The sequence below is a fragment of the Aegilops tauschii genome, chromosome 1 (genome assembly GCF_002575655.3).
Source record: "Aegilops tauschii subsp. strangulata cultivar AL8/78 chromosome 1, Aet v6.0, whole genome shotgun sequence".
Classification (NCBI taxonomy): Eukaryota; Viridiplantae; Streptophyta; class Magnoliopsida; order Poales; family Poaceae; genus Aegilops; species Aegilops tauschii.
This window is the reverse complement of record NC_053035.3, coordinates 429,518,224-429,590,312: the sequence shown is the minus strand read 5'-3', so window position 1 is coordinate 429,590,312 and position 72,089 is coordinate 429,518,224. Positions and strand designations below refer to the sequence as shown.

Sequence of the window (72,089 nt, the reverse complement as noted above, 5' to 3'; positions counted from 1 at the left end):
ATGAGGATAATCCTCAGATCACGGATCCAATACGCATCTTTGCTACTAACATCTTTCAACATAATTTTTCTCTAGGAACATATCAAAAATAAACACAGGGATGCAACAACGCGAGCTATTGATCTATAACATAATTTGCAAAATACTATCAGGACTAAGTTCATGATAAATTTAAGTTCAATTAATCATATTACTTAAGAACTCCCACTTAGATAGACATCCCTCTAATCCTCTAAGTGATCACGTGATCCATATCAACTAAACCATGTCCGATCATCATGTGAGATGGAGTAGTTTCAACGGTGAACATCACCATGTTGATCATATCTACTATATGATTCACGCTCGACCTTTCGGTCTCCGTGTTCTGAGGCCATATCTGCATATGCTAGGCTCGTCAAGTTTAACCTGAGTATTCCGCGTGTGCAACTGTTTTGCACCCGTTGTATTTGAACGTAGAGCCTATCACACCCGATCATCACGTGGTGTCTCAGCACGAAGAACTTTTGCAACGGTGCATACTCAGGGAGAACACTTATATCACATCATGTCTTGACCATATCACATCACAACATGCCCTGCAAAAATAAGTTAGACGTCCTCTACTTTGTTGTTGCATGTTTTACGTGGCTGCTACGGGCTTAGCAAGAACTGTTCTTACCTACGCATCAAAACCACAACGATAGTTTGTCAAGTTGGTGTTGTTTTAACCTTCGCAAGGACCGGGCGTAGCCACACTCGGTTCAACTAAAGTGAGAGAGACAGATACCCGCCGGTCACCTTTAAGCAACAAGTGCTCGCAACGGTGAAACCAGTCTCGCGTAAGCGTACGCGTAATGTCGGTACGGCCGCTTCATCTCACAATACCGCTGAACCGAAGTATGACATGCTGGTAAGCAGTATGACTTATATCGCCCACAACTCACTTGTGTTCTACTCGTGCATAGCATCAACGCAAAAAACCAGGCTCGGATGCCACTGTTGGGGAACGTAGTAATTTCAAAAAAATTCCTACGCACACGCAAGATCATGGTGATGCATAGCAACGAGAGGGGAGAGTGTTGTCCACGTACCCTCGTAGACCGACAGCGGAAGCGTTATCACAACGCGGTTTATGTAGTCGTACGTCTTCACGATCCGACCGATCAAGTACCGAACGTACGACACCTCCAAGTTCTACACACGTTCAGCTCGATGACGTCTCTCGAACTCCAATCCAGCCAAGTGTTGAGGGAGAGTTTCGTCAGCACGACGGCGTGGTGACGATGATGATGTTCTACCGACGCAGGGCTTCGCCTAAGCTCCGCAACGATATTATCGAGGTGTAATTTGGTGGAGGGGGCACCGCACACGGCTAAAAGATCTCAAGGATCAATTGTTGTGTCTCTGGGGTGACCCCTGCCCCCGTATATAAAGGAGCAAGGGGGAGGCAGCCGGCCAAGGGGAGAGGCGCGCCAAAGGGGGGAGTCCTACTCCCACCGGGAGTAGGACTCCTCCTTTCCTTGTTGGAATAGGAGAAGGGAAGGGAGAAGGAGAAAGAAGGAAGGGGGCGCCCCCCTTCCCTAGTCCAATTCGGACCAGATCATGGGGAGGGGCGCGGCCACCTTTTGAGGCCTTTCTCTCCTTTCCCGTATGGCCCATTAAGGCCCAATACGAATTCCCGTAACTCTCCGGTACTCCGAAAAATACCCGAATCACTCGGAACCTTTCCGAAGTCCGAATATAGTCGTCCAATATATCGATTTTTACGTCTCGGCCATTTCGAGACTCCTCGTCATGTCCCTGATCTCATCCGGGACTCCGAACTCCTTCGGTACATCAAAACTCAATAAAACTGTCATCGTAACTTTAAGCGTGCGGACCCTTTGGGTTCGAGAACTATGTAGACATGACCGAGACACATCTCCGGTCAATAACCAATAGCGGGACCTGGATGCCCATAGTGGCTCCCACATATTCTACGAAGATCTTTATCGGTCAGACCGCATAATAACATACGTTGTTCCCTTTTGTCATCGGTATGTTACTTGCCCGAGATTCAATCGTCGGTATCTCGATACCTAGTTCAATCTCGTTACTGGCAAGTCTCTTTACTCGTTCCGTAATACATCATCCCGCAACTAACTCATTAGTCACAATGCTTGCAAGGCTTATAGTGATGTGCATTACCGAGTGGGCCCAGAGATACCTCTCCGACAATCGGAGTGACAAATCCTAATCTCGAAATACGCCAACCCAACAAGTACCTTTGGAGACACCTGTAGAGCACCTTTATAATCACCCATTTACGTTGTGACGTTTGGTAGCACACAAAGTGTTCCTCCGGTAAACGGGAGTTGCATAATCTCATAGTCAGAGGAACATGTATAAGTCATGAAGAAAGCAATAGCAACATACTAAACGATCGGGTGCTAAGCTAACGGAATGGGTCAAGTCAATCACGTCATTCTCCTAATGAGGTGATCTCGTTAATCAAATGACAACTCATGTCTATGGCTAGGAAACATAACCATCTTTGATTAATGAGCTAGTCAAGTAGAGGCATACTAGTGACACTCTGTTTGTCTATGTATTCACACATGTATTATGTTTCCGGTTAATACAATTCTAGCATGAATAATAAACATTTATCATGATATAAGGAAATATATAATACTTTATTATTGCCTCTAGGGCATATTTCCTTCACATAGCCCGCTGGAATCGGGGCGCAATGGAAGGTTGCTTCGAGGGTAATTGTAAAAGCAACGGTGTTCGCCACCTTCATGGATATGTTCTTCATTTTGAAGTGTAGCTCACAGTTAGTGTTCTCTATGATGTCATCCACAGGGTATGTATCCAGCAGTGCGTCGCCCGGGGCGGAACCAACGCTGCTTCTCGGCATGGATGGGACGGTGCAATCCAATGCTGGATGATTATCCGCTTGCTGCTGCCACTGCTGAGACCCCCTTTCCTTGCTAAGTGAGTCGATCTGCTGCTGCTGCTGCTGGAATTTGAGTGCCAAGTCCGCGTGCCTTGCTTCTAGGCCTTGAAGGCGTTCCGCGTCCTGCTTCCTCTGCTCCTCCTCCAGCTTCCTCTTCTTCTCCTCCTCCATCATCTTTCTTGCACGGGTCCTGTAGTCGTCGTTCCATTCCGAAAAGCCCTCATACCAGGGAATAACGCCCTTGCCTCGTGTTCTTCCCGGGTGTTCAGGATTTCCCAGGGCGCGCGTAAGCTCGTCGTTCTCTCTGTTGGGCGTGAACACCCCCTTTCGAGCATCTTCTATTGCGTCAAGTAACCTTTGTTCTGCTCCTTTTAGACTTGCCTTCTTCGCAACCAGGCCTATCTTCGGGTCCAACGCCCCCCCCCCCATGCGCATAGAACCAAGTTCTGCACCTGGGGGCCAGCTCCTAGTAACCGGAGTGACCCCTGCATCCTCCATCTCTTGCTCAGACTTATCCCACTTAGGCATTGCCATCGCGTAGCCACCTAGACCCAGCCTATGGAACTGCGTCTTTTTTGCGGCATTGGCCTTGTTTTTTCTCGACCGTTCCTTAGATAATTCCGATTCCTTGAATTTCACGAAAGCGGGCCAGTGTTCTCTTTGCTTCTCCAGTGTTCCCTTGAATTCTGGAGTCTTCCTTCCTGCAGCAAGGTAGTTGGCCCATACAGTTTTCTTGTGGGTGTTGAATGCAATTGCCATCTTCTTAAGAGCAGCGTCCTTGACTTTCTGTACATCTGCATCAGTGAAATAATCTGGTAGGGTGAAATGTTCCATCAGAGATTCCCAAAGCTTTTGTTTTGCTCTCTCGTCGACCCAAGTAACATCTGGGCATTTAGTTTTTGGCTCTTTCCATTCTTGAATGGAGATCGGGAGTTGGTCCTTCACAAGAACTCCGCACTGACGAACGAACTTGCTCGCAATGTTCTTAGGCGTGAGGGGTTCGCCACTAGCTTTGATGGAATCGATGTTGTACTTTACACCCTCCTTCAACTTTTTGCTCGGGCCGCACTTTGTCCTGCTGTCTGTAGAAGCAGATTTGCTCGATCCGGAGGGCTGAAAGAAGAAAGATCGATTCGTTAATATATCTTCAAGTAAAAAACATGTGATGATCACTAGATGCCTGCTTATATAAATATACCTCGCCGGTAGTCTTTGTTATTTCAAGATCAACATTGTATTCGTCATCATAATCATTGTCTGCGTCATCATAATCATAATCATAGTTCATGACTTCATCAGCTCGGTCGTCGAGATCGAATATCTTATCATCACCCTCCCCGGTATTGTTCAGATATTGGGAGCCGTCATTTGCTTCATTCAGATCATCTGGCCTGCTAGGGCTGCGTATGATCTCGAACAGGGCCTCTTCTCCCTCTCTGCCGGTATTGTCCGCCATAGTTTTTATTTAACTAATACAGAAGAAATATAAAACAATTTAGTATTCAAATTACAATGCATGGATGCAATCAATAAGGAAAAACTAAATCATATAGTACATAATATGCATCATCTCGAATAATATATAATCTCGAATACATCGTCTCGAATAATATATAATCTCAAATACATCGTCTCAAATAATATATAATCTCGAATACATCACTGGCTAGGTAGCTAATAAAGATCGAATACTATAGAAGAATCTAGGCTACTCGCGGTTCCTGGGGCGCGGGCGGTGGACACCCAAAGACAAGGAACCATCACATGATCATATCTCCGGTCATCTGCCCAAAGAACCTGCCAGGTATTGGAGAACCTGATGTCCATAGTAGCCATGTAGCGATGGATGTGCTCGTCCTCCTCCCTAACACGACGAGGCACCACCTCCGGCGGGGCCGGCTCCCTCTGCACCGAATGTGGCCCACGCGAACGCCACCAAAGGAGATCAGGCTCGACGACGGGACCCGAGGCCGGGTTCCTCACCAAGCGTCGCGCCCCTCCAGGTAGCACCTCCCAGTGCCAGCCCGGCGGAGCCCAATCCCGGACATGGGTCCTCTGAAGCAGGACGTCGTCGCGAACGGGTCGACGGCGAGGATGCGGGCCGGGCATCGTCGACAACAAATACTAGATGCCGCAAAAGTAAAGTAACATTTTTTAAATGATTGGATTGTGATTTCTTATATGCAAATTCTAAATTTTATAACTAAAAATATAATAAACTAAAAAAGCATCGACCATATCTAAAACTAACATTTCTAACATTTCTATAATTAAAATTGTATAACTAATTTTTCTTTAACATTTCTATATAACAAACATTTCTATAACATTAATACAGAAAAAACTAACATTTCTATATATAACTAACATTTCTATAACATTAATACAGAAAAACTGAAAAAACTAAAAACTAATAACAGAAAAACTAAAAGCTAAAAACAGAAAAACTAAAAACTAAAAATAGAACAAAAATTGTGTATGTGTGTGTATGTGTTGTGTGTGCAGACGACGGCGACGGCGCCGGCGGCGCGCGCGGCGGCTTCGATTGGAGGGAGAGGAGAGGGGAGACAGAGGCTCACAGCACGGGCGAGGTCGAGGCGACGGCGACGGCGACGCGGGCCGGTGCGGGGACGGGGACGCGGGCCGGTGCGGGGATGGGGACGGGCCGGCGACGCGGACGGCGCGACGAGGACGAGGGAGGCGCAGAGTTGACGGGGACGGCGCGACGGCGGCGGCGACGGCGCGGGACGGGGCGGCGGCGATGAAGCAGAGAGAAGTGGGAGGAAACTGACGAAATTTTCGTAAGTGTTTCTTATATAGGATGGTCTTTTAGTACCGGTTGAAGCCACCAACCGGTACTAAAGGTCGATTTTGGCCAGGCCAAGCGGCAGGAAGCGCCCACCTTTAGTACCGGGTGGTGGCACCAACCGGTACTAAAGGCTCACCCTTTAGTACCGGTTGGTGCCACCACCCGGTACTAAAGGGTGTGCGCTGCCAGGCGAGGGGCGCAGAAGTTTAGTCCCACCTCGCTAGTTGAGGAGCGCCAGGACCAGTTTATAAGCCCTGACGCGGGCACTGCATTGAGCTCCTCTCAATAGCAGGCCTTCTGGGCCTACCTCTCCTACTCTGCCTATGGGCCTACTGGGATTGGGGGCCTGCATCCTGGCCCAACTACAGGTTGGGTTTCTAGCCGTATGCAGGCCGCTCTGGCCCAGTAGGTGGGCTTTTTTATTTTCTTATTTTTTTGGTTTATTTATTTTTTTACTTGTTTTTTGCTGTATTTAGAGTTTCTTTGGGAATATTTTTGCTTTAGGTACAAAAAATTACAAACTTTCTGTTAGTGCCGGTAGTTTACAAATTTGAATAGTTTACATTTTGAATTATTTGAAATTTGTGTGAATCACTAGTTTGTGAATAACTTAACTTTGAAAATAGATTTTCAGTGATTCTTTTTTTTATGTTTAATATTAGTGTGTTTTATCATTATGTTCAATTTGGTAATGCTTAGGTTATTTAAAAAATGAAATCCCTTTGTAACGGATGAGTTTTCGTCCAAAACCCTGATACTTCGAAATAGATTGTCCATTTTATACACGAAGTGCATCCAGTTTTTGCGGTAACCCTCTCTACTTTTTTGCACATGCTATGTGGGTGAAATTATGATACCATGCCAACTTTCAACCTTTTCTGAGTTCATTTGAAATGCTTTTCAATTTTAGGGTCATTTAGCTGAAAAAATCAGTAAATGCATGAAAGAATTTGTTTGCACATAAAATTTCTTCGCGTTTCAAATGCCAAAACACATAACTACCCTAACTATTACAGAGATTCCCTCCTGGGTGTGAAACACAGAAGAAAGTGATGATAGTGAAGCCGATCACATCCCAGATCTTTGGGTGTGAAACTTTTTCTTCGCGTATGTCCCTTTGCGCCGTAGCCATGGAAAATCTTCATCATTTAACTGGATGCTCGGGTCAATATTCACTGTGAATGGAGCAATTTCATCAAACTTTTCATAATCTTCTGACATGTCTGTCTTGTCATCCACTCCCACGATGTTTCTCTTCCCAGAAAGAACTATGTGGCGCTTTGGCTCATCGTATGATGCATTCGCTTCCTTATCTTTTCTTTTTCTCGGCTTGGTAGACATATCCTTCACATAGAAAACCTGTGCCACATCATTAGCTAGGACGAATGGTTCGTCTGCATACGCAAGATTGTTGAGATCCACTGTTGTCATTCCATACTGCGGGTCTTCCGTTACTCCATATCGTGTCATATTGACCCATTTGCACCGAAACAAAGGGACCTTCAAATCACGTCCATAGTCAAGTTCCCATATCTCCTCTATGTAACCATAATATGTTTCCTTTCCCGTCTTGGTTGTTGCATCAAAGCGGACACCACTGTTTTGGTTGGTGCTCTTCTTATCTTGGCCGATCGTGTAAAATGTATTACCATTTATGTCGTACCCTTTGAAAGTCATTATATTCGAAGATGGTAACTGGGACAGCGAGTACAGGTCATCTTCAATAGAGGCGTCATGCATGGTACGTGTCTGCAACCAGCCGGCGAAACTCCTGGTTTGTTCACGTGTAATCCAGTCATCAGACCGCTCCGGGTGTTTGGAGCGTAGAAAATTCTTGTGTTCGTCCATATACGGAGCCACCAAGCCGGAATTTTGTATAACTGTGTAGTGTGCTTCAGTGAGAGAATGTCCGTCCATACATATTTTTTGATTCTCTCCTAGCGTGCCTTTTCCATCCAGTCTGCCCTTATGCCGCGATTCAGGAACACCAATCGGCTTAAGGTCAGGAATAAAGCCAATACAAAACTCAATGACCTCCTCATTTTCATAGCCCTTGGAGATGCTTCCTTCTGGACTAGCACGGTTATGAACATATTTCTTTAAGACTCCCATGAATCTCTCAAAGGGGAACATATTGTGTAGAAATACAGGACCCAAAACGCTAATCTCTTCGCATAGGTGAACTAGGACGTGCGTCATGATGTTGAAGAAGGATGGTGGGAACACTAACTCGAAACTGACAAGACATTGCACCAAATCATTCTCTAACCTTGGTATGATTTCTGGATCGATTACCTTCTGAGAGATTGCATTGAGGAATGCACATAGCTTCACAATGGCTAATCGAACGTTATCCGGTAGAAGCCCCCTTAATGCAACCGGAAGCAGTTGCGTCATAATCACGTGGCAGTCATGAGACTTTAGGTTTGGGAACTTTTTCTCTGCCATGTTTATTATTCCTTTTATATTTGACGAGAAGCCAGACGGTACCTTAATACTGAGCAGGCATTCAAAGAAGATTTCCTTCTCTTCTTTAGTAAGAGCGTAGCTGGCATGCCCCTGATGTATGCCGTCTTTTCCATGCATACGTTGCTGGTCCTCCCGTGCCTCAGGTGTATCTTTTGTCTTCCCATACACGCCCAAGAAGCCAAGCAGGGTCACGCAAAGATTCTTTGTCACGTGCATCACGTCGATTGCGGAGCGGACCTCTAGGTCTTTCCAATAGGGCATGTCCCAGAATATAGATTTCTTCTTCCACATGGGTGCGCGTCCGTCAGCGTCCTTTGGAACAGGTTGTCCGCCAGGACCCTTTCCAAAGATTACCTTCAAATCCTTGACCATATCATGTACATCAGCACCCGTACGGTGCCGAGGCTTCGTCCGGTGATCCGCCTCACCTTTGAAATGCTTGCCTTTCTTTCTTACGGGATGCCTGCTCGAAAGAAATCGACGATGTCCCAGGTACACATTCTTCCTACAATTCTCCAAATATATACTGTCGGTATCATCCAAACAGTGCGTGCATCCGCGGTATCCCTTGTTTGTCTGTCCTGAAAGGTTACTGAGAGTAGGCGAATCATTGATGGTCACGAACAGCAACGCCTTTAGGTCAAATTCTTCCCCCATGTGCTCATCCCACGCACGTACACCTGTTCCATTCCACAACTGTAAGAGTTCTTCAACTAATGGCCTTAGGTACACATCAATGTCGTTGCCGAGTTGCTTAGGGACTTGGATGAGCACTGGCATCATAATGAACTTCCGCTTCATGCACAACCAAGGAGGAAGGTTATACAAACATAGAGTCACAGGCCAGGTGCTATGGTTGCTGCTCTGCTCCCCAAAAGGATTAATGCCATCTGCGCTTAGACCAAACCATACATTCCTTGCGTCATCTGCAAACTCCTTCCCATACTTTCTCTCAATTTTTCTCCACTGCGACCCGTCAGCGGGTACTCTCAACTTTCCGTATTTCTTACGGTCTTCTCTGTGCCATCGCATCGCCTTGGCATGCTCTTTGTTTTGGAACAAACGTTTCAACTGTGGTATTATAGGAGCATACCACATCACCTTGGCAGGAATCTTCTTCCTGGGGCGCTCGCCCTCGACATCACCAGGGTCATCGCGCCTGATCTTATAGCGCAATGCACCGCATACCGGGCAAGCGTTCAAATCCTCGTACTTACCGCGATAGAGGATGCAGTCATTAGGGCATGCATGTATCTTCTGCACCTCTAACCCTAGAGGGCAGACAACCTTCTTTGCTTCGTACGTACTCTCGGGCAATTCGTTGTCCTTTGGAAGCATATTCTTTATCATTACCAGCAACTTTCCAAATCCCTTGTCAGATACACCATTCTCTGCCTTCCATTGCAGCAATTCCAGTGTGGTGCCCAACTTTTTCTTGTCAGCTTCGCAATTCGGGTACAAAAATTTCTTGTGATCCTCTAACATGCGCTGCAACTTCTTCTCCAAATCACTTGCGCAGTTTCTCTTTGCATCGGCAATGGCCCGACCTAGATCATCAGCGGGCTCATCTGATGCCTCTTCTTCAGCTTCTTCCCGCATTGCCAGCTCAACTTCTTCCCCCATTGTTGTATCATCGTATTCAGGGAACCCATGGCCAGGATAGCTGTCGTCGTCCTCTTCTTCTTCATTGTCTTCCATCATAACCCCTCTTTCTCCGTGCTTGGTCCAAACATTATAGTGGGGCATGAAACCGGCTTAAACAGGTGGACGTGAATGGTTCTTGACGTAGAGTAATTGTGATCATTCTTATAGACTAAACATGGACAAGGCATAAAACCATCCGCCCGCTTGTTTGCCTCAGCCGCAAGCAGAAAAGTTTGCACGCCATTAATGAACTCGGGAGAGCATCGGTCATCGTACATCCATTGTCGGCTCATCTTCATTACACAACACCGAATAGACCAAATTAATACAAGTTCATACATAAAGTTCATACATAGAGTTCATACATAAAGTTCATACAAGACTTAAATGCAACAAACAAATAACTCTCTAACTAAAGAATTTAAATGCAACAACAAATGCGATCAAGATCGCAACTAAGGTAACAATTGATCCAACAACATAATGATACCAAGCCTCACTATCAATGGCATATTTTCTAATCTTTCCAATCTTCAAGCGCATTTTCTCCATCTTGATCTTGTGATCATCGACGACATCGGCAACATGCAACTCCAATTCCATCTTCTCCCCCTCAATTCTTTTCAATTTTTCTTTCAAATACTCATTTTCTCTTTCAACTAAATTTAACCTCTCGACAATAGGGTCGGTTGGAATTTCCGATTCACAAACCTCCTAGACAAAAATATCTATGTCAACTTGATGGGCATAATTTGTCATAAACACGAAATGCAACAACTAGTTTTAAAAGAGAATATACCACATCCGAATCATAACAAGGACGAGGGCCGACGGGGACGGATATCAAAACCATGGCACTATGTATAACAAACAACGTACGGGTAAGATAATTATACGAGTAACTATATATCCAAATCACACAAACATCAATTTGTTAATGTAAAACATTCATGAACAAGAGGCTCACCACAAGGTGGTGCCGGCGATGGAACGGTGCGGGCGATCGACTGTGGTTACGACGGAGATTTAGAAGGCACTAAGTAAACCACACCTACATATGCAAACTAAGTGTTAGTTTTGACCACAAATTGCATATAAATCAAATACTAGCACATATATTTTCTACCAAATTACTAAACTCATAAATTAATCACTATACAATGCATTGCAAGAGCTAATCTAGCAATGAGAGATGAAAGGACAAAGTTGCTAACCTTTGTGATCATTTGAATGGATGGGGGCCTTCAAATCTTGACAAATTTTGGGCAAAATGTGTGATGAGATCGAGAGGAAGAGGGGAAGAACAGAGAGGAGAGGGGAAAGGGGAAGAACAGAGCGAGCTCGGGTGGACGAAGGGCTTATGTAGGACGACCTTTAGCACCGGTTCGTGCCATGAACCGGTACTAAAGGTGCTGGAAGGGCCCCGGACTGATAACATCCTGCCACCACTCACTTTAGTACCGGTCCGTGGCACGAACCGGTGCTAAAGGTCGGCCACGAACCGGTACTAATGAAAGCGGTTGGCTAGCCGTTGGAACCGGCACTAATGCACACATTAGTGCCGGCTCAAAAGCAAACCGGCATTAATGTGCTACATTTGACCATTTTTCTACTAGTGTTAGGACTAAGACTAGAATTCCACTTATGAAAACATGGATAAAACGCATACATATTCTCTTCCATTTTCAAGTGTTAGAGATCGGTGAAGTCTTAGATCGTGCAACCAGTATACCCGTCTGATGAAATCTACAGACTCAATACTCCAGGATGAATTCCACTGAATTGACAACATAGAGCCACCATATGATGGGTGTTTGCTAGTTCAACCACTCTTCCATGGATTTTTTTCTTTTTTACTTGGCTCCAACTCAAAGTTTTGATACATCACATTTCCCTGCTAGGTCACGATATGTGACTGTCGGTGCATTCACCGTGCTCATCAGTGTTGCTCTCCTACGCTTTGGCATTATCTCCTAGCAACTAAACATGATCCTGCCACATGGGGAAGATAGATATGCATATAAAATCTAGGAGTTAAACATTTGTGTGGCCAATACATCATTTCTCCACCAAACATCACATGCCAATGGTTTAGCCATTTAAGTCTATGACGAGTGGTGCAATTACCAATGTTTCTCTACATATGGGCAACCCTAAAGCGAGTGCCACTAGAAAACCATGACAAAGCTATCACGAACTCAACCAAAACTGAAAAACTTCTTAGTGTTGATTGATTCCAACTCGGTATAGCAAACGGAAGATATGCCATGACACCAAATCCTCTGTGTAACTCAATAGAAACATGAATACAAAATATTATTAAATTGTTAATTGATTACTAGTACTGAAGTAGTGAGCATCATAAGAAAAAGGCAATTTGATTCTAGTCCACATGATTTGCTAATTTCAATCTTCATGGCTTCGCTCTACAATGAACATGTAATGAGTAGATCTATAGGGCTCACGAGACAAGTCGCTAAGATGATCAGGCGAGAACCAAAATGATGCACTTGCTTTGTTGCTAGGCACTCATGTTAACATTCCCTCTATTAACTTTTACAAGGTGTTTTAGGTGTATGCATAATAATTAAGGTTTAACATGAAATGACCATCCTACCCTTTTGACTCCCCGAGATGTCCATATTTAAATGCAAACTTAGAATGCCATATTACACACATGCCCGTGGACAATAAAAGCAACCGAAATATGGTTGTTGGTTTGCATTAGGAATTACTGACTTGAGCATAAAAGTTCTATTTTCTTTACCAAAACGTAGGTTATGTGATCCAAATATTATGCCACTGAATTCATATTCGATAGTTCCTATGGTATATTTTTATGGTAATAATTTATAAATTATTGGCTTGAATGATAGTGAAAGGATCGATATAGTTGACTAGAGGGGGGGTGAATAGGCAACTAACAATTTTTAGCTTTTCTTTACCAAATTAAACTTTGCATCAAAATAGGTTGTCTAGATATGCAACTAAGTGAGCAACCTATATGATGCAACGACAACAAGCACGCAAGCAAGTAAGAGATATAACACAAGTAAACTAGCGAAAGTAAATGAACAAGATAACCAAGAGTGGAGCCGGTGGAGACGAGGATGTGTTACCGAAGTTCCTTCCTTTTGAGGGGAAGTACGTCTCCGTTGGAGCGGTGTGGAGGCACAATGCTCCCCAAGAAGCCACAAGGGCCACCGTATTCTCCTCATGCCCTCACACAATGCGAGATGCCGTGATTCCACTATTGGTGCCCTTGAAGGCGGCGACCGAACCTTTACAAACAAGGTTGGGGCAATCTCCACAACTTAATTGGAGGCTCCCAACGACACCACAAAGCTTCACCACAATGGACTATGGCTTCGCGGTGACCTCAACCGTCTAGGGTGCTCAAACACCCAAGAGTAACAAGATCCGCTAGGGATAAGTGGGGGGAATCAAATTTCTCTTGGTGGAAGTGTAGATCGTGGCCTTCTCAACCAATCCCGAGCAAATCAACAAGTTTGATTGGCTAGGGAGAGAGATCGGGCGAAAATGGAGCTTGGAGCAACAATGGAGCTTTTGGGGGAAGAGGTAAGTCAACTTTGGGGAAGAAGACCCCTTTATATAGTGGGGGGAACAAACCAACCGTTACCCCCCCTCTGCCCCGAAGAGAGCGGTAGTACCGCTGTGCCAGCGGTACTACCGCTTGCAACAACAAGCGGTACTACCGCCCAAAAGCGCGGTACTACCGCTTGTTCCACAGCGGTACTACCGCGGAGGGAGGGCGGTACTACCGCACAGGAGCGGTACTATGGCCCCCCACAGCCGCGGCCAGTACCGTAAAACCCGACACGAAAAAAGGAGCCCTCGAATCGAGGCGGTACTAGCACGAGACCAGAGCGGTACTACGGCTTGGGGCCACCAGCGGTACTACTACTCTGGAGCGGTACTACCGCGTCCAGAGCGGTACTACCGCTTGTGGCACCCAAGCGGTACTACCGCTCCGTCCCGCGGTACTACCGCTGGGACCAGAGATAGCACACACACGGAGCTACTAGCGGTACTACTGCTCTGGGCGGTACTACCGCTCCAGAGCGTACTACCGCTTGTACCACCCAAGCGGTACTACCGCTCTGGCCCGCGGTACTACCGCTGGGACCAGAGAGGGCACAAAAAAAGGAGAACCAAGCCCATCATCGAAACGGAAAGGCTCGGAGGGAGGGGCAAAGGAAGTGTACGTGATGATTCCGCCCTAGCCTTTCCAAAACGGACCCCCTCTTGATAGTACGGTGATCCCTATGAAACTAGTCCACCAAACTAATCCGAAAGGACTACACCGTCTTCGCTTTAAGCTCCGAGGGGAGGATATCGTCTCGTGCCCAAAAGAATGAATCTCTGAAAAACACTCAACGCACATGATTAGTCCGCAAAAGCATTGTCATCAATCACCAAAACATCTTAGGGATAAATATGCCCTTACAATCTCCCCCTTTTTGGTGGATTGATGACAATACGGGATTTGCACAACTGGGAAAAAACAAAAAGGGCATAAGCAAACCCCAAGTCTCTAAAATATAGACGGGCTCCCCCTAGATGTGTGCCATCAAGATAGGTGTTTTGAGCTGCACGACACACATACTAGGATCAACACTCCCCCTGTATTTTAGAGACCAACAACCTAAGCGAGAAACAAGATAGCAGGATATATAACATAATGAAGCATATAACTCAAGAGATATCAAATGACTAGAGACAAAGATAAATATATTATAATGATAGGGTAGCATATGTCTCACAACATATGACGCGAACTAAAGTCTTACTGAACACAAAACCAAGCAAAGCGCAAGTTCCAAGCAAAGCACAAAGTAGCACATAAGGAAAGCACAAAGGCAAAGACACACTCGCAACACAACGACGCAAATCCCTAAACTCTCTCCCCCTTTGGCATCGAGACACCAAAAGGGGCAAAGAGCTAACCTACGGCTCCAGGTGAGAGCATGCTGAGGATCTCGAACATCAGGACTCTGCGTGATCATCTGCACTGCCGTCCGCGCCCAGAAACTGCTCGACATCTGAGTCGGTCCATGGACAGTGCTGCTGGATCCACTCCTCCTCCTCAGTAATCTGACCCTCTGAGCCGCTGGTGACTGTCGCACCCATCTGACGCATCAGCTCCTTGTGTCGTCCTCTTGCCTTCTTCTCAGCCACATGAGTCATGTACTGACCATGAGACTCCATGCAGAATAGCTTCTTCATCTTGCGTTTCAGCTTCTTTGCCCAAGAGGGCTCTGCTGCAGAAGGCTCTGTCCCAGGTGGCACATACTCCTCATCATCATCCCCGGCATCAGCCTCGTCCTCGGTCTCCATGGCAGCAGCAGAAGATGGAGCTGCAGATCTACCCCAATTATCCTTCTTCCTCAGTCGCTTGATCTCATGAGAGACCAACTCTCCAGTTTCTAGCTGCTCATCAGGATAGGTACGTCTCCAGGCCCTCTCAATAAGCAACATGATGAACGAACCATAAATTGGGCACTTGCGCTCAGAAACAGCCGCCAAAAGCTCAGACCACATGACATGAGAGATGTCCAGAGACTCGCCGGTGTTTGCGTCCTTCTCACGCTAGCAGAAGAGAAGCATGTCCACAAGGTAAGACTGCACCATGTCCAGATTCCCAATATGAGGGAAGAGAGTCTCGCGGAAGATGCGGTGAAGGATGTCCAAATAGGTGGACAACTCATAGGTTTCCTTCCTGGTCTCAGGGTGGACCTTCCGAGTACAGTAGGGCCAGAGGGCTTGCTTGTGAGTGGAGGTGGTATTCTGGTGAGGACGAAAACCAACTGGAGTCCCGAGCCCTTGATCTTCCACCTCAAGCAGCCCCATGAAGGCCTGCCACTGGAGTCTCGAGCCCTTGATCTTCCACCTCAGAGTCCTGTCTGCGTCAGTCCCTAGGTGAACAGTGGCAAAGAACTGTGCCAGAAAATCTGCATCAAAGTCCTTGTTGAACTGCATGATCCTGAGAATGTTCAACTGAGAGCACATCTGTAGAGCATCACCAAAGTACTCAAGGTCCTTCTCCATAGCATCCGTGTTGATGGAATGAACATTGACAAAGAGATTCTTCTTAGCCTTGATCACATCAAAGTATGTGGAATACTGAAACCGGTTCCAGAACGGGCGGTTGACAAGATTGGGTTCTTGTACTTCTTCATAGGGGTTGCGCCGACGCCTGTCCCAGAATTCCCTGCTAGACATCTCAGTCACTTTCCTGCCACTTGGCTTTGGTCGGCTGGCAATCTTCTTCGTGCGAGGAAGATTAGCACTTGAGGAAGCACCCCCTGCCGGCTGTGGAGCACTGGGAAGAACCACCTGCAGTCTCAGATGAGCGGTACCGCTTCGACGTTGAACGCCCGGGGTTGACACGACGGACTTGCTGCTCAGGATGTTCATCACCTGGAACCAAACACACGGACACAAGAAACAACCAGTAGAAACGATCAAAGCCAAATAAACACAACAAAGATGGATCAACATGTGGTAGGAAACAATGGAACTGGGCATCCAGCGGTAGTACCGTGCCTGCTCAGCGGTAGTACCGCTTATCCACATAAGCGGTAGTACCGCTCCAGCGGTGGTACCGTGCCATATGGGCGGTAGTACGGCTCGAGACGGGGCACGGCGGATCCCTACTGTCGTGGTCAGATCCGGCACTACCGGGGATGGCAAATTCAAAAATAAACCTACCAAACATCAATCCAAAGAGTCTAGTTGCCTTCTCCAACCTACTCAAGCCTAGATTTGGCCAAAAATCTAGAGATGCAACTACTATTGCCCCTAAAACGCAAGATCTGAAAACAAGACACGAAGAGAAGAGGAACGGGGGCAATACCGGCATCCATGGCAAGAGGACGAGGTGGGGATCGACTCCACCGAAGGAAATGGAGAGGAATGGTCCGGAGACGGAGGGCCTCCAGAGCCTTCCCGCGGCGAGATGGCGCTGGAGAGAGGAAGAGGAACCAGGGGACGAAGCAAATGGGTATGGGGTGGAGGAAACCACCCCTGCCCACGACTTAACCCCCTGGCCCCGCCCCTCAGCGGTAGTACCGCGGTGAGGGGCGGTAGTACCGCTTAGCCGTATAAGCGGTAGTACCGCTCTGTTGAGCGGTAGTACCGCTCCAGCGGTAGTACCGCTCCTTCACAACGGTAGTACCGCCCAGCGCAACACAAACCAGACTCAACACACATGGTGCAAAACGAGAGACGGGAAACAACGGCAAGAAGACCAACAAGAGCACTAGCAAGAGAACAAGAATCACACACCTCTATACGAGAGGGCGGTGGCCGAGGCCACCTATGTTTGAGTCACTTGGTATGGCACCGCGAAGAATTATCCTTGGGCCCATGACCAAAGCTCGTCTATGAAGCACAAGTACCATCAAAAATGGCTAATGTGAAAGAGTGAGATCAGTTTATGCATTGTGGGGGGAGGGAAAGTTAATTGAGAGAACAACACTCCCCCTACGTCCATGCCTACACCTAGACAAGAAAGCACAATGAATGTGAGGGGTGTGCAAAGGTTCAAACCACATTGCTCGAATCAATGATATTTAGCTCATGCCTTAACTCGCGAAATCTTGCTTCATCCAATGGCTTCGTGAAAATATCTGCAAGGTTATCATGAGTGTTGACATAGTTGAGCTCGATCTCCCCTCGCCTAATATGATCCCGGATGAAGTGATACCGAGTCTTAATATGCTTTGTCTTGAAGTGTTGCACCGGGTTGAGAGAAATCTTGATAGCACTTTCATTGTCACACCAAAGAGGCACTTTGTCACAAATGACACCGTAATCCTTTAAAGTTTGCCTCATCCATAAGAGTTGTGCACAACAACTTCCGGCCGCCACATACTCCGCTTCGGTGGACGAGAGAGACACACAACTTTGCTTTTTGGAAGACCAACTTACCAAAGAGCAACCAAGAAATTGGCACCCTCCGGAAGTGGACTTCCTATCCACTTTGTCTCCCGCCCAATCGGAGTCCGAAAAACCTACAAGCTTGAAGTTTGCTCCTCTTGGGTACCATAGGCCAAAGTTTGGGGTATGAGCCAAATATCGAAAGATTCGCTTGACCGCCACAAAGTGGCTTTCCTTAGGTGCGGCTTGAAACCGTGCACATATTCCCACACTCAACATGATATCCGGTCTAGATGCACAAAGGTAAAGCAAGGGTCCAATCATAGAGCGATATAGCTTTTGATCCACCGCTTTACCATTGGGATCAATGTCAAGTTGGCACTTGGTGGGCATTGGAGTGGAAGCCAGCTTGACATCACTTAGCTTGAATCTCTTTAGCATTTCTTGAGTGTATTTGGCTTGGTTGATGAAGGTTCCTTCTCTTCTTTGTTTGATTTCAAATCCGAGAAAGAACTTCAACTCTCCCATCATAGACATCTTGAACTTTGAGGTCATGAGAGCGGCAAATTCTTCATTGAAAGCTTTGTTAGGGGAACCAAAAATAATATCATCAACATATAGTTGGCACACAAACAACTCCCCTTTGACCTTCTTAGTAAAAAGAGTGGGGTCGATTTTCCCGATTTCGAATCCACGATCTTGTAACAACTCCGTAAGATGCTCATACCACGCACGTGGGGCTTGTTTAAGGCCATAGAGCGCCTTGTGGAGTTGATACACATGATCGGGGAAATAGGGATCTTCGAACCCGGGGGGTTGTTTGACATATACCAACTCATTTATGGGACCATTAAGAAAGGCACTTTTCACATCCATTTGTTGCAAAGTGAAATTATGATGAGAAGCATAAGCAATCAACAAACGAATAGATTCAAGGCGAGCAACGGGGGCAAAGGTTTCACCGTAGTCGATACCCTCGACTTGGGAGTAGCCTTGTGCCACCAGACGAGCCTTGTTGCCAACAATGATTCCATGAGCGTCTTGCTTGTTCTTGAATATCCACTTGGTTCCAATGACATTATGATTCCCGGTTGGCCTTGGCACTAACTTCCACACTTGGTTATGTTCGAAGTTGTTGAGTTCTTCATGCATGGCGTTGAGCCAATCCGGGTCCTCAAGCGCTTCATAAACCTTTTGGGGTTCGACACAAGAAACAAACGCATGATGTTCACAATAGTTTGGTAATTGTCTACGAGTGCCTACCCCCTTTCTTAGGCTTCCAACCACATTCTCCATGAGATGACCTTTGGTGGTGAGCTTGGAAGCGATCTTAGCGGCACGACGCTCCAATTCCTCCTCGGAAGTGAAGTTAGGAGGGGTAACTTGATCATCTTGAGCATCGTCTTGAGCTTGTTCTTGATCTTGAACTAGCTCGAGGGGAAGAACTTGATGTTGGGCATCATTTGGTGGATCACCACCATCTTGAGGTTGATCTTGCCCTTGATCTTGTTCATGAGGTTGAGGGCCTTCACTTTGTTCTTCGGAAGCGTGTGGGTCTTGGGTTGGTGATGTCTCCACTTGAGTGGAGCATTGTCCTTCTCCTTCGGCCACAAGGGGTTCCTCAATGGGTAGGATATAACCAATACCCATTCTTCTTATGGCTTGGGGAGGAATTTCATCACCTACATCACAAGTACCACTTTGCTCCACTTGGGAGCCGTTATTTTCATCAAACTCCACGTTACACGTCTCCTCAATAAGTCCCGTGGACTTATTGAGAACACGGTAAGCATGGGAGTTTGTAGCATAACCAACAAATATGCCCTCATGAGCTCTAGACTCAAATTTAGACAAACGAACACCTTTCTTGAGAATGAAACACTTACACCCGAACACCCGAAAGTACTTGAGGTTGGGCTTGTTACCGGTGAGGATCTCATATGGAGTCTTGTTCAAGCCTTTGCGAAGATAGAGCCGATTTGAAGCATGACACGCGGTGTTGATGGCTTAAGCCCAAAAGTTGTATGGAGACTTGAACTCCGCCATCATGGTCCTTGCCGCATCCATCAACGTCCGATTCTTCCTCTCCGCAACACCATTTTGTTGAGGGGTGTAAGGTGCGGAATATTGATGCTTGATCCCCTCATCACTGAGAAACTCATCCAAGGTGTAGTTCTTGAACTCGGTGCCGTTGTCACTTCTTATTGTCAAGATCTTTGTATTGTGTTGACGTTGGGCTTCATTTGCAAAGTCAATGACTGTTTGTTGGGTCTCACTCTTCCTCTTGAAGAAATACACCCACGTGTATCTAGAATAATCATCCACAATTACCAAGCAGTACTTTCTACCCCCAAGACTATCAAAGGATGGAGGCCCAAGGAGATCCAAATGAAGGAGCTCCAACGGCCTCTTCGAGTAAATAAGAGTCGTGGGAGGGTGAGCCTTCTCATGAAGCTTTCCTTCGATACAAGCACTGCAAGCACGATCTTTGGCAAAATTAACGTTCGTTAGTCCACGGACATGGTCCCCCTTGAGAAGACTTTGCAAAGATCTCATATTGACATGGGCTAAACGACGATGCCACAGCCACCCCACGTCAACTTTAGCCATTAGGCATGTCGCGGTCTTAGTGGGTTGCTCCGAAAAGTTAATCACATAGAGACCGTTCTTGACATGCCCAACAAAGGCTACTTTAAGAGTCTTGCTCCACAAGAGGGCCACGGTATCAATATCAAAGAAGGTGGCAAAGCCCATGATAGCAAGTTGACGAACGGAAAGTAAATTGTATGCAAGGGACTCAACTAGCATGACCTTCTCGATCGTGAGATCATGAGAAATGGCAACTTTGCCGAGTCCCAGTACCTTAGAAGACGAGGCATCACCCCACTCGACATTGGTGGGCATAGATGGATTCTTGTGCACGTCCACCACCAAGTCCTTGCTTCCGGTCATATGATTTGTAGCTCCACTATCGAGCAACCATGATCCCCCACGGGAAGCAAACACCTACAAGAGATCAATGCTTGGTTTTAGGTACCCATTTTGTAATGGGTCCTTTGATGTTAGCAACAAGGGTCTTAGGAACCCAAATAGACCATTCAATGTACTCATGAGGAGAACCAACGAATTTGGCATAAACATGCCCATCACTAGCACGGCATAACACATAAGAAGGATTAAAGTCGCCGGCTTGTTGGAAGGAGTGGCATTGCTCTTCTTGACACCTCCACCCTTCGCATTGTTCTTCTTCTCCTTGGAAGCACCCTCTCCCTCCTTCACAAAAGTTTGCTTGAGAGGAGGAGGTCGCTTGGTCTTGTCATTCTTCTTCTTGTTCTTGGGATTGGGTGCGAACCCAATCCCCTCCTTGGCCAGAACTTCCTTTTGATTGCTCAAGAGGTCGTTGAGGTTCTTCTCACCTTGTATGCATGACATAAGGCCTTTCTCAAGTTGCTCCTTTAGCTTAGCATTCTCCTCAACAAGATGCACATGCTCACAACATGGGTTAGTAGCATTTGCATTATCAATTAACACCATATGAGGAAAGGTGGCTTTCTCCTTTGTTAGCTTCACTTGGAGTTGATCATGAGACTCCTTGAGGCTAGCATGAACACCCTTCAAGACTTTGTGAGCCTTGTCGAGAATGCCAAACTCCTCTTTGAGTCTAGCAAGATCAACCCCAATTTTTGCCTTCTCGGAGTTTAGCACACGAGACACAACAAGAGCATGATCAAGATCCTTCTTTAACTTAGCATGATCATCGTTGTATGACTCCTCAAGAGCCAAACGAAGACCACGCTCTTCGTCAAGAGCATTGGAAAGATCCGAAATCTCATCGGCATAGTCACGACTATGCCCCTCCATCTTAGAGATGGTATCTTCGTGAGCCTCGATCATGTCATTGGCTTCACCAAGTTGTTCCAAGAGAGCAACGAAGTGCTTCTTGGACTTACCCTTGAGTTTACTCATAAAGATCTCAAACTCATTTTCCTCCACATTTGTTCCCTCATGTTCATCAATGCTATCCGTCGAACAAGGATGATTAATGATGGTAGTTTTGATGTTGGAGGTTACCTTATTGGTGGCTTTAGCCAGGAGGCACTTGGCGGTGATGTTCTCATTGGGTGAGTCGAAGAGAGACACCCGTGGAGTCTTCGCAATGGCAACGGAGGCCATGGCAACCGACTCACTATCTTCATCATCGTCATCATCCTCATTGTACTCTTCTTGAACCACCAACGCCTTGAAGGGAGTCTTCTTGGTGAAGTTGCTCTTGTTGGGGAATGACTTGGCCTTGTCTTTTCTAATGAGCTTGCCACCATTGTCTTCCCTCTTCTCGTAAGGGCACTCCGCAACAAAGTGGCTCACATTGCCACAATTGAAGCAAGTCCTCATCCGTTGCTTGCCCTTTGCGCCACTTGAGTTGCTTTTGTTGAAGTTTGTCCTCGTGTTCTTCTTGCTCCAAAATTGCCTTGAAGCAAGAGCCATGTGTTCATGATAGGCATACTTCGTATCTTCGAGGTTGCCCTCCTCTTCTTCCTCTTCATCCTCTTCCTCCATACTAGCCTTGGCCTTTAGAGCAAGGTTGGGCTTCTTTACTCTTTGAGAGCGAAGAACCGCATTGTCGGCGGTCTTGTCCAAGATGCTCATAGCAACAAACTCATCCAACACTTCACTTGATGACAAAGTGTGGAAGTCCGGCCTTTGACGAATTACAAAGGACATGGCTTTGTGGTAGGGCATCATTGCCTTGAGGAATTTGCGCTTGATCCAATTGTCATCCGTGTCCTTACTTCCATGATCTCGGAGAGAGACCGCGAGTTTGGTCACTCTCCGAAAAAGCTCACGAGGTTCTTCATCTTGTTTCATTGCAAACTCGTCGGCTTCATCTTGCACCACTTCATAGTTGGAGCGTTGAATGCTTGCGCTTCCCCGATAGAGGGAAACAACTTGGAGCCAAGCATCTTTGGCCACGGTGTAAGGCCGGAGATGAGGAAGATCTTCGGGCGGGATTGCTTCTTGGATGATGAAGAGAGCATTCTCATTGAATTGATGATCCACAACTTCTCTAGGAGTGAAGTTGCTTCGGTCATGCGGATAAAAGCCTTCTTCAATGATTCTCCAAAGGTTAGTGTTCACATGATTTAAATGACGCTTAAAACGATAGACCCAAGAATCAAAATCTACATTCTTCTCAATCTTAGGGGCCGGGCCGGCATGATTCAAATGAGTGGAAGGAAGCGGTCCACCATAGACGGGTGGAGGTTCCACATGGGCAAAGATGCCAGTCCCATTTTTATCACTAGAACAAGGAGCCTTCTCGCTCGAAGCTTCCCCCTTGTCGGAGGTAGCATCCGTCACCTTGTTAGCGGGATCACCCACTTTCAATGGTGCGGTTGTAAGTTTAAGTCCTTCTAAGAATTTATTCAACATGCTTTCGACCTTGGTCGTCATGGAGGTTTTCAATGTGTCCAACGCCACATTGAATTCCTCACGAGAGACCGCGGTTCCCCCATCTCCCGTAGACGAGACAGGATTCTCACCGGAGTGCTCCTCCGCACCGTCTACGACGTCAACCATACTCTTTGGACGGTAAAGTCCTTAACAAAGAGACGAGGCTCTGATACCAATTGAAAGGATCGATATAGTTGACTAGAGGGGGGGTGAATAGGCAACTAACAATTTTTAGCTTTTCTTTACCAAATTAAACTTTGCATCAAAATAGGTTGTCTAGATATGCAACTAAGTGAGCAACCTATATGATGCAATGACAACAAGCACGCAAGCAAGCAAGAGATATAACACAAGTAAACTAGCGAAAGTAAAGGAACATAATAACCAAGAGTGGAGCCGGTGGAGACGAGGATGTGTTACCGAAGTTCCTTCCTTTTGAGGGGAAGTACGTCTCCGTTGGAGCGGTGTGGAGGCACAATGCTCCCCAAGAAGCCACAAGGGCCACCGTATTCTCCTCACGCCCTCACACAATGCGAGATGCCGTGATTCCACTATTGGTGCCCTTGAAGGCGGCGACCGAACCTTTACAAACAAGGTTGGGGCAATCTCCACAACTTAATTGGAGGCTCCCAACGACACCACAAAGCTTCACCACAATGGACTATGGCTTCGCGGTGACCTCAACCGTCTAGGGTACTCAAACACCCAAGAGTAACAAGATCCGCTAGGGATAAGTGGGGGGAATCAAATTTCTCTTGGTGGAAGTGTAGATCGTGACCTTCTCAACCAATCCCGAGCAAATCAACAAGTTTGATTGGCTAGGGAGAGAGATCGGGCGAAAATGGAGCTTGGAGCAACAATGGAGCTTTTGGGGGAAGAGGTAAGTCAACTTTGGGGAAGAAGACCCCTTTATATAGTGGGGGGAACAAACCAACCGTTACCCCCCTCTGCCCCGAAGAGAGCGGTAGTACCGCTGTGCCAGCGGTACTACCGCTTGCAACAACAAGCGGTACTACCGCCCAAAAGCGCGGTACTACCGCTTGTTCCACAGCGGTACTACCGCGGAGGGAGGGCGGTACTACCGCACAGGAGCGGTACTGCGGCCCCCCACAGCCGCGGCCAGTACCGTAAAACCCGACACGAAAAAAGGAGCCCTCGAATCGAGGCGGTACTAGCACGAGACCAGAGCGGTACTACGGCTTGGGGCCACCAGCGGTACTACTGCTCTGGAGCGGTACTACCGCGCCCAGAGCGGTACTACCGCTTGTGGCACCCAAGCGGTACTACTGCTCCGTCCCGCGGTACTACCGCTGGGACCAGAGATAGCACACACACGGAGCTACTAGCAGTACTACTGCTCTGGGCGGTACTACCGCTCCAGAGCGTACTACCGCTTGTACCACCCAAGCGGTACTACCGCTCTGGCCCGCGGCACTACCGCTGGGACCAGAGAGGGCACAAAAAAAGGAGAACCAAGCCCATCTTTGAAACGGAAAGGCTCGGAGGGAGGGGCAAAGGAAGTGTACGTGATGATTCCGCCCTAGCCTTTCCAAAACAGACCCCCTCTTGATAGTACGGTGATCCCTATGAAACTAGTCCACCAAACTAATCCGAAAGGACTACACCGTCTTCGCTTTAAGCTTCGAGGGGAGGATATCGTCTCGTGCCCAAAAGAATGAATCTCTGAAAAACACGCAACGCACACGATTAGTCCGCAAAAGCATTGTCATCAATCACCAAAACATCTTAGGGATAAATATGCCCTTACAGATAGTCTAAGTTGAATCTTAAAATGTGTGATCAGTTTATAAACTAGGAAAATGGGACCAGTAAGGAAATCAATCAAGGATGGCAACAGCATGTCAGGATATGATGTGATTATTTTCTCTAAAGAGGGTAGGCATCTCTTATTACTGAAAGTAAGCAGATGCCTAAATTTTAATTTACTTTGCAATGGGAGAGGTTGTGAAGTCAAACATGTTTATTCTTACTTATCTTAATATAAATTTGGTGCTTTTTCTTGATATGGCCGGAGGACAATGATATCAAGATGGAGCATGACATTTACGAGTAATTTTTCACGTGTTTTGCAAGTACATGTAGCTATGTGTGAATTGGTGAGATATGGTTGTTATATAATCAATTTTTTAAGTAACACAATACAAACATAGACTCTCATAAACATGCGCACACATTCACCCTACCCTTACGGGCACCTCTGAGAGAGTCGTAGTTGACGAGCATGCCATACTGGTCAAAGAATAGCGTCAGAAAGCCCAGAATAAATCCGGAAAATCATGACCATCCGTGTCAAGTCTATGACTTAGAATCATGGTGAGCTGGTTCCACCACAAGAAACCTAATCATCTGAGCTATGCTCAGTTCACTTGTTATATACTCAATTCAAGATCTAACAATTTAACCAATTAGTCCATAGCATCTTGCTAACCATCTGGTGTGGCATGGTACATTCTGTAGGGGCATACTGCCTCATGCCACGAAGCACATAGCCACGACATGTATCCGAGAGAAGCAAGAAGCAGATCATGTGCTTAGTGTTGGTCTTCAACTGCAATTCTCCGTGCATCCTATTCCAGATGAATCACCTTATGTCTGCTGCCAGTTGATGTATCACTACGACTCTTCAACCAATCATCTAGTTTCCATACATATCCTAAGATTAACATTCTATGATTGCACATTGTGTGTGTTTAAATGGAGTAACACTAGTAATTTGTAGACGAACCATCGGTCCATGACCACATGCATATATGGAGATATGCGGCTCAACCACTCTAGACTCCTAGACTTCAGTTTCATGAATAATATATCACATCATTTTTATTTGTGTGAAAAATGTCTCTTATATCACGCACCACAATCCTTCTCCATCGCCGCCTTCTCCCTTGATCCGACTTCCCCATCCCCACCGCTCTTCACAGGCAGCAGCGAGGGCAAATGTTGTCCTTCATTTGGTCCCCGTAAGTCGTAACCACTGCCTTCAACATATCCCAGGTCTTCTTCGTGTAGTAGAGTTGCACGACGATCATCTTGTTTCCTTGATAAAGAGCATTACGAACGTTGGAGCGTCACATAACTGCGGCATACCTCACACGCATATGAGTATCAGGGTTTTACTTCGTAGATTGCATTTGGATGTGATTGTGTCTGCCAGTCTTATTTTTGTGGAACTTCATTTGGCATATATTTTACTTTGTTGGATTTGCATTGTTCTGCCTTGAATCACTGCTGCGCATAGGAGTCATTCAGGTGGTGTGGTTTCCCTCTTTTTTTCTTGGGATGATTAAATTCTTGTTATTTGAAGATCTTAGTCTGCATGGCCAATTATATGTGTGCTGTTATCTCTCTATTCCAACCATGATTAGTTAACAACCAAAAGCCAATTGAATGTTTTAGTTCTCATGTTTTTCATAAGGTTATGATTATGTAGTAATTACCTCGAGCGCACCACCCCTCTAGGGAGACGACTCCTTGCGCTGCCGGGACTCCCAATTGGGTGCTGATAGGCGCCAGCGCACCGGCCCAAATTTGGGCCGGTCTGCTGCCAGGCGTCGGATTTACACGCATCAAACGAGTGGGATTGCCCGCAAACCAGGTCGTCTTCCTCCTTCTGGACGCACGTGAGAAAAAAAGAAGAAGAAATCCATAGGCCAGTCTCCTGGTGCTCCCCCTTGGCCGTCCGTCGCCGCTCACCGGGGCCGCCGCCGCTCGCCGGATGCAGCTCCGCCTTTGCATCTCGATGCGTCTCACACCCCCCTGATTGCAGCACCGCCAGGTGATGGTTCCAGCATCACCACCGGCCGTGTCGTAGCTCGCCATGCGCCCATTCCAGCACCGCCACGCAGCTTCGTCGTTGCCGCTCGCCATTGCTAGTTAGCCGTTTTCTGTTTGAAGCTTTTCTAGAAGTGGGTTGTAGCTTTTCTCGCCGCCTGTTGTAGCTTTTTGTGCTGCGCGGTGGCCGACCTCAAGCTACCCCATATCCAGTTAAAGCTTTTTTCAAAGCCGGATGTAGCTTTTTTGGTTGCCGGACGTAGCATTTTTTAAGTACTGGTTGTAGCTCTGATGCATGTCCATCGAAGCTCATTCTTTCTTTGGTTTCAGCAAAAATTGTCACCGGTCGTAGCATTTGGCTTTGACGGTTGTAGCTCCTATGTGCACCGCTTGTAACACCTGTTTTCTCTTGTCCCTGCAAAAAGAATGGCGCATGTAGCAATTTATGTCTCTGGTTGCAGCTTCGACCAGTGCCGTTAACAGCTTCGCCGTAGCCGGCTGAAGCATTCCCGTGCAGCACGTCAGCTTCGCAGGTTCGCCGGGATATGGCGCCCCTGGCAGCACCTGCCATGGGCGGAAGGACAACAGCATCGCGTGCACTCCCCAAATAACAGTCCCTCGTAGCAAACCGTCATGTAAGGCTCCGCCGTGGCCGCTCCACATCTACTAGGCTCCCCGGCTCAGTTCCGAGCAGATGTGTGATGCGGCAGCGGTCATGGTGGCCGCGCGGCAGGGGATGGAGCAGTAGCTCGCGGCCTTGGTCGAGGCCGTCGAGGAGCTGGCGCGCGGGATGGAGGCCGACGGCGACGAGCTCCGCCTCACGCCCTTCTGCGACAACTACACGGGATGGGGAGATAACGTATGTGGGTCCTGCTGCCCCACGTGTCGCGACTTGAGTCGCCTGTATCGCACATGCGTGGACGTGACCGGCGCAATGTTCAGCCGGCGCACCGCGCACAAACGATTCCCCTCCCAATTTCCTCCCTCCCTCCTCGCCGCCACATGAGGCTGACGCTGGGTGAGCCCGCGGCACAACCAAGGACTGTGGCGGCAGGGCTTGCGCTGCTCCTCCCGATCTGGGGCTGAGAGCTCGGATCTGGGGCTGTGGCCCTCTGGCGAGGCCAACCTCTCCTGTGGTGAGGAGGGCCTGGCGGGTTGGTCACTGGATCGGGTGACCGACGGCTACCCTGCAGGTTGGGCCGGAGCTTTGTTGCCCCGATGGCCGATGACGCTGGATCTGGCGGTTGCATCTCGTCCCGACATGGTGCGTTCCACCTCGGCCGGATCTTGGCCATGCTCGTCTAGCCGGTCATAGGGCTGTTGGTGGAGTGGGTGGTGGGGGCTTCAGATCAGGATAACTCCATGGTCGTCTACGGCCGGCCGTGATGGCGACTATGCTTGGGGGCGCCAGCTTTCTTCTTGGAGATGTCGGCCGGTTGGGTCTGCCCTACCTCTTCCCACCTCATTACTACTCGGGTGAAAACCCTAACTTCGGTGGACGGCGCCGACGCTCTGGGCACCGTGTCCTTCTTGAAGGCGTCGCCATGAGAGCATTGTGGTGGTGGGAACCGTGTGGGCTCGTTGGCCCCAGCAGATGGCGTGCCCTTCTCCCTCTACTGGCATCTGCTCTGGGGGAAACCCTAGATCTGGGTCTCCCTGATCGGATGATGACGGGGACATCGGTGCCGTTCTCCCTCTTGGGGGCATTGTTTTCGAGAAGGTACTGACTGAAGGGGCCAATATGTGGAGCGGTGTTGTATCAACCGCATCAAAGACGACGGGTCTTGGCGGCGTGGCGAAGTGGTTCTCGGTGTTGGATGCAGGTTGATGGACACGTGCACGCTGGTGGCACTGTCTGGTGTCGTGGTGGCGCCGATGGCAGTTAGGCCTGACAAGGTCAAAGCATTGATCACTCCTGGATATGGGATGACGGAAGATGGCGGCAGCGGATCAAAGCGTGCACATGCGGTGCGTGCTGCGGGTCGCCCAGAACGGGTGGTGCTCTTGGCCCGATGCAGGGCAGCTGTGTGAGGCCACCGGATTAGATGGTATGCGTTCATGCTGTTCGGGTACATTACAAATTGTAGGTGTCGCGAGTTTGTTTGCGAGATAGGTGGCTTCGGGTTGATCCATGTATTCATGTTTTCAGACTCTATTGGATAATAATAAAGGCGGTTTTGTGCATGGATTGATGCAGATGTCGGGGGTTATCATCCTTTTCGAAGAATGTAGTGTTAGCCCCTCCTTACTGATGAGCAGATGCATTGGCACATATTAGACTGATCGGCATAGCCAATAGATCCTTGCATTGCAACTGATGTTGTTCCTATCTCTTGATCACCATACTCTCTTACTCAACATGCAGCAAGTGTACATGTACTTCTCTGGAAGTGGAAAAGCCCAGGAGATGAAACAACAGGCAGCACGTGGTGCCCTGAGCTCTGCGTTCTGATGAAGAAAACCAGCAGCCAGAGTTGTAGCCAGGGTAGTGAGTGGAAGGAGACAGGATGTGTGCCGATTGGAAATGGTAGTCTTGCGCATCGCTGCACCGTGCGGATTTGGATCGCTGAAATCATACAGCTATATCTTTTTGCTTTTCTGTTAAGGTGGTGTTGTTTCCATTCGTTGACATGGTTTTAGATGTGGTTGATAGCGAGGACCGACTAATATTGTTGGTGGAATATATTTGCATATGTTTGTGTGGGAGTAAATTTACTTGTTCATTTTGGTCGCAGTGTTGATGCAGCCTGCTATGATTGTCAGGTAAGGCGATTCGCTTGCTCGATTACAAAGAGCATTTCTGATTTCCTTTCCCCTTTGATTGGTCAGTGGCTACCTGTTAATTTCAGACAGTTGGATCTTTTGTCATTCTTATTAGTAATGATATATCTAGTATGGTCGAACTAAGCTGTTGCATCCAGTGCCTTTTGTGGTCTTAATCATATGATTTGAGTTCCGGTACGGAGAAAACCCTTTTTATCCAAACAAACGAACTGTGAGCTTTACTCACCTGCTGACTCTTTTCAAAAAAAAAAAAAACTCACCTGCTGACTAGCTGCGCCCACTAGGTGCTTGTACTGTAATATTGAGGGTGTCTTGTAAGTTAATAGGTGAGACGATCAGTAGATGCAAATAATCATGTGTTCTCGCGCTCAAGTCATGATTCCATTTAACCTAGTGACATGGGCACAATGTGCACGCTTTCCCAATCTTCACGTGTTTCCCAAACTTCGTGTGTTGGAGACCTGGCCATGCTTAGTTTGAGCAGCTCGATACCTGAGTGATGAAATCAACGGCTCAACACAGGAGAGTAAACTGTGCCGAACTGGCAACGTAGACCCGCCATGTGATCTGTATTTGCTAGTTACACCAGTATTCAAAGCACTCTTTTGTTTACTCGTCTCCAACTCTAAATTTCTGATACATCCTATTCCCTGCCAGAACGCTATGTGACCATTGGTGCATCCACCGTGCTAGTCAATATTGCTCTCCTACACTCTAGCATTCTCCCCTAGCAACTAGACGTGATCTTGCTACATGGGGCAGCTAGATATATATATGTATAGAAGACACGGGTGGAGGCGAGGACATCATTTTTTCACCAAACACCACATGCCAACTGTTGTGGCCATTTAATTCTACTATGAATGGTGTGATTTCCAACAATTTTTGCACTCATTGCACATCTATATATGATCAACCCTAAAGCGAATACTGCTAAAAAACATGAAAAACAAGCCATCACGAACTCAACCCACCACGAACACCACATGCTAACTGTTGTGGCCATTTACTTCTACAATGAATGGTGCAGTTGCCAACGTTTGCTGCAACCATTGCACATCTATATATGGTTAACCCTAAAGCGAATACTGCTACAAACGATAACAAAGAAGCCACCACTAACTCAACCAACAACGGAAACGTATTGGTTGATTCTGGCCGCACAACGCGCAACGGTATACGTGTTGTGAGGGCGTTTTAGATAAAGGGAATTTAGCCCGTCAATCCCATCGCCCTGACCCACCCAGACCGTTCGTTCTCTTTCGTTTCCTACACGTCTGCAGCACCTCCCCTTTCTCGGTCGTGCTTGTAGACGTGACGCCAAGGCCGAAGGAAGCCATACCACCTAGGTTAAATGCGGCGGCGGCAAATCATAAAGCGAGAGCGTGGCAAGACACAAAGATGCGGGCACACAATGTAGCAGCAGCAAGGACGGCAAGGGCATGGCGGCGTTCACAAAAAGGTGCTGAGGTCGCAACGAAGTTGATTTCCGGTCCCTTAGGCCTTGACGAGTTGGAGAAAACTTTCACGTTAGTTATTACAACCAAGAAATGCCTATTTTAACCTTGAGAAATCGGCGGGGGTGGTTTGTTATACTTCTCTCCTCACCCGTAGCAGTACAGGGTACTGTAAAAATGGTCGAATACAAAAGATTATTGAATTTTTAATTGATTATTGACGGTGAAATGGTGATCACCATCAGTGCTGAATGACCATTTGATTTGATTCCAGGTGATTATTTGCTAATTTCAATTTTCATGGCTTCGCTCTGCAACGATTATGTAGTGACTAGATCTACAGGGCCTACAAAATGGGACGCTAAGATGATTAGATGAGAACCAAAACAATATTCCTGCTTCGTTGCTAGGCACTCAGGTTAATATCCCCTCTATTAATCTTCACGTGTTCAACACTCTCCCCTCTTGTTGCTATGCATCACTTAGATAGATCTTGCGTGATCGTAGGAATTTTTTTGAAATTACTACGTTCCCTAACATTTAGTATCATCAAATACACTGTACAATATATTTTCATGCTATATCTACCTAGTATTGTCGTTGTTGATAGTTTTTTCTATAAACTTGGTCAAACCTTACTTCGTTTGACTACATACAAAAAATTATACTCATTCTTTTCAAGAACAAAGGGAGTAAGTCAGGGTCTCCTACTAAGAAGGTAGCGTGGCATATTGCCTCACGACACAAACCAACACACAATCCACACATGTATCCAAGAGCAGCGCAGATAAGAGTTCTTGTGTGTACACTTGCAGTTGGTTTTGAACTCGAAATCTATGTGCATCCTATTCCTAGTGAGTGATGCTTATGGTCCGCTGCCACTTAACGTTTATCACCACCGCTCTCTCGATCACCCATCCAGTTCTATATACATGTCCTTACATCAACATTCTATGATTTCATATTGTGTTGGTTCACACAGAGAAAAGATAGTAACTTGTAGATGAGCCATTGGTCCATGAACAAATACATATATAGAGACTAGGTAATTGCCCGTGCGTTGCACCGGGGTCTAAGCATTAGATGATCATTATCAATCGTGGAAAAATATATCTTTTATGATTCTCATCCATATTAAGAACCATTATCAACTAACATTGTTATTGACCTTGCAGGCTGATCAACAATGACCCCTCTTCATTGTAGTCTAAACATGTTGCTGCAACTGAGCTTTACTTTTTACCGCATTTCATTTTTCAGAACCTAAAATGGACACAGAACATTAGTCCAAATGTATGGAAGCGGGTAATAGCGAAAGTGCCTTTCTGCTCCCGAGCTCATTTGAGCTCGATGAACAGTAAAATCGAAAAAAATTCAAAAAATTCCAATTTTTTTTAAGAAACATCGACAAAAGTTCTAAGTGCCTGCAAAAATTCATCATGAAATCACATTCCTGTAAGACGTGGCAAAAAAAAAACAAATTCAGTGCTTCAAAATGCTTTTGAAAGTAGCTTTTTCAGCGTACTGTTTTTGTTTTTTTGCCATGCCTTCTAGGAATGTGATTTCATGACGAATTTTTGCAAGCACTTAGAACTTTTGTCAATGTTTCTCCCAAAAAAAATTGGATTTTTTTGAATTTTTTTATTTAGTTTTGATTTTACTGTTCACCCAAGCTCATTTGAGCTCAGGTGCAGAAACTCCGCGTCCGGGTAATAGTGCCAATTTAGTTTTACACCATTGTCCCTATTTTTAATAGTCTCATCCCCTGCTACTGCAACATTTATAAATTGATTCTTGAAATACTAAAAGGTAAGAGATTGACCAAGCGAAAACCTTTCAACACAAGAGCCTATAACAAATATTAAAAACTAATTTAGATGGTTACCTCACAGAATTCACCTTCGATATAACTTCAGGAGATAACTTTGTACAATTTTGGCCTACACAGAAGAGAAAAAGCTCATGTAACCAAGTATCATGAACAAAATGATTCCTATTTATCTCAGTTCCGAATGTAAAAAGATATCATTTTCGTCGAGATTTAAGTGAATGATAACCCTTAAATCTATGTCCATACCCGTTTTTGGCAAGTTTGAAGGCCGACTCACATTTATCTATACATCTGAAATAAGAATGTGAGTTTCATTTCTGTTTATATGACAACACTTGTAGAAAAGGAACAACCAGAAGAGAAAACACACAAACAAACTTGAAAAAGCACATGCAGGCAATAAGCCCATCGAAGGTAACCATATTAGTGCTAGTGCATAATAATTTGCTCCAGATTCATGAATGAAGAAATCACAATAATTTTTTTCTCCTGAAGTTAACCATAGTAATTTGATCACTGAGTTAATGTTCAAGGACCACATGGCATGTGCAGTCACATGCACGAGGCCGATGGACAGGCTAATTGCACTTGCAGTCAAGATGACATGTATGTGTGCGTGCACCGCGCTCGCTGTATGCATGAACCCTTCTCATCTGATGATCTCTGCCTATCTAACAGCCATGCACGAAAATCTAATTTCGCCATGCGGAGGGCGGGAGCAACCAGATTGAGTGTAGTACCTGCGTAGAGAAGTTGGTGGTAGTACGACCCGACAATTGAAGAATATCATCAGTGAGGGAAGTTGGAGTAGCGACGCCGTCATGCAAAGGGAGGAGCGTTGGTCACGGAGTACACCTTGGCTCCAACCCCGTCCACCTCAAGCGGCCGGATCCGGTGTTGCTGCTGGTCCGATGGCATAAGAGGGTGGAGAACTCGGACGTCCGCGCCGCCGTCGCCGAGGGCAGCTGCTTCCACCGCGGCACGCGCTTTGCCCAGATCCCCTCGAGCCTGCCGCCGGGGAGCGCCATGGCCGACGCCTTGGCGAAAGTGTGAGCGGCCGCCGCCGCTCTGGGGGCATGGAAACCCTTACGGGAATGCTAATGGGGCAGTAGACGATGGCATGAGGAGCGGGCCGGGTTACAGATTTCCTTTCTTGACGCACCAAAATCGGTTTGAGAAAAAAAACCGAGGAAAAGAAAACCAGGTGGGAGGAGCGATGCGGGGACGGGGAGTCGGACGAAAGGGGTCAACGTAAGAGGGGAGAGGGAACCTTACGTTTTATATAAGACAAGAGATATGAAACTCAACCACTCGAGACTCTTGGACTTTAGTTTCATCAGTAACCTGTCATGTTATTTATTGTGTGAAAGGTATATCTCATATGATGCACCTAATTAAATTCTTTGTCACCCTCTCTTTCACCCTTGATCCGACTACCCAGTAACCAGCAACGCTTCTTAGGCGGTGGAAGGGGCTGATGTCCGTCTATGGGGCATGTCGCATAAATTTTGTCCTCGCAGCTCCTACCTTCGACCTCGTCAAGGTGGTGGCAGGCCCCATTGCCAAAGTTTGGCTAGTGTCTTATTCTTCGTGGAGAAAGGGCGTGTGGCGGTTGTCTTATAGGGCAGTGACTACCATTTCCTTTTGTGGCCTTGTTCATGGTTGATAGTCTATCTACTCCGTTACAAATAGGATTTTTTTACTTGCTTCACACACAATGCAGTGGCGCAATTTGGATTTGTATTATGGACTGATCAACGCAGCGAAGAGACCCTCACATTACAATTGATGTTGTTCCTATCTCTTGACCGAACTCTCTTATTCAACATGCACCAAGTGTACATGTACTTGTGTGGAAGTGGAAAAACCTAGGAGCATGAAGCACGCTAGAATTAGAGTTAGAGCCAGGGTAGTGAGTGGAAGGAGATAGGATGTGTGTCGACTGGGCCTGGTAGTCTTGCACACCACCGCACCGTGTTAGAATTATAGCCATGGTAGTCTTTGATTGGGAAGGGCTTATATGTTAATATCAACACAACTGGATTTTAACATAAATCATGTACGGTCGAACTAAGTTGTTGTATCGATTGCCTTTGGCCTTATTCATATGGTTTGAGTATCATTATGAAGCTAAACCTTTTTTGTTTCAAATAAGCGAATGATCTGTAAGCTTTACTCTCATGTTAGCTAGTTGTGCTAACTACATGCCCTCTAAGGTTGTAAGTCAAGTGGTGAGCCGATCAATAGATACAAATAACCGTGTGTTCTCACAACTAAGACACACAATTTCACTTAAGAAAACATGGATACAGTAAAGATAATTTCTATTCTATCTTTAAGTGTTGGAGACAGGGGAATTCTTAGTTCGTGCGGCTACCTGAGTGATGAAATATCTGACTCAACAGTCTAGGATGTATTTTACTGAATCGAAAACATAGAGCCACCATACGATGGGTGTTTGCTAGTTCGACCACTCTTCCATGGATTATTTTCTTTTTACTCAGCTCCAACTCAAAGTAGATCTTAATTCGCAACAGATTATTTGTTGGATCATCGGTCTTTATGTATAAATCATCAAATTAATTTTTTATCTTTTCTATACATGTGAAATTTAACATGCATTATATTTATATATAACTCTAGCAAAATATTTCAAAAGCCCGTGGCAACGCACGAGCATTCTAAATGTTACCTAGTGTGTTTGTATTCGTGTTCTACGGACCTAGACGTAATTTTTACCTCTAGTGTTTATTTGTACTATCTTGACAGATAGTAAGTTTTATTAAAAAGAAAGTACTACATAACTTGATTTTGACCCAGTTACATCTTGGTTTTGTCAAACAATAAAAGAAAAAAACGAAGAAACATTTGAAGTGTTCAAAAATTCTGAAACCCGTAATTCTAGCGACACCATCAGACTGATGCGTGGAGCCCACACTCTACGCTCCCACCAACCAACGGGCCGTCGTTCGTTCCCTCACCCCTCCCCCCGCGCCGCCGCCGCCGCCGCGCCACCATGCTCCGCCTCCGGTGCTGCATCCTCGCCCGCCTCCGCTCATCTCCCGCCACCTCTCAGGGCTCCTATCTCCACCGCGCCATCTCTGCCGCCGCCGCCGCGCCCGTCATCTCCCCAAACCCTAGCTTCGCCGTGGACGACTACCTCGTCGAGACCTGCGGCCTCACAGGCACTCAAGGCCTCCGCCAAGCTCTCCCACCTCAAATCCCCCACCAAGCCCGACGCCGTCCTCTCCTTCCTCGCCGCCCAGGGCTTCTCCAGCTCCGACGTTGCCGCCGTCGTCGCGGGAGACCCCAAGGTACTCTGCTCCAGAGTGGACGGATACCTTGGCCCCGTCGTCGCCCAGCTCACCGGCCTCGGTCTCTCGCGTTCTCAGACCGCGCGCCTCATCTCCTGCTGCCACGGCAACTTACATCTCACATCCATCGTCTCCAAGCTGCAGTACTACATGCCCCTCTTCGGTTCCATCGACAACACCCTCCGAGCTCTCAAGGGCCACTTTTACCTTATCTCGTCTAACCTTGAGAGGGTGGTCAAGCCCAACGTCGCAACCCTGCGGGACTCGGGGCTGGGTGATTGCGACATTGCCAAGTTGTGCTTAGCTCATACACGGCTGCTCACCACCAGTGTAGAATCCATCCGGGCAATCGTGGCATGCGCTGAAAGTCTTGGTGTGCCCCGTGGATCTCGGATGTTCAGGCATGCGGTGTGTGCTGTTGCATTCCTCGGCGTGGACAAGATCGCCGCCAAAGTGGTGTATTTGAAGAAAACCTTTAGGTGGTCAGATGCTCAGGTCGGCATTGCTGTGTCCAAGTTTCCACCCTTGCTGAGGAGGTCTAAGGATTCTCTGCAGAGGAGGTCAGAGTTCCTCATCTCTGAGGTGGGGCTGGAACGGACATACATTGCTCATCGTCCGATGTTGCTCTCTTACAGCCTGGAGGGCCGGCTCAGGCCCCGGTACTATGTTGTAAAGTTTCTCAAGGAAAACGGATTTCTAAATCATGACCGGGATTACTATAATACACTCAATATCAGCGAGAAGACATTCATGGAGAAGTTCGTATGTCCTCACAAGGAAGCTGCACCCCACCTCGCTGAAGACTATGCCGGTGCTTGCAGAGGGGAAGTGCCCACTAGATTCAGAATTGCATGAACAAAGAATGGGTATGAAACTTGGTAACTTGGTATGGCACAAAAAAAACACTCTGCATGTTAGGCTGTTATTAATTCCTTTTTTTCTTAGCAGGAAGGCTGTTATTAATTCCTAAGTTGGTGATCTTGGCCTAACTGAGTGATGGTTGTCTGCTATAGTATGTTTGTTAGATATATATGCTGATCTTTTATTTCTAATCCAGGCTGAAACTGATAATTTGATTTGTGAGTCGTTGTATGTTCATTACATCATTCAGTAGAGAAGAGCATCACACTGCCCTCTTGTCTATTCCCATGTCATATTGACACATATATTGCAACTAAGAGAGTGTGAGATCACAGATTAGTGCATCCTGCAAATGCTTTCAAGTATCAGTGAGTAGTGTATCTGCGCACTCTATCTTTGTGTTCTCAGTGCTATCCTTCATCTCTTTCCATGAAAGAAGGTTCTCATTTTGGCCATGAAGATGAGATGAAGTCTCAAAATATCCCTTTGTATGTAAATTTTGGACTTTTTTTTTTTTACTGGGGAACGATTTTGTATTTGTTATGACCAGAATGTGTCTTTTGACAATCATGACCACAGTGTGTTGATCACTGCCAAGGATGCAGTTTGGATCTAGTATGTTGGTTGCTGCTATAGTTCTTCTAAGCTGAAAATCTTCGTTTGTAAGATATTAATTGTTGTGAAAGATGGTCATTTTTCACTACTAGTTTGTAATTGTTTCTTGTTTATTTTTCTCTTGTAATTTTTGGATGGCCTATCGCCTGTTACTTTTCCTTGGTGCATCTGATCTGAAAACAGAATGGTGCAGTAGCAGTGTAGCAACTATGTAATGGAAATTTCAGGGGAGGCGGATTGCTGCTTGTATGGTACAGTGCTGAAAAGGGGAGGTCATTTCATACAATAAAGGAACTTATGTTAATCAAGGTAACATTAGAAAGGGTTATGGCATTATCATGTTAACCTCTGCCATACCTTTTAGCTAATTTTATTCCATATTAGCATTATCTATACAGATGTTCAGGACATCTTTATCCCTTGGCATGCTTTTTAGGATAGTAAGGTGGGTCTTATGTACCATCCTCTGTTTTATACCTTTTGCATTTTTAGATTCTCTCTTATATATTCTTTATTCTGTTTGCTACAATTTCTTCAGAAGACATGTATGCTGAAATTTGAGAAAAGAGAATGAAGATGTTGAAGACTGTTACCTTAGCCAAGAGATGTTCCCAGATATGATACCAAGCCTGGTAATACAATATTTTCTTAGTTCTGCTGAATATCACATCATCTATTTAGTTAAATCTCAGTCTAGGTATGCAAGTACTAACTTTCACATATAGTGTAGTTGTAGAATTTTGCGGAATTTCAAACACAGGAATAGTAGAAAAAGTTGTGTACCTCAAACTAAAATTTAAGAACCAAGCTATGTAATGATGGTGCACATGTGTTCCTGATGTGAGGCTGTAGATGTTGGAAATGGAGGAAATGAGATCTCAGGCATGTGCTTGCAGTTGCAGTAGCACAAAGGAGATTGTGGCCAAGTGCTCTGGTTTGAAGATCATTCGTGTGCCTCTTCTCTGCTGCTTGTGGAATTGCAGAAACAAAGATTAATGTGATGCATGTGAGGGACCAGTAAAGTGACTTACCAGGTGAGCAAAAAGTGGAGGGGCAATATGAGCAAGCTGAACTGCTGACGGTGCTGACTGCTTAAACTGGATACATACAGAGGGTGCTTCCTTCTTCCAGGGTATTGACAAAGCCTGACTGCTATGGACCTGCATCTACATGACTCCAAGCCTCCGTTGGCGGACCAGCTTCAGTTCAGGGTGAGGTTCGGGGCAGAGGAGGATCTTAGTCGATGCTACTCTAGTTGATAATGCCCTGAAGCTTCCTTCAGTACCGGGTATGACCTGACGGCGTGTGAGTTTTGTATTCAGAGAAAAAAACTCCTAACTTTCCTTATTAGGATTCCGCCGGCTGTGCAATCCTTCCTTTTAGTCCTGTGCAAGGTGCCGTGCATGCTTCAACCCACCTGCCTCATGCCGGATTTCATCAACTCAGCTGAGTGTGGCAGCCCAGATAAACAAGTAGAGTAAAGTTGCTTTTGATCGGTTCGTATATTGATGGGCTCTGTGCTTCCTCTTGCTTAAGACACACTCGATCTTCCCTTCACTAGCTTGGATGTAAACAATTTGAACGAGTCATGCTTGCCATGTGGTACAATAAATGTTTGTGAGGTATAAATTTCTTCTACTCTGAATACTGGATCAGAGCTGAAAGTTAACTCTGAATCTGTCTGTCTGACATGATGCGTGAACTCTGCCCTTACACCCAAGTTGAGTGTGATGCTATCTCTAGTCAACATTTTACACTATTTACTGAGAAAATGCTTCAGTCCAGATAGATCGCAATATTTTATACTATTTGCTGAGACATTCATCTAGGTCAACTGCAAGAATAGAAGTGCGTACATTGTGGTGTTTGTGTAGTTCATTAAAACGTCTATTTACCTACTGTTTGGTTCATGTTTGTAGGATTTGACAATAGCTGCCTTCCGTAGCCCTCATCCCTTCCTCTTGACATCAAGGGAGATTTGCACCCATGTATGATTTCTAGAGTTTTTAAAGGTCTATGCATGTTAATCTTGAACTCCGCCTATGTTGTCTCAACATAGCTGGTCCCAAGCCCGGGTAAAGGAGGAGGGTTCTGATAGGCTTGGCGAGCCAACGTGAAAACTCAGCCATTATGTAGATGAAACCCAACAGATTTTGGTTGATGCGTAACCCTCTCAGCAATGCGTCACATCGGAACCCGGGTGTGGTGTCAAATGGGCAAGGGCCAGACAGTCACCCCCTCCCCACCCCCCCCCCCCCCCCCCCCCGGTTGACGCGCCGTATCTTGATCTGGTTATGGTGGCAAGTAAGGATCGGGTTGTCGCATCCTTAGTGGAGCACTACATTGACACCCGGTGTAGTGGAAAATGAGCAAGGGTCTTCGCATTTGACTCGACGAGTGCGAAGGGTAAGGAAGCTAGTTGAGCCTAGAAGGATTCGTTTTGGTAAGCAAGCTAGCGCCTAGGAGGATCTGCTTAGGTAGCTGGAACGTAGGGTGCTAGCGCCTAGGAGGATCCGCTTAGGTAGGTGGAACGTAGGGTCCGTGACAATTAAGCTTTGGGAGCTAGTTGATACAGCGGGGAGGAGAGGTGTTGATATCCTTTGCGTCCAAGAAACCAAATGGAGGGGACAGAAGACGAAGGAAGTGGAAGATACCGGCTTCAAGTTGTGGTACACGGGACGGCTGCAAACAGAAATGGAGTAGGCATCTTGCTCAACAAAAGTCTCAAGTATGGAGTGGTAGACACAGGGCCGGGCGGACAAAATCCAGGGCCCTGTGCCAAACTAAAAAATGGGGCCCTATCTCACTAAAAAAATGACCTAACGAGTAATTATAATGTATATATTAATATATATCAAGCAGAATTTTTTCATAATGTATATAATATAATGTCTTACATAACAACTGGACGTATAAAAAATCATACCTATTCAACTCCCGACTACTATTTATTTGAAAAACTTCACTCTTTTAGTATTTTTTGAAATGAAATCTACGATGATACCCTCATAATCAATCTTCTCCAACACGTCACTCTCAAGTGCTATTGTGGCCAAATCATTGAGTCTTTGTTGTGTCATAGTACTACGCATATAGGACTTCAATAGCTTCAACTTAAAAAAACTTCTTTCTGCCGATGCAACTGTCACAGGAATGGTCAACAGAACTCTATATGCAATACTTGCATTGGGAAAATAGTCATGCCGCTTTAAAAAATTCAGAATTTCAACAGGTCCGATATTTTCTTTTGGCATGAAATTTTGAAGGAACTTCAACTCAACAAACAGATCATTGGCATCAATATCAGATTGTTTATCTTTCATAAGGGCAGCCTCAAGATTAACACAAGAAGATTTCAAACTATCCTTATCCAATGAACGCAATGTTTCAAAGGTAAATAAGAAGCCAAAATTTTTCTGGTAACCTTGATATTGCTCAAATCTCCTTGTGAGTGAGGAAATTGCTTGATCGACAACACGTGTAAAATAGTTGATTCTAAATGATTCCTCTGCAGCCCGTGTGGCAATATTTGTGCCGTCTGGGTTCTCATCATACTGTTTCTTTCTTTCAATTTCTCTCCTTTTACGAAATGTTGCACCAATATCCATCTCAAGTGCAATTTATTTGGCTATCTCCAATGCTTCTAAGAAACCAGTTTCCCTGTACCCCTCGAAGAAAGAAATAAGCCCTTTCACTTTCTCAATAGCAACATCAATAAGCATATCCTTTGTTTGCAAGTTTTGGCTTACTAAATTAACAGCAAACAATACCTCATACCAAATGACTATTGCCACGATAAATTCATACTCTCCAAGTTCATTATTTGCCAAACCTAGAGCCTCACTGCTTGCCTTTGGATCAATATCAGTTTCAGATACCTGAAATTAAAAGAATGTTCATAAATGTTATGGTTGGATGTAGTCAAAGCCTAAAGGAATTACATCACTATTACTATGAACATATTGGTTACCTAAAGTAGAGCCTCCCGAATGTCTGAACATTGAAATCTGATAGCTTTAACACTTTCAACACGACTCTCCCAACGCATAGCGGACACAGACTTGAGAGTCAATCCTGATACGTTTTCTTTCAAAATATGCCATTTCTTAGTAGAATTGGAAAATTTTGTATAGATGCGTTGGATGATTCCAAAAAAGTCCTTTGCTCTACCACAAGTCTTGGCCATATCACAAAGTGTTAAATTAAGGCTATGACAGCCACAAGCTGAATAAAAAGCTCTAGGATTTACATCCAAAAGTTTCCTTTGTAACCCTTGATGCGTTCCTTTCATATTTGATCCATTATCATAACCTTGTCCTCGCACATCATTTATATCAAGATCAAGAAGTTTTAGCTCCTTCTCTAGCACATCGAAAAGTCCTTGGCCGGTTGTATCATTTACATCCAGAAATCCTAGAAAGGGCTCTTCTATGCAAACTTGACTTGAAGATGAATCCACATATCTTATAATTAAAGACATTTGCTCTTGGTGACTTGCATCTGAGGTACAATCAAGTATGACAGAGAAATACTTTGAGCTCTTTATTTTCTTGATAATTTCAGACCTAATAGCAGAAGCGAGCAAGTGTAGCAATTCATTCTGAATCTTATGATCAAGATAATGAGCATGAGTTTCTTCATTTGTAATACGACGAACATGCTCCTGAATAACGGGGTCAAATTCAGCCAACATCTCTACCAAACCCAAGAAATTACCATTGCTATCTTCATACAGCTTGCCATTAGTACCACAGAATGCTAGATTATGCTTTGCAAGAAATTTTACAATGCAAACAATTCTGAATAATACCTTTCTCCAATGGTCCTTCTCTTTCTCAAGTTGTCGTTGAGCAGCTTTATCAATAGTTTGATGTTTTTCCAATCTACTACGCAACTCATACCAATTAGTCATACTCAAAACATGATCCACACTTGTCTCATGATCTTTTAGTCTATTGGTCATATGTGACCAATCATTACAGCCCTCATTTGCCAACTGACCTTTCCGATGACCTTTTGTAAATAATTTACAACCAAAGCAAAAGACTCTATCAAGTTGTTCAGAATAGACAAGCCAGTCTCTATCAAAATACTCTCCATTTGATAGGATTCTAGTATAGAATACTGAAGTAAACCTTTTACGATATCTATCTTTGGGACCTTTAACTAACTTGTCTGCTTTTGGACCCTTCTGTGCTAAGATATCAATCTGTTTAGAATTAAGAGAATCCCAGTTTCTTGGATCAAATATATCAGACCAAAAAGAATCATCAAAATCCTCACGAGGTGAACTATTCAAGTTAACATCAATATTATCTTCCTCTACGTCCATATTATCTGTCTCCGTCTGACTATCTCTAGAATCATTGTAAGGAACAATTGCAAGTGCAAGGGTAGAAGGATCGGTAGACTGATTACCAGATGACACTTGCGGTACTTTTTTTAACAAATCTGTCCATACCACCTTTATAAGATTTATTAATTAAATTTTCTTCTTCTGCTTTTTTCTTGCGCATATAGGCACCCGACTGATGTTTCCCCATGATGACTCAAATCTGTATTATTGAAACACAAGATAAAGAAGATGAATAAAATAAAATTGAATTTATACGTAGCATATATCAATTGAAGATCATGCGTCAATGCTTGGGAATTAGACGAACCGTCTAACTCACCTAATTTTCGGTCCTGTGATCTTTAACCGGGGAGGTAAGAACCAATCTCTAATGAAGTAACAATCCTTGTCAATAATTAATTAGAAAATTAAGAATTAGGATTTAGGAGTAGGAACCGAAGTTAACCAAAAACAATGACTAGCTAAGCACCTGAAGGCTAGCGTCGGTGACCGATCAATTCGATGAGATGACGTCGACGAGTCTGAAATTTAAGAAAGGAATCTAGGAAGTCAACGGCGGCACCGCAACAGTGGCCTGTCGCTTAAGTCGGCCTGAATCCGAAATCGGATCGGTCTAAGGAGTAAGGACCAGGGACCGAGCGAGAGCTACCGAGGGACGAGGCGTCGATGATTGACCGGTCGACGTGACGAAGTCAAGGGCTCCAGGCTTCCAGCCGTCGAGGGCTCCAGCGATCCGATCCCTGTAGGCTGTAGCGATCTAATGTTTTTTTATGGTAGCGATCTAGTATTTTTTAGATAGCGTAGCTAATTAGCAATGCCCTCGTCGCCTTTTTTTTTGAGTGCTGCCTCGTCGCCTGACCCTCTCGTAGCGATCTGGAGGAGTCCGAGCGCTCCGTCCGCTCGATGGCCTCGCTCTCACTCGACGCGCCTAGTCGCTCGCCGCTCGGCCCATTTACACTTAACTGTTACTACACCTATATAAAAAATATGGGGCCCCCAGAATTTTGGGCCCTGTGCGTACCGCACCTTTGGCACCACTGTGGGCTGACCCTGGGTAGAAATTAAGAGACATGGGAACCGGATTATCCTGGTCAGGCTGGTAGTAGGGGACTTAGTTCTCAATGTAATCAGCGTGTATGCCCCGCAAGTAGGCCACAATGAGAAAACCAAGAGGGAGTTTTGGGAAGGCCTGGAGGACATGGTTAGGAATGTACCGATTGACGAGAAGCTCTACGTAGGAGGAGGCCTCAAGGGCCATGTGGGTACATCAAACATAGGTTTTGAAGAGGTGCATGGAGGCTTTGGCTATGACATCAGGAATCAAGAAAGGGAAGATGTCTTAAGCTTTGCTCTAGCCTAGAGCCTGATCGTAGCTAACACCCTCTTTCAGAAGAGAATCACATCTAGTGACTTTAGTAGTGGTCAACACTCTAGCTAGATTGATTTTATCCTCTCGAGAAGAGAAGACAGGTGTGCGTGCCTAGACTGTAGGTGTACCTGGAGAGAGTGTTGTCCCTCAGCATAAGCTTGTGGTGGTTGACTTCCGCTTTCGGAATCGTGTCTAGCGGGATAAGCATGCCAAAGTCGCTAGAACAAAGTGGTGGAGGCTCAAGGGGGAGGTAGCTTAGGCGTTCAAGGAGAGGGTCATTAAGGAGGGCCCTTGGGAGGAAGGAGGCGATGCAAATAATATGTGGATGAAGATGGCCACTTGCATTCGTAAGATGGCCTTAGAGGAGTTTGGAGTGTCCAGGGGAAGTAGAAGAGAAGCTAAAGACACCTGGTGGTTGAATGATGATTTCTAGAAGGCTATTAAGGAGAAGAAAGATTGTTTTAGACGCCTCTACATAGATAGGAATGCAGACATCATAGGGAATTACAAGATGAAAAGAAGGCTGCAAAGCGAGCTGTGAGTGAAGCAAGGGGTTGGGCGTATGAGGACCTCTACCAGCGGTTAGACACAAAGGAAGGCGAAAGGGACATCTATAAGATGGCCAAGATCCGAGAGAGGAAGGCGAGGGATGTTGACCAAGTCAAATGCATCAAGGACGGAGCAGACCATCTCCTGGTGAAGGACGAGGAGATTAAGCACATATGGCGGGAGTACTTCGATAAGCTGTTCAATGGGGGGGGGAATGAGAGCTCTACCATTGAACTGAATGACTCCTTTGATGATACTAGTAGGCGTTTTGTGCGGTGAATCCAGGAGTCGAAGGTCAAAGAGGCTTTAAAAAGGGTGGAAGGAAGCAAGGTGATGCTCAGGCTGGTAGTTGGGGACTTAGTTCTCAATGTTATCAACACGTATGCCTGATAACCCACAAGTATAGGGGATCACAACTGTTTTCGAGGGTAGAGTATTCAACCCAAATTAATTGATTCGACACAAGGGGGGCCAAAGAATATTCTCAAGTATTAGCAGCTGAGTTGTCAATTCAACCACACCTGAAAGACTTAATATCTGCAGCAAAATATTTAGTAGCAAAGTATGGAAGTAGCAGTAACGGTGGCAAAAGTAACAATAGAAGTTTTGTAGGAATCGTAACAGTGGCAACAGAAAAGTAAAGTAGCAAAGATCAATATGAAACGAGCTTGTAGGCAATGGATCAATGATGGATAAATTCATCATGCAACAGTTATAACATAGGGTGACACAGAACTAGCTCCAATTCATCAATATAATATAGGCATGTATTCCAAATATAGTCATACGTGCTTATGGAAAAGAACTTGCATGTCATCTTTTGTCCTACCCTCCCATGGCAGCGGGATCCTATTGGAAACTAAGGGATATTAAGGCCTCCTTTTAATAGAGTACCGGACCAAAGCATTAGCACTTAGTGTGTGCCGACCCTCTCGTCGTTCTATACATTGGCGACCAGGGTCCTCTTCTCGGCTGCAGGAGCGCCGATGACCGAGAGCAGAGCCGGCACATCACTGAGAGAGTTGTGCTGCAACACAAAGTTCAGAAGCTTCTGCTTCTCAGCATGGCGTCCAAACATGATGTTGTTATTGAAAAGGTAGGCGTCGTATGGTCGGCGCAGTGTACGATCGCACCCACCCAAAAGAACAACAAACTCCGTCATGCCGGCAATGACATCCTCCAAGCTCTCCGCCACGCCATGCAGGTCAGCAAGGTACATGGCCTTCTTCTTCCTAGCACTGCTATGAATCATGCGAAGAAGTTTGGGAGGACGAAAGTTGCTGACCTCCACATCCTCCTCCGACATGGGATGTAGTCTCTGTCTCTTCCAGTGGCATGTACTCGAAGGCCCCTAATGCCCAGTAGTTTGAGTACACGGTGTCCGCGAGCATCTCAAGCCGCGCCAGCTGAAGGAAATATGCCCTAGAGGCAATAATAAAGTTGTTATTTATATTTCCTTATATCATGATAAATGTTTATTATTCATGCTAGAATTGTATTAACCGGAAACTTAGTACATGTGTGAATACATAGACAAACTAAGTGTCACTAGTATGCCTCTACTTGACTAGCTTGTTGAATCAAAGATGGTTAAGTTTTCTAGCCATAGACATGAGTTGTCATTTGATTAACGGGATCACATCATTAGAGAATGATGTGATTGACTTGACCCATTCCGTTAGCTTAGCATTTGATCATTTAGTATATTGCTATTGCTTTCTTCATGACTTATACATGTTCCTATGACTATGAGATTATGCAACTCCCGAATACCGGAGGAACACTTTGTGTGCTAGCAAACATCACAACGTAACTGGGTGATTATAAAGGTGCTCTACAGGTGTCTCCGATGGTACTTGTTGAGTTGGCAAAGATCGAGATTAGGATTTGTCACTCCGATTGTCGGAGAGGTATCTCTGGGCCCTCTCGGTAATACACATCACTATAAGCCTTGCAAGCAATGCAACTAATGAGTTAGTTGCGGGATGATGTATTATGGAACGAGTAAAGAGACTTGCCGGTAACGAGATTGAACTAGGTATTGGGATACCGATGATCGAATCTCGGGCAAGTAACATACCGAGGACAAAGGGAACAACGTATGTTGTTATGCGGTTTGACCGATAAAGATCTTCGTAGAATATGTAGGAGCCAATATGAGCATCCAGGTTCCGCTATTGGTTATTGACTGGAGACGTGTCTCGGTCGTGTCTACGTAGTTCTCGAACCCGTAGGGTCCGCACGCTTAACGTTCGGTGACGAGCGGTATTATGAGTTTATGTGTTTTGATGTACCGAAGGTAGTTCGGAGTCCCGGATGAGATCAGGGGCATGACGAGGAGTCTCGAAATGTTCGAGACGTAAAGATCGATATATTGGAAGGCTATATTCGGACATCGGAAATGTTCTGAGTGGTTCGGGTATTTATCGGAGTACCGGAGATACAGGAATTCGCCGGGGAGTATATGGGCCTTATGAGGCTTTAGGGGAGAGAGAGAGAGGCAGGCCGCGCGCCCCCCCAAGGCCTAGTCCGAATTGGACTAGGGGGAGGGGCGGCGGCCCCTCCTTCCTTCTATTCTCTCGTCCCCTTCCTTCTCTCCTACTCCTACTACTTGGAAGGGGGGAATCCTACTCCTGCTGGGAGTAGGACTACTCCAGGGCGCGCCATAGGAGGGCCGACCCTCCCCCCTCCTCCACTCCTTTATATACGGGGGAGGGGGTGAAGGAAATATGCCCTAGACGCAATAATAAAGTTATTATTTATTTCCTCATATCATGATAAATGTTTATTATTCATGCTATAATTGTATTAACCGGAAACATAATACATGTGTGAATACATAGACAAACATAGTGTCACTAGTATGCCTCTACTTGACTAGCTCGTTAATCAAATATGGTTAAGTTTCCTAGCCATGGACATGCGTTGTCATTTGATTAATGGGATCACATTATTAGGAGAATGATGTGATTGACTTGACCCATTCTGTTAGCTTAGCACTTGATCGTTTAGTTTACTGCTATTGCTTTCTCCATGACTTATACATGTTCGTGCGACTATGAGATTATGTAACTCCCAAATACCGGAAGAACACTTTGTGTGCTACCAAATGTCACAACGTAATTGGGTGATTATAAAGGTGCTCTATAGGTGTCTCCGATGGTATTTGTTGAGTTGGCATAGATCGAGATTAGGATTTGTCACTCTGATTGTTGGAGAGGTATCTCTGGGCCCTCTCGGTAATGCACATCACAATAAGCCTTGCAAGAAATGCGACTAATGAGTTAGTTACGGGATGATGCATTACGGAACGAGTAAAGAGACTTGCCGGTAACGAGATTGAGCTTGGTATTAAGATACCGACGATCGAATCTCGGGCAAGTAACATACCGATGACAAACGGAACAATGTATGTTGTTATGCGGTTTGACCGATAAATATCTTCGTAGAATATGTAGGAACCAATATGAGCATCCAGGTTCCGCTATTGGTTATTGACCGGAGACATGTCTCGGTCATGTCTACATAGTTCTCGAACCCGTAGGGTCCGCACGCTTAAAGTTCTGTGACGATCGGTATTATGAGTTTTTGTGTTTTGATGTACGAAAGATAGTTCGGAGTCCCGGATATGATCACGGACATGACGAGGAGTCTCGAAATGGTCGAGACATAAAGATCGATATATTGGACGACTATGTTCGGACACCAGAAGTGTTTCGGGAGGTATCGGACATATACCGGAGTACCGGGGGGGTTACCAGAACACCCCAGGGAGTGTAATGGGCCTATTGGGCCTTAGTGGAGAAGAGGAGGGGCGGCCAGGGCAGGCCGCGCGCCCCTCCCCCTCTAGTCCGAATTGGACAAGGAGGGGGGGGCGCCCCCTTTCCTTCCCCTCTCTGTTCTCCTTCCCCCTTCTCCTACTCCTACTAGAAAAGGAGGAGTCCTACTCCCGGTGGGAGTAGGACTCCCCCCTTGGCGCGCCCTCCTCCTGGCCGGCCGCCTCCCCCTAGCTCCTTTATATACGGGGGCGGGGGGACACCCCAAGACACAAAAGTTGATCATTGATCTCTCCCAGCCGTGTGCGGTGCCCCCTCCACCATAATCCACCTCGGTCATATCGTAGCGGTGCTTAGGCAAAGCCTTGCGTCGGTAGCTTCATCAACATCGTCACCACGCCGTCGTGCTGACGAAACTCTCCCTCGAGCTCTACTGGATCGTCAGTTCGCGGGACGTCACCGAGCTGAACGTGTGCTGAACGCGGAGGTGCCGTACGTTCGGTACTGAGGATTGGTCGATCGTGAAGACGTACGACTACATCAACCGTGTTGTTATAACGCTTCCACTTACGGTCTACGAGGGTACGTAGATGAAACTCTCCCCTCTCGTTGCTATGCATCACCATGATCTTGCGTGTGCGTAGGAATTTTTTTGAAATTACTACGTTCCCCAACAGTGGCATCCGAGCCAGGTTTATGCGTAGATGTTATATGCACGAGTAGAACACAAGTGAGTTGTGGGCGATACAAGTCATACCGATTACCAGCATGTTATACTTTGGTTCGGTGGTATTGTTGGATGAAGCGGCCCGGACCGACATTACGCGTACGCTTACGCGAGACTGGTTCTACCGACGTGCTTTGCACGCAGGTGGCTGGCGGGTGTCAGTTTCTCCAACTTTAGTTGAACCGAGTGTAACTACGCCCGGTCCTTGAGAAGGTTAAAACAACACTAACTTGACGAACTATCATTGTTGTTTTGATGCGTAGGTAAGAACGGTTCTTGCTCAGCCCGTAGTAGCCACGTAAAACTTGCAACAACAAAGTAGAGGACGTCTAACTTGTTTTTGTAGGGCATGTTGTGATGTGATATGGTCAAGACATGATGCTATATTTATTGTATGAGATGATCATGTTTTTTAACGGAGTTATCGGCAACTGGCAGGAGCCATATGGTTGTCGCTTTATTGTATGCAATGCAATCGCCATGTAATTGCTTTACTTTATCACTAAGCGGTAGCGATAGTCGTAGAAGCAATAGTTGGCGAGATGGCAACGATGCTACGATTGAGATTAAGGTGTCGCTCCGGTGACGATGGTGATCATGACAGTTCTTTGGAGATGGAGATCAAAGTCACAAGATGATGATGGCCATATCATATCACTTATATTGATTGCATGTGATGTTTATCCTTTATGCATCTTATTCTGGTTTATTTGACGGTAGCATTATAAGATGATCTTTTACTAAATTTCAAGATAAAAGTGTTCTCCCTGAGTATGCACCGTTGCCAAAGCTCATCGTGCCGAGACACCACGTGATGATCGGGTGTGATAAGCTCAACGTTCATCTACAACGAGTGTAAGACAGTTTTGCACACGCAGAATACTCGGGTTAAACTTGACGAGCCTAGCATATGCAGATATGGTCTCGGAACACTGAGACCGAAAGGTCGAGCGTCAATCATATAGTAGATATGATCAACATAGTGATGCTCACCATTGAAAACTACTCCATTTCACGTGATGATCGGTTATGGTTTAGTTGATATGGATCACGTGATCACTTAGATGATTAGAGGGATGTCTATCTAAGTGGGAGTTCTTAAGTAATATGATTAATTGAACTTAAATTTATCATGAACTTAGTACCTGATAGTATTTTGCTTGTCTATGTTGTTGTAGATAGATGGCCCGTGCTGTTGTTCCGTTGAATTTTAATGCGTTCCTTGAGAAAGCAAAGTTGAAAGATGATGGTAGCAATTACACGGACTGGGTCCGTAACTTGAGGATTATCCTCATTGCTGCACAGAAGAATTACGTCCTGGAAGCACCGCTAGGTGCCAGGCCTGCTGCAGATGCAACTGACGACGTTAAGAACGTCTGGCAAAGCAAAGCTGATGACTACTCGATAGTTCAGTGTGCCATGCTTTACAGCTTAGAACCGGGACTTCAACGACGTTTTGAACGTCATGGAGCATATGAGATGTTCCAGGAGTTGAAGTTAATATTTCAAGCAAATGCCCGGATTGAGAGATATGAAGTCTCCAATAAGTTCTGCATCTGCAAGATGGAGGAGAATAGTTCTGTCAGTGAACATATACTCAAAATGTCTGGGTATAACAATCACTTGATTCAACTGGGAGTTAATCTTCCGGATGATAGTGTCATTGACAGAATTCTTCAATCACTGCCACCAAGCTACAAGAGCTTCGTGATGAACTATAATATGCAAGGGATGGATAAGACAATTCCCGAGCTCTTCGCAATGCCAAAGGCTGCGGAGGTAGAAATCAAGAAGGAGCATCAAGTGTTGATGGTCAACAAGACCACCAGTTTCAAGAAAAAGGGTAAAGGGAAGAAGAAGGGGAACTTCAAGAAGAACGGTAAACAAGTTGCTGCTCAGGAGAATAAACCTAAGTCTGGACCTAAGCCTGAGACTGTGTGCTTCTACTACAAACAGACTAGTCACTGGAAGCGGAACTGCCCCAAGTATTTGGCGGATAAGAAGGATGGCAAGGTGAACAAAGGTATATGTGCTATACATGTTATTGATGTGTACGTTACTAGAGCTCGCAGTAGCACCTGGGTATTTGATACTGGTTCTGTTGCTAATATTTGCAACTCGAAACAGGGACTACGGAGTAAGCGAAGACTGGCTAAGGACGAGGTGACGATGCGCGTGGGAAATGGTTCCAAAGTCGATGTGACCGCTGTCGGCACGCTACCTCTACATCTACCTTCGGGATTAGTTTTAGACCTGAATAATTGTTATTTGGTGCCAGTGTTAAGCATGAGCATTATATCTGGATCTTGTTTGATGCGAGACGGTTATTCATTTAAATCTGAGAGTAATGGTTGTTCTATTTATATGAGTAATATCTTTTATGGTCATGCACCCTTAAAACAGTGGTCTATTTGTATTGAATGTCGATAGTAGTGATACACATATTCATAATGTTGAAGCCAAAAGATGCAGAGTTGATAATGATAGTGCAACTTATTTGTGGCACTGCCGTTTGGGTCATATTGGTGTAAAGCGCATAAAGAAACGCCATACTGATGGACTTCTGGAATCACTTGATTATGAATCACTTGGTACTTGCCAACCATGCCTCATGGGCAAGATGACTAAAACGCCATTCTCCGGAAGAATGGAGCGAGCAACAAATTTATTGGAAATCATACATACTGATGTATGTGGTCTAATGAATATTGAGGCTCACGGCGGGTATCATTATTTTCTCACCTTCACAGACGATTTGAGCAGATATGGGTATATCTACTTAATGAAACATAAGTCTTAAACATTTGAAAAGTTCAAAGAATTTCGGAGTGAAGTGGAAAATCATCGTAACAAGAAAATAAAGTTTCTACAATCTGATCATGGAGGAGAATATTTGAGTTACGAGTTTGGTCTACATTTGAAACAATGTGGAATAGTTTCGCAACTCAGGCCACCCGGAACACCACAACGTAATGGTGTGTCCAAACGTCGTAATCGTACTTTACTAGATATGGTGCGATCTATGATGTCTCTTACTGATTTACCGCTATCGTTTTGGGGTTATGCTTTAGAGACGGCTGCATTCACGTTAAATAGGGCACCATCAAAATCCGTTGAGACGACGCCTTATGAACTGTGGTTTGGCAAGAAACCAAAGTTGCCGTTTCTTAAAGTTTGGGGCTGCGATGCTTATGTGAAAAAACTTCAACCTGATAAGCTCGAACCCAAATCGGAGAAATGTGTCTTCATAGGATACCCAAAGGAAACTGTTGGGTACACCTTCTATCACAGATCCGAAGGCAAGACATTTGTTGCTAAAAATGGATCCTTTCTAGAGAAGGAGTTTCTCTCGAAAGAAGTGAGTGGGAGGAAAGTAGAACTTGATGAGGTAACTGTACCTGCTCCCTTATTGGAAAGTAGTTCATCACAGAAACCGGTTCCTGTGACACCTACACCTATTAGTGAGGAAGCTAATGATGTTGATCATGAAACTTCACATCAAGTTACTACCGAACCTCGTAGGTCAACCAGAGTAAGATCCGCATCAGAGTGGTACGGCAATCCTATTCTGGAGGTCATGTTACTTGACCAAGGCGAACCTACGAACTATGAAGAAGCGATGGTGAGCCCAGATTCCGCAAAATGGCTTGAGGCCATGAAATCTGAGATGGGATCCATGTATGAGAACAAAGTATGGACATTGGTTGACTTGCCCGATGACCGGCAAGCCATAGAGAATAAATGGATCTTCAAGAAGAAGACTGACGCTGACGGTAATGTTACTGTCTATAAAGCTCGACTTGTTGCGAAAGGTTTTCGACAAGTCAAGGGGTTGACTACGATGAGACTTTCTCACCCGTAGCGATGCTTAAGTCTGACCGAATCATGTTAGCAATTGCCGCATTTTATAATTATGAAGTTTGGCAAATGGATGTCAAAACTGCATTCCTGAATGGATTTCTGGAAGAAGAGTTGTATATGATGCAACTAGAAGGTTTTACCGATCCAAAGGGAGCTAACAAAGTGTGCAAGCTGTAGCGATCCATTTGTGGACTTGTGCAAGCCTCTCGGAGTTGGAATAAACGTTTTGATAGTGTGATCAAAGCATATGGTTTTATACAGACTTTTGGAGAAGCCTGTATTTACAAGAAAGTGAGTGGGAGCTCTGTAGCATTTCTAATACTATATGTGGATGACATATTGTTGATTGGAAATGATATAGAATTTCTGGATAGCATAAAAGGATACTTGAATAAGAGTTTTTCAATGAAAGACCTCGGTGAAGCTGCTTACATATTGGGCATCAAGATCTATAGAGATAGATCAAGACGCTTAATTGGACTTTCACAAAGCACATACCTTGACAAAGTTTTGAAAAAGTTCAAAATGGATCAAGCAAAGAAAGGGTTCTTGCCTGTGTTACAAGGTGTGAAGTTGAGTCAGACTCAATGCCCGACCACTGCAGAAGATAGAGAGAAAATGAAAAATGTTCCCTATGCTTCAGCCATAGGCTCTATCATGTATGCAATGCTGTGTACCAGACCTGATGTGTGCCTTGCTATTAGTTTAGCAGGGAGGTACCAAAGTAATCCAGGAGTGGATCACTAGACAGCGGTCAAGAACATCCTGAAATACCTGAAAAGGACTAAGGATATGTTTCTCGTTTATAGAGGTGACAAAGAGCTCGTTGTAAATGGTTACGTCGATGCAAGCTTTGACACTAATCCGGACGATTCTAAATCGCAAACCGGATACGTGTTTATATTGAATGGTGGAGCTATTAGTTGGTGCAGTTCTAAACAAAGCGTCGTGGCGGGATCTACGTGTGAAGCGGAGTACATAGCTGCTTCGGAAGCAGCAAATGAAGGAGTCTGGATGAATGAGTTCATATCCGATCTAGGTGTCATACCTAGTGCATCGGGTCCAATGAAAATCTTTTGTGACAATACTGGTGCAATTGCCTTGGCAAAGGAATCCAAATTTCACAAGAGAACCAAGCACAACAAGAGACGCTTCAATTCCATCCGGGATCAAGTCTAGGTGGGAGACATAGAGATTTGCAAGATACATATGGATCTGAATGTTTTAGACCCGTTGACTAAGCCTCTTCCACGAGCAAAACATGATCAACACCAACACTCCATGGGTGTTAGAATCATTACTGTGTAATCTAGATTATTGACTCTAGTGCAAGTGGGAGACTGAAGGAAATACGCCCTAGAGGCAATAATAAAGTTATTATTTATTTCCTCATATCATGATAAATGTTTATTATTCATGCTAGAATTGTATTAACCGGAAACATAATACATGTGTGAATACATAGACAAACATAGTGTCACTAGTATGCCTCTACTTGATTAGCTCGTTAATAAAAGATGGTTAAGTTTCGTAGCCATGGACATGCGTTGTCATTTGATTAACGGGATCACATCATTAGGAGAATGATGTGATTGACTTGACCCATTCTGTTAGCTTAGCACTTGATCGTGTAGTTTACTGCTATTGCTTTCTCCATGACTTATACATGTTCCTGAAACTATGAGATTATGTAACTCCCAAATACCGGAAGAAAACTTTGTGTGCTACCAAACGTCACAACGTAACTGGGTGATTATAAAGGTGCTCTACAGGTCTCTCCAATGGTATTTGTTAAATTGGCATAGATCGAGATTAGGATTTGTCACTCCGATTGTCGGAGAGGTATCTCTGGGCCCTCTCGGTAATGCACATCAGAATAAGCCTTGCAAGCAATGTGACTAATGAGTTAGTTACCTGATGATGAATTACAGAACGAGTAAAGAGACTTGCCGTTAACGAGATTGAGCTAGGGTTTAAGGTACCGACGATCGAATCTCGGGCAAGTAACATACCGATGACAAACGGAACAACGTATGTTGTTATGCGGTTTGACCGATAAAGATCTTCGTAGAATATGTAGGAACCAATATGAGCATCCAGGTTCCGCTATTGGTTATTGACCGGAGACATGTCTTGGTCATGTCTACATAGTTCTCGAACCCGTAGGGTCCACACGCTTAAAGTTCTGTGACGATCGGTATTATGAGTTTTTGTGTTTTGATGTACCGAAGATAGTCCGGAGTCCCGGATATGATCACAGAAATGACGAGGAGTCTCGAAATGGCCGAGACTTAAAGATCGATATATTGGACGACTATGTTCGGACACCGGAAGTGTTTCGGGAGGTATCGGACATATACCAGAGTACCGGGGGGTTACCGGAACCCCCCGGAGAGTGTAATGGGCCTATTGGGCCTTAGTGGAGAAGAGGAGGGGCGGCCAGGGCAGGCCGCGCGCCCCTCCACCTCTAGTCCGAATTGGACAAGGAGGGGGGGGCAGCGCCCCCCTTTCCTTCCCCTCTCTCTCCTCCTTCCCCCTTCTCCTAATCCTACTAGGAAAGGAGGAGTCCTACTCCCGGTGCATAAACCTGTCCGCCCCCCTTTCCTTCCCCTCTCTCTCCTCCTTCCCCCTTCTCCTAATCCTACTAGGAAAGGAGGAGTCCTACTCCCGATGCAGGACTCCCCCCTGGCGCGCCTTCCTCCTGGCCGGCCGCCTCCCCCTAGCTCCTTTATATACGGGGGCGGGGGAGGGGGGCACCCCAAGACACACAAGTTGATCAATGATCTCTCCCAGCTGTGTGCGGTGCCCCCCTCCACCATAATCCACCTCGGTCATATCGTAGCAGTGCTTAGGCGAAGCCCTGCGTCGGTAGCTTCATCAACATCGTCACCACGCCGTTGTGCTGACGAAACTCTCCCTCGAGCTCTACTAGATCGTGAGTTCGCGGGACATCACCGAGCTGAACGTGTGTTGAACGTGGAGGTGTCGTACGTTCGGTAGTAAGGATCGGTCGATCGTGAAGACGTACGACTACATCAACCATGTTGTTATAACGCTTCCACTTACGGTCTACGAGGGTACGTAGACGACACTCTCCCCTCTCGTTGCTATGCATCACCTTGATCTTGCGTGTGCGTAGGAATTTTTTTGAAATATCCCATGGATACAGATGTTGATCAGTTGATCTTTTAGCCGTGTGCGGTGCCCCCCTCCACCATAATCCACCTCGATCATATCGTAGTGGTGCTTAGGCAAAGCCCCGCGTTGGTAGCATCATCATCACCGTCATCACGCCATCGTGCTGACGGAACTCTCCCTCAAAGCTCTGCTGGATCGGAGTTCGTGGGACGTCACCGAGCTAAACGTGTGCTGAACTCGGAGGTGCGCGCGTTCGGTACTTGGATCGGTCGGATTGTGAAGACGTACGATGACATCAACCGCGTTCTCATAACGCTTCCGCTTTCGGTCTACGGGGGTACGTGGACAACACTCTCCCCTCTCGTTGCTATGCATCACCATGATCTTGCGTGTGCGTAGGATTTTTTTTGAAATTACTACGTTCCCCAATAGTGGTATCAGAGCCAGGTTTATGCGTAGATGTTATATCCACGAGTAGAACAAAAGTGAGTTGTGGGCGATACAAGTCATACTGCTTACCAGCATGTCATACTTTGATTCAGCGGTATTGTTGGATGAAGCGGCCCAGACCGACATTACGCGTACGCTTACGCGAGACTGGTTCTACCGACGTGCTTCGCACACAGGTGGCTGGCGGGTGTCAGTTTCTCCAACTTTAGTTGAATCAAGTGTGGCTACGCCCGGTCCTTGTTGTAGGTTAAAACAACACATACTTGATGAAATATCATTGTGGTTTTGATGCGTAGGTAAGAACGGTTCTTGCTCAGCCCGTAGTAGCCACGTAAAACTTGCAACAACAAAGTAGAGGACGTCTAACTTGTTTTTGCAGGGCATGTTGTGATGTGATATGGTCAAGACGTGATGAGATATAAAATGTTGTATAAGATGATTATGTTTTGTTAAAGTTAGCGGCAACTGGCAGGAGCCTTATGGTTGTCTCTTTATTGCATAAGATGCAAGTGCCATGTAATTGCTTTACTTTATCGCTATGCGATAGCAATAGTTGCAAAAGCAATAGCTGGTGAGACGACCATGTGACGACACGTTGATAAAAGATCAAGACGATGGAGATCATGGTGTCATGCCGGTAACAATGGAGATCATGATAGTACTTTGGAGATGGAGATCAAAAGCACAAGATGATGATGGCCATATCATGTCACATATTTTGATTGCATGTGATGTTTATCTTTTATACATCTTATTTTGCTTAGTTCGGCGGTAGCTTTATAAGATGATCCCTTACAAAAATTTCAAGGTATAAGTGTTCTCCCTGAGTATGCACCGTTGTGACAGTTCTTCGTGCCGAGACACCACGTGATGATCGGGTGTGATAAGCTCTATGTTCACATACAACGGGTGCAAGCCAGTTTTGCACACGCGCAATACTCGGGTTAAACTTGACGAGCCTAGCATATGCAGATATGGCCTCGAAACACTAGAGACCGAAAGGTCGAGCGTGAATCATATAGATATGATCAACATAGTGATGTTCACCATTGAAAACTACTCCATCTCACATGATGATCGGACATGGTTTAGTTGATTTGGATCACGTGATCATTTAGATGACTAGAGGGATGTCTATCTAAGTGGGAGTTCTTAAGTAATATGATTAAATTGAACTTTAATTTATCATGAACTTAGTCCTGATAGTATTTGCATAACTATGTTGTAGATCAAAATCTCACGATGTTGCTCCCCATTTATTTTGATATGTTCCTAGAGAAAAAAAACTATGTTGAAAGATGTTAGTAGCAATGATGCGGACTTTGTCTGTGATCTGAGGATTATCCTCATTGCCGCACAGAAGAATTATGTCCTTGACGCACCGCTAGGTGACGGACCTATTGCAGGAGGATATGCAGATGTTATGAACGTTTGGCAAAGCTCGGTATGATGACTACTTGATAGTTAACTGCACCATACTTTACGGCTTAGACCCAGGACTTCAAAAATGTTTTGAACGCCACAAAGCATATGAGATGTTCCAAGAGTTGAAATTGGTATTTCAAACTCATGCCCATGTCTAGAGGTATGAGACCTCTGACAGTACTTTGCCTACAAGATGGAGGAGAATAGCTCAACCAGTGAGCATGTGCTCAGATTGTCTGAGTACTACAATTGCTTGAATCAAGTGGGAGTTAATCTTCCAAATAAGATAGTCATTGACAAAGTTCTCTAGTCACTATCACCAAGTTACTAGAACTTAGTGATGAACTATAATATGCAAGGGATGAAGAAAGTAATTCCCAAGCTCTTCGTGATGCTGAAATCGACGAAGGTAGAAATCAAGAAAAGCATCAAGTGTTGATGGTTGACAAGACCACTAGTTTCAAGAAAAGGGCAAAGGGAAGAAGGGGAACTTCAAGAAGAACGGCAAGAAAGTTGCTGCTCAAGTGAAGAAGCCCAAGTCTGGACCTAAGCCTAAGACTGAGTGCTTCTACTACAAAGGGACTGGTCACTGGAAGCGGAACTGCCCCAAGTATTTGGCGGATAAGAAGGATGGCAAGGTGAACAAAGGTATATTGGATATACACTACAGGAATCAGCTACTTTGCCGTCTGCCACGGCAGACGGCAAAGGCAAGGATGGCGGACGGCAAAAGGCTCCGGCAAAGTAGGCTACGGTAAAGAGCTTCTTTGCCGTCTGCTTTCTGAAGCGGACGGCAAAGGGGCCTTTGCCATCAGCGGCGGACGGCAAAGAAAGCCGACGGCAATAAATTCGCTGTTAGTCCGTTAGGCGTCTAACGGCAGCCTTTGCCGTCCGCCGCTGACGGCAAAGAGCATCAAGCCTTTGCCGTTTGCCACTGTAGGCAAACTGACCAAATGGGTCAGCTGCCAGGAAGCACAGGTGGTTGCCACGTGGCTTCTTTGCCATCCGCGGCGGACGGCAAAGAGCCCGTTGCCGTCGGTGGCAGATGGCAAAGAGCCTGCATTGCCTCTTTTTCTGTTTTTTCTTATACCCAACCATTTTCACAGCAAATAGATGATACATATATATTTTTCACATGGCAAGTTCACAGCAAACATATGAGATATCCAACACATATAATTTCATCATACATGCATAGTTCCATTAACCATACATAGCAAGTTCCACATACATGCATCCAACCATACATATTACGATAGTGTCATCCTACCATACATGCATAGTTCATCGATACAAAAGAAACATAGTTCATCCAAACAAGCACTCCATCTATAAAAGCACAAATGGAAAAGAAGCACTCCATCCATGCAAGCTTCCGTGAATTAAATCAAATTTGCAAAATGATAAACAAGATGTTAGAAAAAGAAGAAGAAAAAGAAGAAGAAGAAGAAGAAGAAGACTATAAGAAGTAAGCATACTTAAGTAAAATGGAGCTAACCTAGAAGAAAATGAAGAAGAAGAAGAATAAGAAGACTAGAAGAATACTAGAAGAAGACTAGAAGAATACTAGAAGAAGAAGAAGAAGAAGACTATAATTAAGCTTATTATGTAAACTTGGTCATTTTGTGCTAACATAAGTAATTTCGGAGTTAACCTATAGGAAACTAAGCATATTAGAGATAACTTAGCATATTAGAGCCAACTTAGGTAAAATGGAGCCAACCTAGCTAATTATGCCATCTTTGAGTGAACTAAGCATATTCGAGCTAACTTATAGCTAACTTATGTCATTTTGGAGAAGAAGAAGAAGACTATAATTAAGCTTATTATGTAAACTTGGTCATTTTATGCTAACATAAGTAATTTTGGAGCTAACCTATAGGAAACTAAGCATAGTAGAGATAACTTAGCATATTAGAGCCAACTTAGGTAAAATGGAGCCAACCTAGCTAATTATGCCATCTTTGGGTGAACTAAGCATATTAGAGCTAACTTATAGCTAACTTATGTCATTTTGGAGAAGAAGAAGAAGAAGAAGAAAATGAAGAAGAAGAAGAATATATGACATTTATGAGCTAATTTAGGTGAAATTGATCGTTTGTGAGCTAACCTAGGTGAAATGGATCGTTTATGAGCTAATCTAGGTAAAATGGGTCATTTTAGAGCTAACTTGGGTAAAATGCATCATTTTGGAGCTAACCTAGGTAAGATGGGTCATTTTGGAGCTAACCTAGGTAAAATGGGTCATTTTAGAGCTAACATAGGTAAAATGGATCATTTTGGAGCTAGTCTAGGTAAAATGGGTCATTTTAGAGCTAACTTGGGTAAAATTGATCATTTATGAGCTAACTAAGGTAAAATGGGTCATTTTAGAGCTAACTTGGGTAAAATGGATTGTTTATGAGCTAACTAAGCTAATTATGCTAAGTCTAGGTCATTGTGGTAAGCATATTGGAGAAATAAGGCTAAGTCTAGGTCTTTATGCATTTGTTAAGCAAAACACTAGAGAAACTTACCATGATCATGGAGGTGTAGGAGCGGGCAGGCTCGTGCCGGTAGCTGGAGAAGGATCATGCGATGCTTGTCTGGAGTTACGCTGCACCAAAGATCATTTCCAATGTCTCGTTAGCATGATGACACTCAAATGTTAAGACTAGCAAGTAATGTCCATTCAAATTAAACTCACCGTGGTCCCAGGAGCAATCACTGGCATCGGCGGAGCGGTCTGACCGGTCTTCTCGCACACAGACTGCACATTTGGTTTTGACGACTCAGTCATACTAGTTAGTAATGAGACAAACACTACATGAATGTTTTGGCTAATCTGCAGAAGAAACTTACCACAAGGAGCTCGTACATGGCCCTTGCCTGCATGTCATTCCGTGCCCTCTCCTCCTCCAACATCTTTGTCGTCCTCTCCTCCAACTCCCGCTGCCTCTCCGCCACCTCCGCCAGAAGATTCTCTGTTCTATCTCTCTCACTCTGTATAGCAGCCTGCAACACCACTCCTCGTTACCATTTGCAATCATTGATGGAAGCACACACAATGTAATGGAGAAAGATAGCTGAGTACGTATAACTAACCTTGATGACGAGTTGGACTGGCCGTTCACGAGGCCTTATCTCAGGAGCGGAGCTCGACTGGCGCGCCTTGATCTCCTGGAGAGTGCTAGGACAACGGATAAGTCCATCTCCAATGGCTATGGAGCCATGGGACCTCCCGCCACCAGATATCATCACCAGCTCTGGATCAATGGGACCCTGGCTCGGGTTAAAGTCCTCCCCTTTCCTCGCCTTCCCCTCATCTCTATATTTCACGAGCTTGTCGTGGGAGGAGATGTTGGTGAAGTTGTTTGCATCATCGAGGTCAGACGGAGAGAATGCCTTGACTTTCTTGAAAGAGGCAGTGTGGGCCATGGCATACAGGTCGTACACCTCTGGCACCTTATCCGCCTTATTGTAGCGTGCCTGAAAGAGAGAAACAAAGTAAATTAGTAATTAAAGGGCTCAAGCTAGCATGATGAATGAATTGCATGAATCATGAAGCAAACCACATACCCAGTTTCGCCCGAACTGATATAAGTTGGAGCTGCCTTGATGGTGTGGCACACCTTCCATTTGGGCACGTTTGTCCTTGGCCGCGTTGTGGACGGCTAGCCATTCTTTTGAGCACCACCCATTGACCAACACCTCCCAACATTCCATCCGATCCGCACACCATCTTGGAGGCACCTAAGTTAGCAAATTGAAACTTGAGCGCTATGGCTATGAATTACTAAATGAAGGAAGTAAGTACAAGGCCTTAAGAATTACCTTCATGTACTGCTCCTTACTTAGGAACTTATCGCGGCACGCCGGCTTGGGCTTCTTGATACCACGCAAGGCGTAGTAGTCTCGAACAGCCTGCACCCGAGCCTCGTGCCGTAAGTTCTGTAGTAGGCGCTAGCAGACGTTCTCGATAACATTTGCCGCCTCCTCCTTGTATCCCTCCTCACACCTGTAGACTGTCTGCAATCAAATGAGACAATATTGATTAGTACAATTAATAACTAGCTAGTTGAATATTTTTAAATGTGTAAAGGAGAAATTGCCCAGAACTTTCTGATCACCGCGTCTGCCCTCGTGTCGCACAAGACACCGTCGATAATCTCACCCGGCGGGGCCGGGGCAGCCAAGTAGTGCTCCCAGCTCAATCCAAGCTCTGGAAGCCGCCCTCACCAGGCAACGTGACAAACCCCGGGAAGTTTTGCCGGCAAAGCACTCCAAGGACGGAGTTGGGCCGGCGGACACTATGATGGTGGTCCCAACCCCTACAGCATGACAAGGCCAACGCATTAGATATTTGAAGAAACACGAATGCAGAAGGTACAAAAAGATTAAATGCACTTACCTCTCCCCATCAGGGTAAATCAACCACCTCTGCTCGCGGGTCGCCGGCACGGACGGGAGCCGTGTACAACCACGCTGGTAGACGGTGCCCCCCTCCTCCTCAATATCAGTCGGCTCCCCGCCATCATCAGCATAGCCACTCGGCCCCTCAGGCTCATCCGGCCAGGTACCCCATCCAGACGTGTGCTCCTCCGGGGTCTTGTGGGCCGAAGGCTCGTGGGCCGAAGGCCCGTCGACCCGAGGCTCATGGGCCGAAGGCTCGTGGACCAGAGTCCGTGTAGCCTCCTCCTTGGACGAGTCCACCCTAGGAGTCACGTGCTCGGGTGAAACAGCTGGGGGTGGCGGCGAGGAAGGTGCCCTAGCAGTCACCCTACCTCCTCGCCCACGACCACGTGCTCCTTTCTTCTTCCCTCCCTTACCTCGTCCCCTGCTGGGCACCGCTGTCGACGAAGAAGGGCCCGGCGGTGTCGCCATACTGTCCAGCAACGCTCGGCAGAGAGGTGCATGTGGAATGGAAGACCTCCCACCACGCGCCGACGATGAAGGGGCCTCGGAGCGCTCCCGACCAGCGCCCACCATCTTTCAACACCTGCCATGACAAAGAGTAAACGAAATTAGTACAACATAAAAAAATACCGACATGAATAATAATATATGATGTTTTTCATAACAAAATCAAAAAATATATATGATGTTTAAATCTACCCGATCAACACAATTATATATGATGTTTCTCATAACAAAATCGAAAAATATATGATGTCAGGGTGTCGGGGGTCGGGGTCGGGGTGTCGTGCCGGGGTGTCGGGGTGGCGTGTCGGGGTCGGGGTGCCGTGTCGGGGTCGGGGTGCTGTTTCGGGGTCTGGGTGTCGGGGGTCGGGGTGTCGTGTCGGTGTCGGGGTGCCGTGTCGGGGTCGGGGTGCTGTTTCGGGGTCGGGGTGTCGGGGTGTGGTGTCGGGGTCGGGGTGTCGGGGTCAGGGGGTCGGGGTGTCGGGGTGTGGTGTCGGGGTCAGGGTGTCGGGGTCAGGGGGTCGGGGTGTCGGGGTGTGGTGTCGGGGTCGGGGTGTCGGGGTCAGGGGGTCACGGGGTCGGGGTGTTTCCTTCTCTCCTTCTTCTTATTTCCTTCTCTTCTTCTTCTTCTTCTTCTTTCCTTTCTTCTTTTTCTTTTTCCTTCTCTTCTTCTTCTTTTATTTCTTCCTTATTTTCCTTTTTCCTCTTCTTCTCATCTTCTCCTCTTTTTCTTCTTCTTCTTCTTCTTCTTCTTCTCCTCCTCCTCTTCTTCTTCTTCCTCCTTCTACATATTCTTCTTTTCTTCTTCTTCTTTTTTCATCTTTTTTCTACTTCTTATAATTATATAACTAATTAACTAAAACCCATGCACTAGTCTAATCTAATATAATCTAGCACTGAATCTAACACTAACACATATCTAGTCTAATCTAACAATTAAACAGCAAAAAAGAAAAAACAGAAAAAAAAACTCACTGGAGATGGCGTTGGCTGGGGCTTCGCAGCGGCAGGATGGCGGTGGCGACGGGGGCCGCAGGGCTTCGGGGCGGTGGCGCCAGGGCGCTGGGCAGGTGGTGGGGGCGGCGGGGCGCCGCGGCGGTGGGCTGTTCGGGCGGTGGGGCGGCGGGGCGCCACTGCTGTGGGCCGTTCGGGAGGCGGGGCGACGGGGCGACAGGGCAAGGGGGCGGCGGCGGGTGGTGGGGCGAGGGGGCGGCGGGTGGTCGTGGCGACGGAGCGAGGGGCGATGGGTGGGCGGGTGGCGGGGCAAGGGGGCGGCGGCGGGTGCTGGGGGCGGCGGCGGGTGGCGGTGGTTGTCGGGGAGGAGACAGAAACAGAGAGATGGAGGGGCGGGGTGGGGCTCGGTCGTTAGTTAGGTTAGCTCTTTGCCGTCCGCCCCACCTTTGCCGTCCGCTTTTTTTCTCTTTTCCGTCTGCTGGCAGACGGCAAGGAAGGGGGCCTGTTAAGTTTTTTATGATCAGCTCGTTAGCGGGGGCCACCTCTCTCTTTGCCGTCTGCCAGCTGACGGCAAAGAATTGGCTGATGGCAAAGACCTTCTTTGCCATCAGCCAGTTCGTTGCCGTCCGTTTTCCTGAAGCGGACGGCAAAGACCTTCTTTGCCGTCAGCCAGCAGACGGCAAATAAGCTAATTCCAGTAGTGATACATGTTATTGATGTGTACTTTAGTAGTGTTTATAGCAACCCCTCGGTATTTGATACTAGTTCAGTTGCTAAGATTAGTAACTCGAAACGGGAGTTACAGAGTGAACAGAGACTAGTTAAGGTTGAAGTGACGATGTGTGTTGGAAGTAGTTCCAAGATTGATATGATCATCATCGCACACTCCCTATACTTTCGGGATTAGTGTTGAACCTAAATAAATGTTATTTGGTGTTTGCGTTGAGCAAGAATATGATTTGATCATGTTTATTGCAAAACGGTTATTCATTTAAGTTAGAGAATAGTTGTTATTCTATTTACATGAATAAAACCTTCTATGGTTATACACCCAATGAAAATGGTTTGTTGGATCTCGATCGTAGTGATACACATATTCATAATATTGAAGCCAGAAGATTCAAAGTTAATAATGATAGTGCAACTTATTTGTGGCACTGCCGTTTAGGTCATATTGGCGTAAAGCGCATGAAGAAAATCCATGCTGATGGGCTTTTGGAATCACTTGATTATGAATCAGCTGATGCTTGCGAACCCTGCCTCATGGGCAAAGATGACTAAGACTCCGTTCTCCGGAACGAAGGAGCGAGCAACTGACTTATTGGATATAATACATACTGATGTATGAGGTCCGATGAGTGTTGAGGCTCGCGGCGGGTATCGTTATTTTCTGACCTTCACAGATGATTTGAGCAGATATGGGTATATCTACTTGAAGAAACATAAGTCTGAAACATTTGAAAAGTTCAAAGAATTTCAGAGTGAAGTGGAAAATCATCGCAACAAGAAAATAAAGTTTCTACAATCTGATCGCAGAGGCGAATATTTGAGTTACGAGTTTTGTCTTCAATTAAAACAATGTGGAATAGTTTCACAAACTCATGCCACCTGGAACACCACAGCGTAATGGTGTGTCCGAACGTCATAACCGTACTTTATTGGATATAGTGCAATCTATGATGTCTCTTACCGATTTACCACTATCGTTTTGGGGTTATGCATTAAAGACAGCTGCATTCACGTTAAATAGGGCACCATCTAAATCCATTGAGAAGACCATATATTAACTGTGGTTTGGCAAGAAACCAAAAATTGTCGTTTCTTAAAGTTTGGGGTTGCGATGCTTATGTGAAAAAGTTTCATTCTGATAAGCTCAAACCCAAATCGGAGAAATGTGTCTTGATAGGATACCCAAAGGAGACAGTTGGGTACACCTTCTATCACAGATCCGAAGGCAAGACATTCGTTGCTAAGAACGGATCCTTTCTAGAGAAGGAGTTTCTCTCGAAAGAAGTGAGTGGGAGGAAAGTAGAACTTGATGAGGTAACTGTACCTGCTCCCTTGTATGAAAGTAGTTCATCACAGAAATCTGTTCTTGTGACTCCTACACCAATTAGTGAGGAAGCTAATGATGATGATCATGTAACTTCAGATCAAATTACTACTGAACCTTGTAGGTTAACCAGAGTAAGATCCGCACCAGAGTGGTACGGTAATCCTATTCTGGAGGTCATGTTACTTGACCATGACGAACCTACGAACTATGAGGATGCGATGATGAGCCCAGATTCCGCAAAATGGCTAGAGGCCATGAAATATGAGATGGGATCCATGTATGAGAAGTGTGGACTTTGGTCGACTTTCCCGATGATCGGCAAGCCATAGAAAATAAATGGATCTTCAAGAGGAAGACGGACACTGATAGTAGTGTTACTATCTACAAAGCTAGACTTGTCAAAAAAAAGGCTTTGACAAAGTTCAAGCTGTTGACTACGATGAGATTTTCTCACTCGTAGCGATGCTTAAGTCTGTCCGAATCATGTTAGCAAATTGCCACATTTTATGAAATATGGCAAATGGATGTCAAAACTACATTCCTTAATGGATTTCTTAAAGAAGAGTTGTATATGATGCAACCAGAAGGTTTTGTCGATCCTAAAGGTGCTAACAAAATGTGCAAGCTCCAGCGATCCATCTATGGACTGGTGCAAGCATCTCAGAGTTGGAATATATGCTTTGATGAGTTGATCAAAGCATATAGTTTTATATAAACTTGCGGTGAAGCCTGTATTTACAAGTGAGTGGGAGCACTACAACATTTCTGATAAGTATATGTCAATGACATATTGTTGATCGGAAATGATGTAGAATTTTCTGGAAAGCATAAAGGAGTGTTTGAAAGGAGTTTTTCAATGAAAGACCTCGATGAAGCTGCTTACATATTAAGCATCAAGATCTGTAGAGATAGATCAAGACGCTTGATAAAGTTTTTTCAATGAGTACATACCTTGACAAATTTTTGAAGTAGTTCAAAATGGATCAGTCAAAGAATGAGTTCTTGCTTGTGTTGTAAGGCGTGAAGTTGAGTAAGACTCAAAACCCGACCACGGGAAAATGTAGAAAGAGAATGAAAGTCATTCCCTATGTCTCAGCCATAGGTTCTATAAAAGTATGCCATGTTGTGTACCAGACCTATTGTATACCCTGCACTGTGTTTGGCAAGGGAGTACAATAGTGATCTAGGAGTAGATCACTTGACAGCGGTTAAAATTATCCTTAGTGTAATAAGGATATGTTTCTCGATTATGGAGGTGACAAAAGGTTCGTCGTAAAGGGTTACGTCGATGCAAGTTTTGACACTCATCCAGATGACTATAAGTCTCAATCTGGATACATATTGAAAGTGGGAGCAATTAGCTAAAGTAGCTCCGTGCAGAGCATTGTAGACATAGATTGCAAAATACATATGGATCCGAATTTGGCAGACCCATTGACTAAATTTCTCTCACAAGCAAAACATGATCACTCTTTGGGTGGTAATCACATAGAGATGTGAACTAGATTATTGACTCTAGTAAACCCTTTGGGTGTTAGTCACATGGAGATGTGAACTAATCACATAAAGATGTGAACTATTGGTGTTAAATCACATGACGATGTGAACTAGATTATTGACTCTAGTGCAAGTGGGAGACTGAAGGAAATATGCCGTAGAGGCAATAATAAAGTTGTTATTTATATTTCCTTATATCATGATAAATGTTTATTATTCATGCTAGAATTGTATTAACCGGAAACTTAGTACATGTGTGAATACATAGACAAACTAAGCGTCACTAGTATGCCTCTACTTGACTAGCTCGTTGAATCAAAGATGGTTAAGTTGTTGGAAATATGCCCTAGAGGCAATAATAAATGGTTATTATTATATATCTTTGTTCATGATAATTGTCTATTGTTCATGCTATAATTGTATTATCCGGAAATCGTAATACATGTGTGAATACATAGACCACAACGTGTCCCTAGTAAGCCTCTAGTTGACTAGCTCGTTGATCAACAGATAGTCATGGTTTCCTGACTATGGACATTGGATGTCATTGATAACGGGATCACATCATTAGGAGAATGATTTGATGGACAAGACCCAATCCTAAGCATAGCTCAAAGATCGTGTAGTTCGTTTGCTAGAGCTTTTCCAATGTCAAGTATCTTCTCCTTAGACCATGAGATCGTGAAACTCCCGGATACCGTAGGAGTACTTTGGGTGTGCCAAACGTCACAACGTAACTGGGTGACTATAAAGGTACACTACGGGTATCTCCGAAAGTGTCTGTTGGGTTGGCACGGATCGAGACTGGGATTTGTCACTCCGTATGACGGAGAGGTATCTCTGGGCCCACTCGGTAATGCATCATCATAATGAGCTCAATGTGACTAAGGAGTTAGTCACGGGATCATGCATTCCGGTACGAGTAAAGAGACTTGCCGGTAACGAGATTGAACAAGGTATTGGGATACCGACGATCGAATCTCGGGCAAGTAACATACCGATTGACAAAGGGAATTGTATACGGGATTGATTGAATCCTCGACATCGTGGTTCATCCGATGAGATCATCGTGGAACATGTGGGAGCCAACATGGGTATCCAGATCCCGCTGTTGGTTATTGACCGGAGAGGCGTCTTGGTCATGTCTGCATGTCTCCCGAACCCGTAGGGTCTACACACTTGAGGTTCGGTGACGCTAGGGTTGTAGAGATATGAGTATGCAAAAACCCGAAAGTTGTTCGGAGTCCCGGATGAGATCCCGGACGTCACGAGGAGTTCCGGAATGGTCCGGAGGTGAAGAATTATATATAGGAAGTCAAGTTTCGGCCACCGGGAAAGTTTCGGGGGTCACCGGTATTGTACCGGGACCACCGGAAGGGTCCCGGGGGTCCACCGGGTGGGGCCACCTATCCCGGAGGGCCCCATGGGCTGAAGTGGGAAGGGAACCAGCCCTTAGTGGTCTGGGGCGCCCCCCATGGGCCTCCCCCCTGCGCCTAGGGTTGGAAACCCTAGGGTGGGGGGGGGCGCCCCACTTGCCTTGGGGGGCAAGTCTCCCCCTGGCCGCCCCCCCCCCCCATGCAGATGGGTCTTGGCCGGCGCCCCCCCTCCCAGGGGGCCTATATAAAGGGGGGGAGGGAGGGAAGCAATACTACAGCCTTTGGCGCCTCCCTCCTCCCCTGCAACACCTCTCCCTCTCGCAGAAGCTCGGCGAAGCCCTACCGAGATCCCGCTACATCCACCACCACGCCGTCGTGCTGCTGGATCTCCATCAACCTGTCCTTCCCCCTTGCTGGATCAAGAAGGAGGAGACGTCGCTGCTCCGTACGTGTGTTGAACGCGGAGGTGTCGTCCGTTCGGCACTCGGTCATCGGTGATTTGGATCACGGCGAGTACGACTCCATCAACCTCGTTCATTGGAACGCTTCCGCTCGCGATCTACAAGGGTATGTAGATGCACTCCTTTCCCCTCGTTGCTAGTATACTCCATAGATGATCTTGGTGATGCGTAGGAAAATTTTAAAATTCTGCTACGATACCCAACAGTGGCATCATGAGCCAGGCCTATGCGTAGTTACTATGCACGAGTAGAACACAAAGCAGTTGTGGGCGTAGATGTTGCCAATTCTTCTTGCCGCTACTAGTCTTATCTTGTTTCGGCGGTATTGTGGGATGAAGCGGCCCGGACCGACCTTACACGTACGCTTACATGAGACAGGTTCCACCGACTGACATGCACTAGTTGCATAAGGTGGCTAGCGGGCGTCTGCCTCTCCTACTTTAGTCGGAACGGATTCGATGAAAAGGGTCCTTATGAAGGGTAAATAGAAATTGGCAAATCACGTTGTGGTCTTACGTAGGTAAGAAACGTTCTTACTAGAAACCTACAAACCACGTAAAAATTTGCAACAACAATTAGAGGACGTCTAACTTGTTTTTGCAGCAAGTGCTATGTGATGTGATATGGCCAGAAGATGTGATGAATGATATATGTGATGTATGAGATTAATCATATTCTTGTAATAGGAATCACGACTTGCATGTCGATGAGTATGACAACCGGCAGGAGCCATAGGAGTTGTCTTTATTATTTTGTATGACCTGCGTGTCATTGAATAACGCCATGTAAATTACTTTACTTTGTTGCTAAACGCGTTAGCCATAGAAGTAGAAGTAATCGTTGGCGTGACAACTTCATGAAGACACAATGATGGAGATCATGGTGTCATGCCGGTGACGAAGATGATCATGGTGCCCCGAAGATGGAGATCAAAGGAGCAAAATGATATTGGCCATATCATGTCACTATTTGATTGCATGTGATGTTTATCATGTTTTTGCATCTTATTTGCTTAGAACGACGGTAGTAAGTAAGATGATCCCTTATGATAATTTCAAGAAAGTGTTCCCCTAACTGTGCACCGTTGCGAAGGTTCGTTGTTTCGAAGCACCACGTGATGATCGGGTGTGATAGATTCTAACGTTCGCATACAACGGGTGTTGACGAGCCTAGCATGTATAGACATGGCCTCAAAACACACGCAATACACTTAGGTTGACTTGACGAGCCTAGCATGTACAGACATGGCCTCGGAACACGGAGGACCGAAAGGTCGAGCATGAGTCGTATAGAAGATACGATCAACATGGAGATGTTCACCGATCTTGACTAGTCCGTCTCACGTGATGATCGAACACGGCCTAGTTAACTCGGATCATGTTTCACTTAGATGACTAGAGGGATGTCTATCTGAGTGGGAGTTCATTGAATAATTTGATTATATGAACTTAATTATCATGAACTTAGTCTAAAATCTTTACAATATGTCTTGTAGATGAAATGGCCCACGTTGTCCTCAACTTCAACGCGTTCCTAGAGAAAACCAAGCTGAAAGATGATGGAAGTAACTATACGGACTGGGTCCGGAACCTGAGGATCATCCTCATAGCTGCCAAGAAAGATTATGTCCTAGAAGCACCGCTAGGTGAAGCACCAATCCCAGAGAACCAAGACGTTATGAACGCTTGGCAATCAGGTGCTGATGATTACTCCCTCGTTCAGTGCGGCATGCTTTACCGCTTAGAACCGGGTCTCCAAAAGCGTTTTGAGAAACATGGAGCATATGAGATGTTCGAAGAGATGAAAATGGTTTTCCAAGCTCATGCCCGGGTCGAGAGATATGAAGTCTCCGACAAGTTCTTCAGCTGTAAAATGGAGGAGAATAGTTCTGTTAGTGAGCACATACTCATAACGTCTGGGTTACACAACTGCTTGTCTCAGCTGGGAGTTAATCTCCCGGATGACGCGGTCATTAACAGAATCCTTCAGTCGCTTCCACCAAGCTACAAGAACTTTGTGATGAACTTCAATATGCAGGGGATGGAAAAGACCATTCCTGAGGTGTATTCGATGCTGAAATCAGCGGAGGTGGAGATCAGAAAAGAACATCAAGTGTTGATGGTGAATAAAACCACTAAGTTCAAGAAGGGCAAGGGTAAGAAGAACTTCAAGAAGGACGGCAAGGGAGTTGCCGCGCTCGGTAAGCCAGTTGCCGGGAAGAAGTCAAGGAATGGACCCAAGCCTGAGACTGAGTGCTTTTATTGCAAGGGAAGTGGTCACTGGAAGCGGAATTGCCCCAAATACTTAGCGGACAAGAAGGCCGGCAACACCAAAGGTATATGT

The 72,089-nt window shown here is 45.7% G+C and overlaps 1 protein-coding gene and 1 pseudogene across 6 annotated transcripts; one reads left to right on the top strand and one right to left on the bottom strand.

The window, feature by feature from the left end:
• Positions 1-35,964: 35,964 nt before the first annotated feature.
• On the top strand, positions 35,965-39,495 carry LOC109743549 (transcription termination factor MTERF15, mitochondrial). Of its 6 annotated transcripts, XR_012184808.1 has the most exons (5): positions 35,969-38,161; positions 38,251-38,297; positions 38,391-38,484; positions 38,705-38,886; positions 38,964-39,495. XR_012184808.1 is itself a non-coding variant. In XM_040398288.3 (2 exons), the coding sequence occupies exon 1, from the start codon at positions 35,984-35,986 to the stop codon at positions 37,229-37,231; it is 1,248 nt and encodes a 415-aa protein (XP_040254222.1). In that variant the 5' UTR covers positions 35,969-35,983; the 3' UTR covers positions 37,232-37,242; positions 37,325-37,568. The 6 variants fall into 6 exon arrangements, 2 of the variants coding, with proteins under 2 accessions (XP_040254222.1, XP_045084482.1); XR_012184804.1 differs by having other exon boundaries at positions 35,965-38,161; positions 38,237-38,297; positions 38,705-39,495; XR_012184807.1 differs by having other exon boundaries at positions 38,698-39,495.
• A 1,305-nt stretch (positions 39,496-40,800) lies between these two features.
• LOC120972770 (uncharacterized) lies at positions 40,801-46,432 on the bottom strand (annotated as a pseudogene).
• Positions 46,433-72,089: the final 25,657 nt, after the last annotated feature.

What these genes read in the sequence shown, in the direction of transcription:
- LOC109743549 (XM_040398288.3), top strand. Translation starts at nt 35,984, where the DNA reads ATGCGTGGAGCCCACACTCTACGCTCCCACCAACCAACGGGCCGTCGT.